The 72,089-nt window shown below is 39.6% G+C and overlaps 3 protein-coding genes across 3 annotated transcripts; all 3 read left to right on the forward strand.

Moving 5' to 3' along the window:
- The first annotated feature begins 3,100 nt into the window (after window positions 1–3,100).
- Window positions 3,101–12,233, forward strand: LOC310943374 (sorting nexin-4-like). Its single transcript, XM_083908926.1, has 14 exons — window positions 3,101–3,222; window positions 4,442–4,566; window positions 5,179–5,320; window positions 5,638–5,787; window positions 7,308–7,355; window positions 7,567–7,622; window positions 7,701–7,773; window positions 8,095–8,156; window positions 8,354–8,419; window positions 9,080–9,169; window positions 9,550–9,649; window positions 9,839–9,984; window positions 10,313–10,427; window positions 10,581–12,233. The coding sequence occupies exons 1-14, from the start codon at window positions 3,133–3,135 to the stop codon at window positions 10,626–10,628; spliced, it is 1,311 nt and encodes a 436-aa protein (XP_083765052.1). The 5' UTR covers window positions 3,101–3,132; the 3' UTR covers window positions 10,629–12,233.
- A 2,747-nt stretch (window positions 12,234–14,980) lies between these two features.
- Window positions 14,981–33,303, forward strand: LOC310942965 (uncharacterized protein; the record flags this gene model as incomplete). The annotated part of the gene is made up of 11 exons (XM_083908439.1): window positions 14,981–15,041; window positions 21,360–21,469; window positions 21,978–22,548; window positions 23,105–23,202; window positions 23,372–23,519; window positions 25,136–25,171; window positions 28,919–28,945; window positions 29,265–29,282; window positions 31,007–31,123; window positions 32,707–32,766; window positions 32,885–33,303. The coding sequence occupies 11 exons, from the start codon at window positions 14,981–14,983 to the stop codon at window positions 32,911–32,913; spliced, it is 1,275 nt and encodes a 424-aa protein (XP_083764565.1). The 3' UTR covers window positions 32,914–33,303.
- Window positions 33,304–38,210: 4,907 nt separating this feature from the next.
- arsh (arylsulfatase H) lies at window positions 38,211–50,799 on the forward strand (the record flags this gene model as incomplete). Its single annotated transcript, XM_083908440.1, has 12 exons — window positions 38,211–38,214; window positions 38,324–38,402; window positions 41,568–41,726; window positions 42,816–42,937; window positions 43,065–43,187; window positions 45,806–46,008; window positions 47,067–47,287; window positions 47,504–47,640; window positions 48,270–48,407; window positions 48,486–48,645; window positions 49,601–49,722; window positions 50,402–50,799. The coding sequence occupies 12 exons, from the start codon at window positions 38,211–38,213 to the stop codon at window positions 50,797–50,799; spliced, it is 1,866 nt and encodes a 621-aa protein (XP_083764566.1).
- Window positions 50,800–72,089: the final 21,290 nt, after the last annotated feature.

The following is a 72,089-nucleotide window of genomic DNA, read 5'->3' on the forward strand; positions in this document are numbered from 1 at the left end:
AAAGCCAGAAGTGGAAGAAGTTGTTATTTTCAATGCAATGTTGTATTCAACAGGTTGCATGAAATGATTCTGACGTGTCCTCAAGTATTACAGACTTTGAACTTTAACTGTTGATCATTCACTAAATAAAAACATTCACTTAAATAGTTACAGGAAGCTTGCCATCTATTTAAAAACAGATGAGATTTTCACAACACAGTTTAAATAAACCAAACAGACTGGTATTTGGTCCACATGCAGTATATTATAACATAATGTGTAGTATATAGGCTCCACCACACAAATACAGACCCAGTTGGCCATACTGCATATGTTTCTCACCACTGTCAGATGCTGGAATAATTGGATGAAGGAAAGAAAAATGAGGGGCCGAGATTATGACATGGAGTAAAACGTGTTCCTTTCCGCTGACCACAAGGACTTCCTCTTTATGACCTTCATGACCAGCCTCGTACACAGCACACACACACACACACACACAGAAAGAGAGAGACAGATGCAGAACAACTTCTCATATTGCATTTAAATTTCCAATGATGTCTAATTTTACATAAAAAAAAAAAAAACAATAACAAAAAAGAAAGAAAACAATGCAAATAGCTGATATGGCAGGGTGAAATAATAACGTCATTGGTCACTTTATTAGGTACACCGTTTCAACTGCTTGTTAAAGTGAAACACCAATCAGCCAATCACATGACAGCTACCCAAATGAATTAAGACACGGTCAAGACGACCTGCTGAAGTTCAAGCAGAGCATCAGAATGGGAAAGAAATGGCATTAAAGGGATTTTGAACACGGTATGGTTGTTGGTGCCAGATGGGCTGGTCTGAGTATTTCGAAAAATGTTGATTTACTGGGATTTGTACATGCAGCCATCTTTAGGGTTTTCAGGGAATTGTCTCAAAAGGTGACAATATCCACTGAGCAGCAGTTCTTGAGGTGAAAATGCTTTATTAATATCAGAGGTCAGAGTTGGCCCCACTGGTACAGCATGATAGAAAGGCGACAGTAACTCAAAAGGTCCATTTCCACTGTTCTATTTGTACATTGTGTTTGCTAATCACATTAGAAGGCTATTGGATGATTAGAAAACCCTTGAAAACCCTTGTGCACAGCTGAAAACAGTTTTGCTGGTTCTTTGACGAAAGCAAAGTTTGAAGGGCAAAACTATTATTTTGAATAAAAGATCATTATTTTCTTAAAGTGTCACTGTCTTGACTATATTTTCTATTCATTTTGCAACTCTTTTGATGAATAAAAGTGTGACTTTTAATGGAAAACACAACACAATAAGTGACCCAAAACTTTTGAGCAGTACTCACAGTACATTGAAAACAGTATATTCAGGTTCTTGTAGAGATATTTGTCTTGGATCCCAAATATTTTTTTTTTTTTTAACAGTATCCCATTTCCCCATGTTTTCTCAGGCGTGATCTTCTACAGGTTGTTGTACGCAAATAATATTGGATTTTTGCTGCCCTCTGCTGTTCTATAGTCAAAGTCTTGTCACTCAATGATTTGCAGTGGTTTTCAATGTTCTGTTTGCCCTGCCATGGATTGGTCACACTCTGTCTCTGGTCCAACATTAGCTCGGATTTGCTCCAGTCCTTTAAATTAACTGATGGATGACTTACAATAGCATATTGCATTATGGAACCTATACCTAATAAACTTGTGAAATACAGGTTTACATACTAGATAACAGGCATGAAGAGCATAGATACTCAATCTTCAGTCATTTGTATTACCAGGTTCTTAATAACCAGACATTTTAGCGTGAATAACATGACAAGAAACATAGCCATTTGAGTTGTTGTTCTTCAGTAGGTTTAGGTCATGATGGTGTATAAATATAAATGAGAAAGGAATTGTTCAAGAATGCTGAGTGTGTGTATTGTGCATTTATTGTGCGACTGTGAGCGGACAGGAAGTGGCAGTAGTTTGAGGTCAGTGGCAGAAAAGAATAGTAACTGTGCTGTTGATGTGAATGCAGCTGGTCACGGTGCAGAAGTTGGCTTTTCTGACACGCTGCAGCCTGAAGCCACACCTCAGCATCACGTCCATCCGTCATTATTCATTTTACAGCCTGTCATTATATTAATATACTTCACCTCCATTTGCTTAATTCGTTTTTATGCATTTTTCTCTTTCATTTCTCTCTCCCCCACCACAGCAGTCCAACATCCCTCTTCATACCCAGTGACATCTATATAAAATACTTCCTAAGTGCTGCTCCACCCTTCTCTTTAAACATTAAATACTGCACAAAAGCATAACCACAGGAACTAAAAGGCCTTGTTTCTGTGCTGTTTACTAGCCTGAGGTTTACCGCATCCCTGTCATTCATGTATGGGCCCACGACCATCTACCACCGAAGAGAAGGGGACCAAATCATATACATATAGCCATACTGAAAAAAAATTCCTAATATGTTTCAGATTGTTGCTTTCAAACATCATGAAAACAACTAAGAAGTCAGAAATAGTTGTGTGCTCAGTTTATTTAGTATTATACTTTTAATATACATTTTATTTTTGAAAAGTATGTATATATTAATTTTTAATTAGTTTAATTTTTGGACTTTTTAAAAATTCTATTATTTTAGTCTCTTAGTGTTATTTAAAGATGAATTTGCAGAATAACTATGCTTTCACCCTGGACTATAGTTTCATATCAAAACAAAGACTTTCAAATACTGTGAAAGATCCTCATGATAACATCACAACAACTTTGATATCATGATGGAATATTATTTATATATACTTTTCAATGGCCTCGAGGTCATTTGCATTTGAGAGCCCTGTTACAGTTATTGCTTGAGTTTAAACATTGAAGAGCTTGTGGAACAGAATACATTTTCGATGTGTTATTGATTCATTAAAAGTGGGAAATACCATCTACTGCATGGGTACTGCATGATATAATGCTACTGCATAAGTGTTTGCTGGCTGTTGTCACTGTTGGACACGTTCAATAAAAGCACACTTATTTTATTTTATTTTATTTTATTTTATGCTGATTGAACACAATCCACTCAGCCAACGTTCAGTGAGCTCATACTGCGCCTGCGCAAAGGGGAGGACCCAGTGTGCCAGCTCAGCTGACACCAGAGCAGCAACAGCCCGAAGATGATGGCAGACAGTGGAAGCAGCGAAGTTGCCGTAATCGGCAATACCGACCTCACTTCGTCGGAATCAGAGAACAACACCATGAACACGGTCGTAATTTTTGCTATGCTCATTATTGTTCATGTTTCAGGTTTAAAAACACGTTTTCACTGGTATTTAAATGTTTTTAAAACACACCCTAAAGTAATGTTAGCTTGCTAGAGTGGAATGACACTCGAGCCACGGAGACTTTTCCACTTAAATGTTCAAAACGCTGTTGATTTTTATGAAAAACCAACTTGCTTCGAAGATAGTTTTAACCACTAACTCTTTAAGGTGCCGTTCAATGTTACCGTGTCAGCTAAATGTGCTGTTGCTAGCATACTCCGTAAACTTTGGTGCTGTCTTTAGCTTGCTAGCTAGCACATCTGAACGCTAAAGTTTTGTTTACTTTTAAGTAGCTTAACTCCTCCAGTTGTCCTCCAAGCATAGTTCCATACAAACAATAAATGTCATGGTTTCTACTGAGAGGAGATAATGCAGGAAAGCGTCCATTTGTTTTTGTTTTTGGTCAGTGTTATCTTGTGTTATCTTGTTTCATCTTGTGACTTGCACACGCCTGTCACAAACCTCGTCAATGAAGCAGTGTTTATCTGTACTCATACATTATTTGCAGCTGCATGGCCTTAAGGAACATTTTTTACTGTTAAAATAATAGAGAACCGTTTTGCATGCAGCTGCATCTGGTTGTATTATTTGGTGCAAGACTGAGCGAAAGGGCAAAAATAATCAAAACATTTATCACGGTTTATATTTTTTTTGCTGACACAACCAGTCCGTAGGGCATCCTAGTTAAAGCCTGGATAAACTGGAGATTTAATAAGATGAGGATAGCTAAATAGTGATAATAGGTAAAGGTAAAGGTACAGTGTTTCTGTGAAGGTCTCACATTACATCAAGCCCACCACTGACCAAGAGAGGAGCAGTGCCCTCTATTGGCAAAATCAAATAATAAACAGGTGCAGGCTACTGTAAGTGAGTGGTCATTTTCAGCTGTATTTTATTAATGTGTGTAATATAAGCAACTCTGTAGTTTCCACCAATTGTAGACACGCTTTGCAATCTGATCTGTGTTGCTTTTGCAATATCAATCCATTTTCATTCAATAGACGTTTTGTAACATTTTTCAATCAATAGTGTAATCTAATCAGGTTGGAGAGAAAGTCTTATTGCCCAGTCCTACTTATACAGTTTACATACCATCATATTTTCCCCATAATCTGGTTGTCTTGTGTTCCTCATCCTTACACGTTGTGTGTTCTCTGTGTAGATGGTGGAGAAAGGGACAGCTCTCTTGAGAAAAATTGAGATAAGTGTGCCTGAGGCTGAGAAGAGAACTGGGAAGAACACGGTTAACATGCAGGAAACCTACACTGTCTACCTCATAGAAACACGGTAGGTCATATCATGGAGGATGTTTTTCCTATTATTATTTTTGCATGTCCATTTTTTTGTAAGTATTGAAATTGTGTGAACATCAGGAAAAAAATACCGTTCAAAACATTTGGGGGTTGTTTGAATTGCAATTTGAATGTAGGTTGGTTGTCTGGACACCAACTTAACTTCAATTGTATCACTTGAATCCCAAATAACAGTGTGGACAGTCTGCCCTCAAAATATCTCATTCAATAAAACATCAGATTTGCCTGCCGTCAAGCAGTCAAGATGTACTTGCACAACCTTCAGAGCAGTTCACATGTTTGAGGAGGTTCAGCCCCAGTTTCAGGTACAACTGTTTGATTGCAAGACATGGAATAAGAATTTATACCTTACCAAATATGGTGGTTGTAGTGGATAAATAAAGTACATCTCTCATATTTTTTCTTTATAATATTACATTATAGACTAACATATTTGTCATCGGGCAAAAATAAGTGTTACAATACTCGCCATGTACTATACTCACTTAATGTAATTAAGTAGTAAGATGTCATATGTTGTTATTTCTTTCTGTGTCTCAAGATACTCTATGAACTCTCCAAATACACTTTATTTATGCACCTGCAGGCCGGCTGAAACTGTCATAGAGGGAGTTACGTCAGCTGCACCGGACAGTTTGTGGAGACGCTACAGTGAGTTTGAGTTGCTAAGAATGTACCTCCTGGTCACTTACCCCTACATCGTCATCCCTCCACTACCAGAGAAAAGGGTGAGTGACACTAAGGTGGATAAATTCATCTGTGAGGTGTTTCATGGGCCTTTTTTACAGGAGCTGTATGAAAGAATTGTGCTGTATTAACACGTAAAATCACCATGATATGCCTTCAGAGAACAGTAAAATGTAAATTACAGCCTGCTAATTCTGTTTATGTTGATGTTACGGAAAAGTTTTTAAGTGTAGCGCCTTGTAGATCCATAATTTTTGTTTTAGCTGTTGTGACATAATCTACATATAGTCTCTTTAAATGTTTATCATGAATTTTGAGGTGACATGTGTCTTCTCTTCCTCGACTGTATGTCTTGTAGGCAGAGTTTGTGTGGCACAAAATGTCAGCAGACAACCTTGACCCAGACTTTGTTGAGCGACGCAGAGTTGGACTGGAAAACTTTCTGTTGCGTGTTGCATCACATCATGTCCTTGCTGATGATAAAATATTCTTCCGCTTTCTTACTGAGGTTAGTATCCAAACGTATCCCATAGATTATATTTCATGGCAGTCTGCTGTCATACACAAAATAGCCTCTTTGTTAGATCTACCAGGGTGTTCCAACTTAGAATGCCACTCTGTCAAATTCATTTAAGAGGCTACATTGGTTTGGACATGTTGCTATAGGGTACCCGCATATATGTGTGTTTCTGGAGTACTGAGTCACTGTGCATCATTTTTGAACTGTCATTACAATATTTTGTAATGACAGCATACTGAGCAATAGCAAGAAGAAAAGAAAATTCTGTTGATGGATAAAATGTATGTTTTTGCAAGGGATCACGCTGTGTGCCACACCAAGCAACATCAGTGCATGTGGAAGGATAAGAACTGGAGTTTTTTTATTTTTTTATCCTCCTATAGATATCTGACATTGCTGTCTATCAAAATGTTTGTTTGTCAGCCGTTACCTGAAGGCTGCTCACTTTCTTTGTGGCCCCCAGTCCTTTGATGGAGTTAGTGTAGCGAGTCAATTCCTGTCTTTCTCACTTTGCTCTTGCCTTATCAGTTTCTCTTGGCAGTTTTCCGACTTCATCTTGTTAGAGCTGATCACCTGTGACATGTGTAATTCTAGGCTGTCACAATAATTGGCTGTTGGCTGACAGATCTGCTTTCTATCTGTTTCATACCCCCAGAACATAGTAGTAACAAAACAATGTCCAGTGTGTAAAATCTAGGTGAAGTAATTTTAATTTATTAAACACTTATGCTTATTTTTTCAGAAGTGTGTAATCACCTGATTGTATGAATTGTTGTTTTATATTAACCCAGAGGCAGCCATTTTGGACCACCAGATTTTTACAATAGCCCACAATAGACAAAACTAAAAATCTTTTGAGTATCAAGCTGCAACATGTCACTTCACCAAAAAGTTGCTAGATTTTACACTTAACCATAAACATTAAAGCTAAGAACAACACATGATGCATCGGTCAAACAATAACTACACTGGTATTGTCTCAGTTAAATAAGAATATCTGTTCTTTTGACCATGTAAGTGTCTATTTCTGAAATACTAGACAGCCCACTTTTTTAATCCAAATAAAAAAACAGAATCTTTATCAAGACAGAGGATATTACAATGCAATATCCTTTCTCCAGAGCTGTAGAAAAAAAATGATTAGGTGGTACGCCGAAATCTCATAATGGTAGGGAAAACCCTTGATAAAGAGTCAAGAAAAATATGAAAAAGGCAATTACAGATTGCATATCAGAGCATACAGCATGAGAAAATTGATTTTTTTGTTGATTTTCTGCTCCAGCCACAGAGTGATCTCACGTTGTCAAGATGACAGTCTATTTCTCACTTTATATCCATTCTATCTCTCAGGGGAATATTAGCTGTCCTTACTTTGCTGAAAATCAGATCAGTACAGTCCCATTTGTTCTCTTGTAGTGCAGTTGTCAGCTGGTGGAACCTTTTTTTTTTGTTTTTACACTGATGGTACCGTCTGAGTTCATCATCATCTTTCATTCATCTGTCTATAGGAGAAAAAATGGAAGGAGGAGGTTTTGGTTACTGGTTTCCAAGACAAGGTAAGGATATTTTAGTGTTTGGTCCCCATCATTTTGCTGTCATTTAATGTAACCAACAATATCAGTGTTTACTTGCATGTCAGTGTAATTGGAGGGAACTCATATTGTCATGGTTCGTATCAAACCCACCCCCTCACAGATTCCCCTGTATTCTGTATGCAAAGTAACTCCTCGCAACTTAATTTGAATGTGTATTTCTGTTTTCTATCAGGCTGATTCCAGACTCAAGTCTCTGAGTGCCATGTACAGAGTCAAGAACCCTGACAAGTATGTGGATTATGGATATAAGTGACATGCTCATAGATATTTAATATACGGTTTGAGTGTTGATCCATGTTTCTCCAGGCAATTTACAGAACTTAAGCACTACAGTGATGAACTGAACGCCGCCATCTCCCAGCTACTCCGGGTCAGGGCGGTAAGTTTCAGCATATGCAAATGTACACACATGTGCTCATATTCAAACTTCCTTCTATTTATGTAAACTAGTTTACGCTTCCATGCCTCTTTGCAAGTGACAGTCATGGCCCGAGGCATTAGCCCTCATTTATGAAACAAAAGCACAACAGACAAATGTGCATGTCATTTCCACACAAGACTGTCTTTAACAATTATGAACAAGAGTAGAAGCAATGATCTAATCTTGGGCCAATTCTCTCACTCATTTTATGTTTTTATTTGGGTAATCTGAAGTACAAAATGGGGTATGTAATGAGTAATGTAGTTGTCTTTATTCTAGAGAGTAGCAGACAGGCTGTATGGAGTTTACAAGGTCCACGGAAACTACGGTAGAGTCTTCAGGTGAGAGACTCATGTACTGTTGTTTCGGTTTTCTTTCTGCAATGATAGTTTTAGTTTTTTTAAAGAGTTTTTGTTCATATTCTGTGTCCATCAACCTTTTAATTTACAGATGTGTTACATTTAGCCCAAATGCAGCACAAAAAAGAACCTTAAGCAAAAAATTCAAGTAAAATTAAACTGAACTGTTGTGTCTCCAGTGAGTGGAGTGCTATCGAAAATGAGATGGGTGACGGACTGCAGAGTGCTGGTCACCACATGGACACGTAAGTAGAGAACTACAGGTATATCCTAACAACGTCATCCTCTGCTTATAGCTCTGAAATGCTCATCTCAAAGCTTGAGTCCATAATTTGTTTCTGAAACACATTTCAAATGCAATCGAAAAGTAAGTTGTCTGGGGGGAAGATACACATGTTGTGTATTTGTAGTCTAGAAAAGCTTGCAATAGCAGAGTATTAAGCAACTGCTGATCACAAAACATCTCATAGCAGAACTGCATAGGTAGTTAGGCAGGTCAGTTAGTGATTGGTGTGTCATTGAGTCTGAAATGACTGGCCATGTTTATTATTATAGTATTACAAGGGCTACAGACACTGTATTTACAGACAACTTATTTACTCATGTAAATAAGTGTCAACAGCCATACATTTCAACAAATAGGCTTTAAAGTGTGTTGGGAGTGTGCTGGAATACACATTTGTGCAGTTTCTTTTGGCACAGGACATAAAACATGTCGACAGATTCTGTGATCAAAAACTAATCTTTACCCGGTGGCCCAGTATGACAGGTTTTTCTTCAATTTCGAACCGAATAACCGTGTACACTAACAACATAAAAAACAATAATAGACAAGTCTGAACTACTTGAGTCCTTTTGCTGGCATTGGTTGACTTTTGAATGTGACTTTGTGTGTATGTGCACAGATATGCTGCGTCGATAGATGACATTCTGGAGGAAGAAGAACATTATGCAGACCAACTGAAAGAATATCTTTTCTACACTGACGCTGTGAGGTAAATGTTTCAGGCCAAACGAGTAACTGTCATGTTTGTGAATTTAGTAGATTCTGTCGTCGTGATTGGCAGATAACTCGTTGATTTTAACTCATATTTCACTGTATAAATATATGCACAGAATGAAGGTACATTTGGCCCTCAGACATAGATCTGGTTGGTGCAGAAGTTAAAGTTATCAGCTATGGCTCTCGTCAGATATTTGTAGAATTTGTTTAAAAGAACAATTTCTCTTTAGCTAAAACAATGCTAAAACTAGTTGTATCCATCATGGAAGTATCCTCCTGGTTCAAGTTTTATGTTTGGTCAAACTATACCTCCCCCTTACATAAATGTCTCTGTTATTAATATTAAATTGTGAATATCTGCTCATTTTAAAGGTCAGTATGTAGGAAACATGAGTTGATCCAGTATGAGTTGGAGATGGCAGTTCAAGACCTTGCCAATAAGAAACAGCAGAAGGAAGAGATTACATCTGGGGTAACACACGACAACACACTGCCTCATTATAGCTCACTTTATACTAGAAAAACAAATATACACTACACTGTCAGAGCATGATTAAACATAAGGACTGTACCTAATTTAACAGAACTGTAGATATAGAAATAAATGTATATAGTGCTAGATTTTAATTAGTTTTTCTGTTTACGTTGTATGTTTGCACAGACGGTACGAATCTTCTCACTGAAGGGGATGACGAGCAAACTCTTTGGCCAGGAGAGCCAGGAGCAGAGGGAGAGCAGGTTGGCAGCCCTGGAGCAGAGTATAGAGGACGGGGAGGATGCAGTCTTAGAGAAAAACAAAGAGTGCCGGTACGTGCAAAACCAATTAGTTTATGTATATATAGTAACGGTGGTAGTAACTGCAGCAGTGAGCACTTTACTCTTAGCAGAAAACATGTATTAGAGTAACCATAATGTATGCAGCTATGCACACACAGACTTACTCACTTGTACAACTCCCTTTGTATACCATTTGGTCATAAGCACTAATTTAATGTGTAAAGTGTACTTTTCTTATTTATCTACCATCTGTCTGTGGTCAGACAGTTTGCCCTCAATTATAATAATCTCTAAAGTTACCTTTATGCTGAAACTGAAAGGTGATGGTATGTGTCTCTGTTTATGATTTTGTCTTCAGAGAATTTTTGCAAACAGCCTGGAATGACATTGAACGGTTTAAGGAGCAGAAAGACAAAGATTTGCGTGAAGCACTTATCAGCTATGCCATTATGCAGATCAGCATGTGTAAGAAGGTAAGAAGTATAATGGGTGTTTTTTTTTTTACCTTGTTAAAATGTGTTTGCTCTGATTTGATGTTCCTGATTGTATTATTCATTATGTCCGCTTCACACCTTTTTTGTTGTTGTTTTCCTCAAAATCTCTCTTGGTTTCTGTTCCACTTCCAGGGAATCCAAGTGTGGTCTAACGCCAAGGAGTGTTTCAACAAAATGTGAGCCATTTTTTGCAGCCAATCACACTTTGCACCAAAACAACAGGCAATCAGTCTGCACAGATTGGAAGTGTCAGCAATTCATAATGCTGCCATCTTATGGTAACAGACCAGAATGTTCAAATTACTGCTTTCTCCTGGCTTGCCATTAATTCAGTCATTTGATGAGTCTTTGTATTTCAAACCCATCTGCAAACGATCTAAGTTTTCCATACTAGACCTGAGTTGCAGAAACTGAAACACATTGTATTATATGCATTGCATGTTTTACATTGGGACTAATATGGCACTTTTGAGCTCACTTAATTGTAATTGCCTCAAATACCTTTTTTTTTAATCTGCAGGAGCAGAAGATAGGACATTTTCTAGTGACAGATTTTTTGTCCATAATAATAAATGCAACTCTTGAAATTTCGACATGCATCTATCAAAAACAAAATGTTATAAATCAAATTGTTAAGAAGCATGGACCACACACACAAAAAACACTACTCGGTTAAATTTCCTCACTTCGTCTTTCATATTATATTATAAACATGTTTCTGCTGATGTCAGACTTAATGTCGTTATTGACGATATGTGACCAAAGTGCTTGTGACCAACGACATACCTGTACAGGCCAGGTGGGACACATCATTTGGGATAGTTATGGGATTTTTTTTCTTATTTGTGCCAAACGCAAAGAGCCATGCGCAAGTTCAGCCGGGAACACCTCAGACTGTTTGTTTTGTTGTTTGTTTATTGGGAGTTTTTTTTTTTTTTTGTAAGAATTAATTGTGGCAACCCCACAAACTGCCTTGTTCCACCAAATGCGATGTTAAAAGTGAGACACATAAAGATCAACACCAGAGCCTTTTATTTCTTTTAATCTTCCTTGCCTTAATACTAAGACTGGTTTTGCACATGGGAAGGACAAAATAAATTGCTGACCTGGTGTTAAGTTGCTGCACTAAATAGACCAAGAATACTTAATTGATTGTTAATTAAGACTAATGACCAAAATGTAGAAACGTTTAAACCGTAATAAATTTCCAACACGTGTGTTATGTTTGGTAACAATCGACATCTGAAACTTATGCAGAGATCATTTTCTGTCGGCAAATCCTGCTTTTGTCTTGAGTGAAGATGATCGGTGGATATTCATGGATTATGTTTTTAATAATAAACATGTTGAATAAGAATTCACTGAACTCACTGTGCTAAGACTAATAAACATTTTTTTTTTCCTATACTGTTGCATGTGTGTGCGAAACACAGATGATATTGAAAACAAGAATGATGAACTGCTGCTTTTGTTCCACATGAACACCTGGGTCATTATTTGAGAAGCTTTTGTTTGTTTCATTGTGTTTGTCTTTGGGGCTAAAAGAAAAAAACGTTCTTTTACTGAGCACATTCTAAAGGTCTAAATATAGTAAATCATACGTGTCAGAATAACGTGCTGCCGTTTCAACGGGGTTGGCACATTCCTGTTTTTTTCCATGACACCTGTGGTGATAAGAAAATCACGAGTGGGTTTCGATGGGTTTTCCTCCAACTGTATACATAAATCACCGTTAAAAAAGAAGGGAGTGTCACATTAAAAGTCTGCATTTAAGGTGCGGTTGGAAACAGGTTTTTTTTTTTTTTTAATGTATTATGTAATATCCAGTCACACGTACACATTCTGGCCACAATTGGGAAAATTACCTGTCTGTTTAATTTCTTGTAAAAAGTATCTAAAGACCTTCAGCACTGTCTTTCTCTACCATGTTAATGTATATTAGTTTTTTTAAGAGTAGTGGAACAAGAAGACCTGGGTTCGAGCCCCGGTTGGAACAAGGGTCTTTCTGCATGGAGTTTGCATGTTCTCCCCGTGTGTGAGTGGGTTTTCTCCCACAGTCCTAAAACATACAATATGGGGATTAGGTGGATTGGACGCTCCAGACTGAGTGTGAGTGAATGGTTGTTTGTCTCTATATGTGGCCCTGCGATGGACTGGCCAACTGTCCGGGGTGTACCCCACCTATTGCCCTATGTCAGCTGAGATTGGCACAGCACCTCAGCACCCCTCTTGTGGAGGATAAAGCTATAGAAAATGGATGGATAGTTTTTAAGAAAGTGTACATCATCATGGACAAACTACTGAGATGTGGCCTATAGAATAATCATAGCTTAATAAAGGGTAAAGCAGTAGGCAGTGAATTAATAATCATATTTAAAACGCAGATAAAATCCTACAGAAAGTTGCCTTTCAGTCTTTTTAATGCAATGAGAGTGTGTTTTTCAACAAATGTCATTGCCCTCTTGAGTAAATGAGTGAATTCATGGCGCCACCTGCTGATCTGGACTGGTAAAAAAGAAGGGATTTCAAACCCTGTAATGTTATAGACAAGAGTCAGAGGCTAGAGAAGAAGAAGAAGAAGAAAAAAAAGGATCTCTTTTCAGATCCACCTAGTGGTTGGTTTGCATGAGGTCATGTGTGGTTTTCTCAAATAGAAACCTAACATTAATTTAACATTAAAAAACAGAATCCAGCAAAGCAGTCTACTCTTGAGGAATTTGATATTTTGACAAACCAAAGTAAATTATAGCCTTATTAGGCTGTGAGACATTTGTGTAGACCACCTAAATCATAGCATTATTATAACTTTAAAAGGAAATGTCTTAAAGGTCTAAGGATCATGGCTGTGGAGACCATGTTTAACATTTTTTTTTTTTAAAAGTCCATGAACTCTTGACGGGTCGAGTTTACATTTACAGATATTCCTTTGGGAATCACAGCATACAGGAATGCAGCAGTAAGGCTCCTCAGTAAATTCCCCTAAATTTACATCCGATCTCTCACCATATGAGCCTGCACGGATGTAGATTGAGGTCTTCATCTTGGGGCCGACTCACATCCCCTTATCCAGGCTAAGCACTTAGCTTTTTTCCCTGCTTTCTGGAACAACCTGCCTGAGAAAATCAGACTGATGAGCTGTTTTAAATTCCCTTTAATACCATATTTAGACGTTTTCACATTTTGTGTTCCCACTAGCCACACAGCAGGCTTCTGCCCAAACTGACACCAGACTCACCTTCCTTTGATCTGTATTCCGGTTACCATGGCAACCATGGTAGTGGCCAAAAGTATGTTTGCAAGGAAAGCAGGCAGTAGGCTTTTCTGCTCGTCCCTGTTTCTTGTCAGTCCATGATTTTATTGATTGATTGTTTTATTAATTTAACAGAATTGTTAAGTTTAAGGTTTGAGTTAATTGTCTTTATGTAGACTCCTGGTTGTTTTCAACTGTTTTTCCTTTGTTGTTGTTGTTTTTTTGTTTTTTTAGGACTTGTTGGGCTTGTTCTGGTAAGTGCTACATTAAAAAAGTTCAGAACAGATCAGTTATTTATTATGGTTTTATTATTATTTTCACCAGGCAATTATGTTTTGTGTCTTGTGGACATTTGTGATATTGATACTGAAGATTATATGATACGATATGTATATTAATATTGAGTTAGTATTATTACAAAGTGGGTATATCAAAGTATCAATAAGGTGTTACACAATTAAACATGCACATTTGCTCATGTTTAGTTGACGTTAACGTGTTAAAAGTTGAGTAAAAGTTGAAGAGATCACTTCATTATTATGGTTTAATGATTATTATTGTTGTTATTATTAATTTCTTTAGACAGAAAACAGTTATATAGAAACATGTCATTTATCTGAGGCAAAGCATTTCATAACAATTATGTTTTGTGTCTAGTGAGCATTTGTGATATTGATACTGAAGATATCGCGATATATATGTTGTTACTTAGATGTTACTACTGCTCTCGTGACTGAAATGAAATTAAAATTCAACAGTTTTTTTCACAACACAGGCTTATGCAACTATTGCTCAACTCGCATTATCTCAACATTGTAGTGACTTGAATGAAAGAATTCACAATGGCTTTCATGGTAATGTCGTTTTTTTTTTGTCTCCCAAAACCAAAACGCAAAACCCACCCATGATTAGTGAGGAAAACGTGCACACACTCACACACACACAGCCCTCACGTCTGTTCGCCTGTGTGTGTGTGTGTGTGTGTTTGAGAGAAGACCCGCCCACCTTAATAAAGACTGGACCTTCTCTTTTCCCCAATTCAAACAAAAGGAGACGGCGACGGGTCCGCGGCGGCGCGCATCGAGCACATCATCTGAGCACCTTGGAGACGCACCGGCACCGGCACAGACAGCGACGCACACGCTCACACACACACACACACACACACGCCCCTCCTGATCCACCTGAAGCATCCAAGCCGGTGAGAGCTGTCGTGTTTGAAAGCCGCGGAAAGAGAGAGTGCGCCCCGGTACATTTGAAGCCAGAACACCGTGTTCCCATGATGTCATACCTGTGGATTCTGCTAATAGGAAGCCTGCTGGCCACCGGCGCCAAGGCACAAGGTAATGATTTATGGCTAATTATGTCTGTCCAATTAATCAGCTCATTATTGCAAATGTGTCTGTCTGGCTCTGTGTTGGTGCATCTTCATCTCAGTCTCTGTTTGTCTTCACACTTGTTTATTTTCCCCCTGGATCTCAACAATCTTCCATTTTCCAGTTTCTCTCCTCATCATATGTCATATCTTCCTCCACAGTGTGTGTGTGTGTGTGTGTGTGTGTGTGATAGTCTGTCCACTGTCTGGATCCCTGTTGCCATGCCAATTAAATAGTTGTATTCTGCTTATTTGAATCTGCTTTGACTCAACAAATGAAAACAAATCAGTGTTTTTCATCTTCACTCGTGCAGTTTTTGTTTTCCACTCAACAGCCTTTGACATTATTAGGGAAATAGTTGTGTCATGTCATTTGCTAATATCATTTATGGACAGGACTGGAGTTTGTTGGTCCACACGGGTGTGGTGAACTCATTGTCCTTGCATCAGTAATTATCTTCATTTGATCCTCGTTGCTGCTCAAACTTCCCATCATCACGTCGCTCCTCTGTATCTCTCATTCTTCATTTTGTGATCCCTCTTCTTCTTCTTCTTGTTTCTCGGTCTATTGCTGGCTCATGGGCCCCTACCCTTCCCTGAGGCACATACAATAATGTCAGGTTTTCAAACCCTCAGTTAAAGCAAACATGCACATTGGACTGAAGATAGTTGAAAAAGTAGATAAGATGATGAGAGAAGATAAAGAGAGATGTTTTTAGTTAAATGAGAGTGGAAACATTAAATTATTTAAAGAAAAAACTGGAAAGAAAAAAGAAAGAGAAAGTCTGGGTAACAACAGGCCTCCTCATCAAACAAAATATGCAAACAGAAAACCAGATGAACGTTGGTGAACAAGGATGTAATCTGGCGTATTCTCGCTCTACCGGTTCACTTTTTATTACCAGACAAAAAGAGGAAACGCACAATACGCGCATGTGCATGGTTCCTTTTCTGTCTCTTTCCCACACACACACACTTCTTTATCTATATGCCCAACTGTAAGCCCAGTATTGAGGCACAGGAAATCTCAGTGGGTGTGTTTGCTGGTCTGCCTGCGTGTGTGTGCGCGCACTCATTCGTCACGCTGACACTGAAGAGAAGGGTTGCTAGGTCAGCTGCATGTGAGCACACATCATGCATGCAAGTTATCCAAGTTAAGGATAGGGAGTGTCCCAGTAACCAGATCCAGCTCTGGCTCAAGACAACACCCAGCAACTCAACTAGTTTCAGCGCCTTCCTCTCCCCCAGGGGCCTTCAGCATCTGTGTGTGTGTGAGATAGATAGGGAAAGAGAAAGTAGGTGTGTGTTATTATAACATCTTTAATGTACAGAACATGTGGGAGTGGGTAATTAATGTGAGTCTGTGCAGGAGTCGCTTACAAACCGTGTGTGTGGGTCTTCAGGGAAGATGAAAGTAAAACAAGCTCTGTGTGTGTGTCTGTGTCTGTGTGTGTGTGTGTACAAATGTGTGCAGACTTGTCTATGTTTACACCTTCACCTACCAACTGATAAATTGTTCTTCTTGTGCACACACACACACAGATTCTCTCACTGCTCCCATGGGGGCTGTTTTAAGGTGTGTGTGATTGGTGTAAACACGGCACTTTCTGTCCCCCAAACACACAATAGAACCATACCCGAGTGAACAATGTGCGCGGAGGTGCCGTCTTACACTGGACAAACATGAACAGGCAGTTTCTGGTGTACTATTACGGGGCAAAGTGTGGTTATTAGTTACACACACATGCATCCACACGCATTATTAGTCATTCAAGCACATGCACACCAGGTGATCTTGCACAATGCCACAGCCGGTGGACCCAAAGAGTCCGAAAATTAAATTCCTGCAATTTATGCCACGTGAGCCGCGTCCTACTGTGATTATTATTACACAACTAAATAGGCAGTGAATTCAGTTTGTTAAAACAAAAGTGAGTTGGACAAAAAAGGAAAGTTAAGAATACACGAGTCTGTTCCCAAAGAATGATATCAGGTGTCAAGGTAATCAGTTTTCCATTCCAGCGCCTAAAACTTCCGTAATTTGTCTGAAACACAATATAGTGCATGTTTCATAACACAGTCTCGATGTTGTATCGGCTGTTGTCATAGCAGCTCACCAACATGGTGGAACTTGCTGAGAGCGGTTAGTCATTTAACACTAAATATAACTTGTTCATAAGACGCAGAAGAAGCATAGATCATATATTTAAAAAAGAAAAGGGTGATTATTCTGTTTTTCTTTGGTGGCGCCAATCAGGAAGTGAACATGTAATGAAGAGGCGCCAAGAGGGGCGAATCTGCAGGTTGTAAAAAAAAAAAAAAAAAAGAAGTATTACAAGTTTTAGTCTCAATGTTGTCCCAGTTTTCAGTCAAATAAATGGAAAGTACAGCACGTGTGAGTAGGTTTGTTTCCATAATCGATTAATCTTGCGATTATCTTCTCGGTTATAGGACTTGTTTGGTCCATAAAATGTCAGAAATGATTCAGTTTGAATGATTTCTTTGTCACCTGGAGCAAAGGAAACACAACAAATCAGAAAACCGGTTTTAACTATTAAAAGAAAACACTCAAACCGATAAATTAATGATCAAAATGAGTCGACAATTAATTTAGTCATCGATTCATTATGGATTAATTGAATAGTCGTTGCAGCCCTGACACCAGTGTGTCTTACACCTGGTGTTGTCCTGTTTACAGGTGACGCGTCTGAACGTCCTGTTGTAAAACTGCTGCATGGCATCTGCCTAATTGCTAGTGTGGACACTTCAAAACAGGAGTTCAGGTTTTTACGAGTTACAGAACTTATATCTTAGAATGTTGTCACAAAACTTTGGCCAAATAACAGCCGAATAGAATCTTTACCTTTTTGCCAGAAGCAGATTCCCACTGCCCATAATATATTCCAAGCAGTGTCACAGTCTTGTTTTCAGTGACTATATAGAACATCGGAGTGACGCGATCGTATCGTATCGTGAGTGTTTTTTAAAGTGTAAAGGATGTTAAAGTGGTGAAGTGGTTTTCAATCGCAGAAACATTTCCCCCTTTTTTTGTAAAAGAGTAAAGCTACATTCCTGACATTTGCATTTGGGACCCATTAGAGAACAAAACATGTTTTCTGTTTGTTACCAACTGCTCTTCAGTTCAAGTTAAATATGATAATAATTTAAAAAAAAAAGAAAGAAAACAATATCAAACTGAATAATTACAGGTCTTAGAGTAGGATTGTCTATCCTGCTCACTGTGCCACACACAGACACTAGAATAATGATGAAGATGACATTTGAATTAAATATACAACTATAGCAGTAGTAGTTTAATGCAGTTTTTGATCTGGTTATGAACTTATGTTTCAGCCGAAATGTTCAAACCCAATGGAATCAGCTCTGACTGAACAGATTCACAGCTACAGGTGTTCTCTGAAAGTCTTTAGCTTTTTTTTTTTTTGAACAGTCATTGACTGTTAACGGTTGTCACTCACGTCACAGCCACATAATGCCGTGTATCCGATCTTGGTACCGCATACCAAAGTGACACACGTCTGATTTTTAAAATTGACGACCGGTTTTCTGTGTTCACACATTGATAAAAAAGATCTGAGTCACACCAACGGTAAAAAAAAAAAATCGGATGATTCACTTCAGGTTGGTACGTTGTATTAGTCACAAACTGTTCTCTATCTGGAGATTCAATCCATATTAAAAACGGGAGGATGTCTGATTATCAATCCATCAAGGCCTCCTTTCAAAGAGCACATTGTGACTAATAGTGTTTAGTTTCCCACATGTATAAAATGAACTGATTTTAGAGTTCACCCCTCGGGACTTTTTTTTTTTGCACATGCTGTACGGTCCCATGCAATAGCGTGCAGCTATGGCAAAGACACACTGATGACTCATCTGCCTTCAAGGAGAGCAGTGGCAGAGAAACAGATTGAGTAAAGATTTGGGAAAAGAGAGAATGGGGGGGGGAGAAAGAGAAGGAACAGGAAAGATGAGAGAAAGAGAGAGAGAGTTAAAGACAAGAAAGAAAAGGAGGGGAGGAGGGAGAGATTTGAATGTGCAACTGTTTGTTCCAGTGCAGCTCTAACTCAAAACAGGAGACCACTTACTCAACATGTAAGAGTGGGGATGAAGTTGTGTTGTGCACGGTTACATACGTGTGTGTGTGTGTGAGAGAGGGAGAGTGTGTTTTTTTTGTGTGTGTGTTTCGAATGAGGGGAAAAGGTGTGTTATAATTGTGTGTCTGTGCTGGAGGGAGATTGTGTGTGTGTGTGTGTTTGTAGCAGAGGTTGTGTTAGAGGAGGAAGTTGCAAACTGGATAGATTGGGAACAGAATGTTCCGTACAGTATGGGTGACAACAGACACAGAGTTTACATGAGAGAGCTACATACTTCACACATATGTGTGCATGTAAGCACAATGTCATGCAAAAGCACGCCCCCGCTCGATCTGCCTATACAAACATAAGCATGAGGGAACTTTTCCACTGTTTGATTTTGATGTTTTATCAGACAATGCAGGTAGACTGCGGGCCATGTGGTTGGTGTAGTAGTTTGCACGCTTGCCTTTGCAAGCGGGTTTGCGACTCGGTCAGAACAAGGGCCTTTCTGCATGGAGTTTGCATGTTCTCCCCGTGTGTGTGTGTGGGTTTTCTCGGGGTTCTCCAGTTTCCTTCCATAGTCCAAAAACATGCAGATTTGGGGATTAGGCAAATTGGACATATTGCTAAATAACTTTCTGTATTTATTACTTATTCAATTTCACTCGTCGCATGATGCATGTACAATGATACGCTGCGATCTAGTGGTGGTGCCGTCACTTTGCGGGTAACGCAATCGCCATGCATTGTGGGCAATGTAGTTTATGGTCAACGCACGCCTTAAAGCAGCATAGACCTATTTTAACACAGATTTTTAAGTCCAATGTATCACTCGTGGGCCACATAAAATGACATGGCGGGCCACATCTGGCCCCCGGGCCTTGAGTTTGACACATGTGCTCTAAATTGTCCGTAGCTATGAGTGTGAGAGTGGAAGGGAGACGGACCGGCGACCTGTCCAGGGTGTACCCTTGCCTTTCGCCTTATGTCAGCGTCTGAGATTGGCATCAGCATCCCCTGCCACCCTCATGTGGCGGATAAAGCGGTAGAAGATTAGCGAGTGAGTGAGTGAGTGTGGGCAGACTGCTGAGGAGACACATCAGCTGGCATCTTTACTTATTTCTGCCTCATTACCTCGAGTGCAGCGCCATAATACATCTTTGATTTGAACTGATTTCCAAGAAGGTTATGAAGATGCATCATGCCCACGCGATACATGCACACGCACGTGCCCGTGTTCTTCACTTAGCCCCGAATCACGTTTGAAATCAACGACTGTTCTGATTGCTTGGTGCAGTGACATTTGAGTGGAAAAAACAGCGAGTGAGAGAAAATAAAAGGCAGAACATGTGCGTGGGCCGAGTGTCTGAGCCCACATGTCACCTGAACAGCTCAATTCCAGAGGATATGATGGAATCACTTCACTTTTGGTCATGCCTCTCTCCCTCAATGCTCCACTAAGTCCGATGCAATCTCACTTGGCAAAGCATTGATCCGTCCCGCCAGAAAAGGATGATGCCTTTTTCTGATACCTTTGTTCCTGTTTTCTGGGTTCACTTGTTTTCATGTTACTGTATCATATTATGGAAATGCAGTGTTGTATGTTGTAGACAAATATTACTCATGGGTTGATATTTGTATTTGGAGAAAAGATACTGTCCCGGTTAACCAGCGCCTGGGTGAGAGCAATCATGTCGGAGAAGAGTTTGCTGTTTTCGGCTCCTTACATTCAACAGGGGAATGTCACAGCACTGGCTCAAACACACGCATACACACACACACACCATTTCTCACACAGTCTCAGTCTGACATGCTCTTTCTCATTAGTACAGAGTTGCAATTGCAGTGCTGAAGTCCAGACTTCATATGAGGCTCAGACAGGTCAGATGTAATGACGTGTCCGTCACCAAGCATCTGGCCAGGGTGTGGCTGTGCGTGTGTGGTCATGCTTTTAAAGACCTATGGATGAACTTACTGGTTAGATTTATTAGTTTTGGCCTCCAAATGCACGGCAATGAATATTATCAAGCTGTCCCTGAAACACAAGGGGAACTCAAATTGAGACATAATGTGAGTTGTCATGGTTGCCTCCTCTCTTCGTTTAAAAAAAAAAAAAAAGGATTGTTTCACTGGTTTTGTCAGTTATGTGATGTTTACTGAATCGCTATACTTTCTCCTCTGTTTAGATGATCTTGCACCAGCGGAGGAGGAAGTGGCTACAGAGGCTCCGGTCCCCGTGGCAGCAGTGCCAGAGGTCGACGGAGTACCTGGCGAGGAAACCGACGATATGACAAAGGTGAGCAGAGGGAATTTTCCGTGTTGGGGGGGGGGGGCTTACTGTGTGAAACCATTTGTAACAACTTACCTTGAAAGAGGCTGGGTCATAGAAAGGTAAACATTGGTTATTTGTAGATAACTGCAACACTTGTCTGTGTTTAGCCCTTGTGTTCAACTCAAACAATTGGCTAGCCAGCAGTGTTGCTACAGGGTTTGACCTTTAACATAGTGAATATATATCCATAAACCGTGGCAGTTCGCTGATCTCCTGTCCAGCTTTGAGCCAAGTGAATCATACAGAGTGGAACGCTGCTGGACACAAAAATCTATCTCCAAATGCCATTTGATAAGCTGACACATTTAAGCTGACTGAAACATGTGTGACTCGTGTGTGTGTTTGGTTGGATATGGAGGGTTAGGGTCTTCTTAAAATCCGACTTAACTGTGGAAGTCTTAAGATTTGCTTATCTGGATAATTTCATGACACAAATGCACTTTTAAGAAAGTACATCTTGTGCCAAATACAGGATATACCACCAACGACAAGTGCTTCTGAGCCAGATGCTGAGGTGGCTCCTGCAGGTGGAGATATAGTACCAGCAGCTCCTGAAGAGGATAAAACCGAACCAGCAGTTCCTGCAGTAGATATAACAGAACCAGCAGCTCCCGAAGAGGATAAAATAGAACCAGCAGCTCCTGAAGAGGATAAAACAGAACCAGCAGTTCCTGCAGTAGATATAGCAGATCCAGCAGCTCCTGAAGAAGAAGCAACAGAACCAGCAGCTCCTGAAGAGGCTAAAACAGAACCAGCAATTCCTGCAGTAGATATAGAAGATCCAGCAGCTCCTGAAGAAGATGCAACAGAAGCAGCAGCTACGGAGGAAGATGCAACAGAAGCAGCAGTTCCTGCAGATTCAGCAACTCCAGAAGAAGATAAAACAGAACAAGCAGCTCCTACAAAAGATACAATGGAACCAGAAGCTCCAGCAGCTGGGGAAGAAGAACCAACTCCAGCAGCTGAGGATACAGATGCAGCACTGCCTGCAGCTGAGGACACAGATGCAGCTGAGGACACAGATGCAGTAGCAGCAACAGAAGGTAATCCATTTAAAAACATACATTGACAATGATGAAAGAACTACACTTTTTGTGTTTGTTAATTAATACGTTATTAGTTATTTCCTCACTGAAAACCTACCTTGATCCCAGAATGATTCTTTGTTCATTGTTGCTGTGCAGTGTTTTAATCAAGCACATGTTTGTTATAGTGCAGTCACAGTGAATACAAAACTCATTCAATTAGTTTGTAGGTTCTAGTCTCTGCCACAATGTCCACTGCTTTATATCAGCTTGTATCATACCCTCCATTTCCACCAGGAATATCAATATTCACACTGAAAAGCAACAGGTATAATCATAATAAGAACATGCTTCAGGATGTGGATGAGCTTTAATCTGAGGTCTCATACAACTTCAACATGCCCCCTACTTCCTCTACTAACTCACTAAAATACCCTTCCACACATTCTCTGTTTTCGCACGGTCCAACGGTGCATTCAAACAAACCAGGACACTGGGTAAATGGATGGTAAAAACAAATAAATGAACTAATACTTGACCTCTTCTTGGTTCTGTTTGGTGTTCTCTTGTCCAGAACCAGCAGCTGATGCAGAGACTGAGAAACCAGCATTCGATGTAGAGGAGGAGGAAACAACTGCAGAACCTGATGTGACACCTGGTCCTCCGATGGCGGTCAGTATTACCCTTTAGTATATCTTATTAAAGTCACCTTGGACAAATAGAAGCTATGCAGACACATTTCATTCTAAATAGAAGTGTATATACATAGGCTTTAGAGAAGTCATTGTTAAGTTATGTTACATCTTTATGTTTATATACAATTTAATACTGCTTTTTATAGATCGGACCAGATGATGTGTCTTCAGAAGAAGAAGACGATAAAGAGGAAGAGCCAACTGAAAAAACTAATGATACCAATTTGATTTCCGTTGTTGAGGAAATTATTGTCTCAAATGACAGAACAGGACTGCATGCCCAGTTTCCTCCAGGTAAGAAAATACAAAGATGTACATTTGCGCAAAGTTCACACTTATGGTTTATATCCCAGTGTCAGTGTTTTAGAGTTTGATGGCTACAGACATATACTTTCTTCCAGAGGTGGAAAAAGTGCTAAAATATTGTACTCAAGTAAAAGTACCAATACTTTGATTAAATGTTACTCAAGTTGAAGTAAAAGTAGTCATCTGAAAATGTACTCAAGTAGAAGTAAAAAGTAGTTCATTTGAAATGTACTTTAAGTAAAAGTTACTTAGTTACTTTGCGTGGGGTGTGAGGGTAGTAGAAATATGACAAGGGCTCAGAAATCCAAAACTATTTTGGAGCTCACGCTCGGTGCGACACAGGATATTCCGTCACTTTTGGCGCACGCCCTCTATGTTCACGGGCCAGTGCTGGTGCTAATCACATCATCATTCGTCTGGTTCTGGTGTATATTTTCCCCCTGTAGGTCTTCATTGTGCTGAATTTTGATTTTTACTCAGTAACAGATAGGATTTATAAAGTAACTAAGTACAATACTTGAGTCAATATGTACTCAAGTAAAATAGAAAATCCTGATTTCAAATTGTACTAAATACACAAAAAAAGTATTCAATACAGTAACTTGAGTAAATGTATTTTGTTACTTTCCACCTCTGCTTTCTACCTTTGTCTCTTTTTTGACACTGACAATACGGGAAAGTTGTGGTTTCAAACTAATGACATATATATGTGATATTATAGAATAGGATAGGATATTGCTACATGGGTGAGTGGGTTAGTGATTACCGTTCATCATTGTATCTTAAGACTCTATCATGCAAAGCCCAAATCATAATCAGTACCATTCAGCAAACAATGTTCAACCGTGAAGGCACCGTTTATGCTGTTTATTTCCTCATCTTACGACCTGTTCCCTTCTGTGGTGAATGAAGAATGATGGCATGTTATTAAAAAAAACAATACCTGGCACAACGGTTAACTGTCGCAGCATTCAGAACAGTCAATCAAAGATGATCGGTTTTAAGATTAAGTACTTGTGAAATGTGTCAAAAAAAGTATCTGCTATTCATTGTCCCGACAGTTTTGGAACGTTGCATAATCTCTTAGAGTGTGTGTCTGGTCCTCTAGAGAAAGAAATCCACCGATTATTATTTCTGAGTAGAACTCGATGTATTCTACAGATGATCTCACCCCTTAAACATGCATGTCCTTTACATGAAGAAACTGTACAGACTTGTTTCTGAAGCATCTGCTGCTCCTTTTCTCTGCTACATTTTTTTTCTTCTTACAAATAACATGTCATGTTGTATCACAGTAGCAACAACACTGAGAAAGATCTGTACTAAAATATTCCAAAGACAATAGTCTGAGTAAGACACCGATTACCTTAACCTAAATAAGGATTATACTGTGTATAATAATTGTGCAGCACCTTCCTTGAATGGCATTTTATGAATGAACTGATACAGTCCTCTTTCATTGCAAGATAATTCCCTTTTGAGATGCTGATGATTTTGTCATTGTATTCAAGGTGATTAACAGATTAGTGGCTATAGTGATCCCTGCATGTGGATATTACACGCATGGATGCAAACATGACTCTATTCTTTGTGCTTGCCAACAGGTAAAGAAGAGATTGAAGCACCTGAGGTGAATGCAGGTGTGTTATTATAATTTTTTTTTTTACTTTCTCAAACCACATTAAATAAGCCTCCACCCTTCTGGAGCCAAGTTTTGGAGCCCAAGTAAAACAAACCACTGTAATTGCTTATGAGTTTGATGAAAGTTGTTTTCATCTTGCAAAGGCACCAGAGGACAGTAGTTAAAACCGCTTTGTTTTTAATACACGATTACCACAGTAACAGTGAAGCGGCATGTTAAGGAACCATAGCAGTGTTAACAGAGGAAGGTCTGAGTTGGAAACTCACTGAACTGCATTTATTGAAGTGTTTGATGAGTGAGCTTTTTCAGGCTCCACCCTGCATTGGTCTGCGTGTGAGGTACGTCGTTTCTCAAACTCTGACTCAGCTACAGCGCTGCTCCTCCCTGAGCAACCACCTGCGAGTAAAGAGATGTGAAGGATGTCATTTTTACGATTGTTTTCATTTCCTCTCGAACAAGGCCATCTGAAAGTGTATCTCTGAATACGTTATTTAGCAGCATATTACATTTCATTTGACCCCAGAACTGCATATGAAAAATGGGTCCATGTCCTGCTTTGATGAATTCTCATGTCCTATTTTTCCTGCAACTCCCTTTTCACGAACAAATTAATGGTTAACAGATGTGCCTTTCTTCAGGAAAAAAAAAAAAAAAAAATACAAATCATCTGAGAAGGTTATGAGATTGGATTTAGGCCCATACAGCTTTACCTCCTCTATTGTACATGGTATGGTTTGAGTAAAGGGAACCGCCCTCAGTGATTTTATCACAGTTCACTCCCCTGAATGTAATGGACATTTGTAAATATTTAAAAGTTACACAAAGTCAAGTAGAGCCGTAAACGCAAGCACATAAAGGAATTATAAAGAGGAGAAAGTGTGAGTAAAAGAAGAAAGAGTGGACACTAAATACATATCAACACAGGTGTATTTGAGCTTTGGCTGAACATATAGTTATACTTGAAACACAGTTATCTGTGGAAAATTTTGCTTTACAATGTGGCACAGAGACCTTTGCCAATTTACCTCCAGTATCAGTCACTGGATCGTTTTGCCTTTGAGGTTATATCTGCCATAAATTAGGTCACTGATCCTACCCTGCCCTGCCCAGTCTGAAATTGCTTTCAGTTGCACACTTGGGGTTTCCCCCCCTGTGAATGTAGAGTCAATGTAAGTTATTGTCCCTGACAGATAATATGCTTTAATCTAAGTCAACACCAGTCAAAAGGATCCCCATCACACCCTGGTGAAATATGGTCGCGTTTCACAGTCCCCACTGACGACAGTTTCCAGCATGGTCGATTAAAATCACAGACTATAGCGCAGTTCCGTGTGTTACATGTGTTTGCCCAACATCTGGAAGATATTCTCATAGACAGATGAGAAAAGATAATATCCATATTTGGATTAATATCACAATTCTGTCACCAATGTTGCCTTAAATTTAACTTGCAAGATGCTCTTGTAGGAGAGCAACCAAAATACATTAAGAAGCTCTGAATTATAATCCCTAGTATCAGTTATTGATCGTCTAAGAGTGGGAGTGCAACAAATGGAGGACACCATCTGTTTACCTTTAGCTTTTCCCAAGCACATGAGGGAACTTACCAGAGAGGATGTAAACTCCACTCTTCCTCTCTCCGTTTCCTCCTCCTCCTTCTCAGCTAGTAATTTTCTTCCCAGTTGTTAAACAAAAACATACAATGGGTGAATTCCAATTCCTTACTTAACCCTCAATCTTAACCCTCAATCTCAAAATTGCGCACTCCCGCTAGTGCAAGTGCTGTCCCGATTCTCCGAAAAATTAAGTTGAGGGGCTAGTTTAAGGCATGGATGTATTATATGAACTGGATAGAGCACCGCCCCCTCGCTTCCGTTCATTCTTAGGAAGCTGCTCACCCAGCGCATATGCCAAAAAAGTTTTTTGACTTCCGAGTTTATTTCCGGGTTATGGGGCCCATAGAGCATGCGCAGTAGTGTCACTACCATATAAAGATCTATAAAAACCCATGTCCATGTCTCGAGGTGTCTTTTACAGGCGTCTCTTTTACTATTGCGGTCAATGGGAAAGTTGCTTTTTGGGCTTTTGGGCTTTTATGGGGTTTTCTGTTGCAGTACCCACAGTGGCCACCATGTAAAAATTGTCTTCAAGGCAGAGGGGTGGTGCTGTATCCAGTTCATATTATACATCCATGGTTTAAGGGCTTGGGAGCAAGGGCTACCCAGAATGCATTGCGTGTTTTCACATCACAAAGATGATAGAGAGTAAATAGAGATATAAAAATTATGAAAATCATTGTATTATCTTAGTTTAGGCCCATATTATGGATTACATAGTCGCGTAACATTTATTTTTATTTTACGATCTTTTGTCAATAGCCGGCCGGTGCGGGACACGCGATCGTTGACATTTCAATAAGCCGTGGTGTGTGGTAACTGTCAGCTGAATATGTCCGTGGTTGTGGTATTTGTATGAGTATCATCTTATAACTAACTGACAACCTAATAACTTGACTGACAAACGGATCGTAATAAATAATCGTGACTTAAATGTGTTCTTCTTCTTCTTCTTTTTTGGAGTTGACAGACTGGACGCAGCTTTCGCGTTATTCTGCCCCCTACAGTCTGAAGACGTATCTGCATTTAAGGGGGTGTCCCATTTCTAAGTGACAAAATAACCCTCAACACTTGGTTTTGAGGTCCAGTTAAGATTAAGGGTTGAGCTTGAGGGTTAAGATGCTGACATTTATGAATGACAACGTGCGAGTAGGTTAGACCAGTTATCAGCCATTTATTTCCCTCTGGTGATTGAGTGACCCTGTTGAAACAAAAGGGAGCTAATCCCAAATACATACAAGATAAGGCATTTGTACATTTCGCCTGTTCTTTTCATGACATTTTCTGTTGAAACTGGTATCACGTCATGTTACTTTGATCTTTATCAGCGTCTCATGAACAAAAACCCTGAGGCAGGTTCGTCTGCATGCACCTGGTGTGCTGGCTACAGTTTACCATCAAACCGACAGAGTACGGGCTTCGCCACATAGTTTGTAGCACCTGACGACTTAAAGATAAACTGTGATTTGACCCTTTCTTCTGCTGGGTTGCTATACTTTGACTGACCTCTGTTCCCATAGCATGAGATTAAGTTAACTTGTTTTTAACCTCTTGGGTTAAAAATGAATCACTTGCCACAAGGCACTTGGACAGAAATGCACGAAACAGAAGCAGCTCCCTTCAATGTTCACCCTTCATCTCTCCACCTGAAAGCTGATTCATCTAAGCTGGCATAATCATTATAATCAGGTGAAAGGAGCTGTATGCTTAGTGCTCTGCCATTAAAGGCTTTGTCAAGTTGAAGCATGCAGAGGGCAGCCGTGATGTCACAGGCGTGTACAAACAGGCATCAGCGGGGGAAGATAACAGGGTCTTTTGCATATGGATTGAATCAAAGATCAGAGAAAGGTGTGCCGTTCATCAGATATCAGAAATCTCTCTGGGATTATGAAAGCATTTTTATATATGTGTACATAAGAAACTGTTCAAGCATGTTTTATTGCTATGAGTGTGTGTGTGTTTCCAGACTGATTAGGACAAAAATTCTAGACCTTTTAATGCCTGTGTTGAGGAAAAACTACCATAAAGACAACCATCTTGCTCACAGCTTCTTCATTCACTCTAATTATTCACAAATTGCTATTATTTATATGTTTTTTTTATTAAGATTTTTCTCTTTCTCTTTGTAGCGCACGCAGCTGGCAGCTCAGGAAATGGTAAGGCCTTTTTTGATTCATTATTATGAAATATACACATCACAAACAATCTAATACAGAATTATAAGAGGATATAATGCTCAGAGACAAACGTCTGTTTTAGTTCAAACAACGTTGAGGAGTGTTTTACCCATGAATCCTCTGGTGTCACATAACGACGTCTTAACTGGAAATAAGATCACGTGACATCGGTTTGTTCCTGTTGTTCCTTTTTTTTTTTTTGATCAAAAGATATGCATTTACCACAACGTGTGACTAACCAGTTTGTAAATGGCGCAGTATAATTTTTAATTGTGTGTTTCTTTTTTTTGTTCATTAGATGATCAGAAGACCAAAGGTGAGTCATCCTTGTTGTTAATTTTTTTTTGTTTTGGACACATCTTCTTAGCCACACACACACACTACCCCACACATACCTGCAGTATACACATTCCCCTATTGTCTTATGTTATGCAAAGAGCCCCAGGCAGGTGCTTTGTTGTGGCATGACATTTTAAAAGCTTTTTTTTTTTTTTTTTTTTTTCTTCAGTAAGAGTCTTTGCATAATTTCATGAAAGACAAGTTCAGGCAAAGGAGGCAAATGGTAATAATTGTTCCTTTTAAGTGGTAAAATATATTAGGCGATGACTCCATACTAAAACTTCTTGAGCAAATCAGTTTCTAGCCAAACTACTGTTTCCAAATTAATTTGTCTGTATTTAGAATCCAAACGTGTGGCTACTGCTGGCCACAAGTCAAATTTGGTACTTTGTGTTCTGCAGTCGTGCACGTGCGTGTGCACGCGCGCCGCTGCCTGCATCCATCTACCCCTGTTTGCTCTCCCTGAAAATACGACATTCCTACATTTTTCCACCCAATTTCACCGGCTAATTTCCCCCCTTTTCCTTTTTTTTAATTCACCTTGAGTCGCATGAGAGGCTTCTCCCTCACCTTTTACTTTGTCCGTGGCTTTGTTTACTCTGCTCTTGTAATCTTTTTTTCTTTCAGCTGCTGAGTCACCATCTATACTCCATTAGCCTGTGTCCTATCCATCTGCCCTTCTATTGTCACCATGTCCTCCCATTACATGTTGACTGATGCCACTGCAGAAACAATAACAGTCTAGTTATTAAAAGAGATGGAAAGGGGATGGAAATGGGGAAGAAAAAAAAACAATATATTGGATTAGTTTTAAAGCATATAATCTATTGAATTACAGTTAATAAATTCTAAATTGCAGAAAAGCTGTTTCAAAATTAATGTTTTATCAACTGTTTTGTTCTCTAGTCTGCATCTGCATCTGCTTTTTCTTTGGGAGTAAATTTAGAAGCTTGTAGCATCATAATAAATCAACCATGAACTGTTTTGCCCCAGATATTATATCAGTGCACCGACTGCGCAACCAGACCTTGAACACTACACTATATCGTACATATAATGGTGTTACATCATAAAAGAAGAAATGCTGAATTTAAAATAACATTTATTAAACCCTTTTGCTCACGAACCACTTTTGCTTGAAATGTCAATAGACTATGAAAGGTATCCGCTGTATGCAATGACACAGCGTGACAACTATTCCGATCATTCATTGCTGTCATAGCAACCGAGTGGCAGATGCAGACAGATTTATGCTGTCACTGTGAACGCTTTCATTTGGTCGTCTCAATTGTGGGACGGACGTGTGAAAAGAGATCGGGGGAATGTTGGAACCAGATGATTCGTCTCTCTCTCTCTCTCTCTCTCTCGCTTTCCTCTCCCTCTTGCTTGCTCTCTTACACACAGCGACACACAGATTCACAGCCGCTGAGGCGTGCACGCACACCATTGAGCCTCAGCGCTGGAACGTCTTTCATTATCTTAATTGCAAAATGGCATCCTGTGGTGTCGCTGAACATCCGTACACGGCCGTGACACAAAAAACCCCATTCAGCGCACACATCTGTTTGAGAAAGCTCAGGCCAATATGCGTAGAGTTCAGTTGTGTGCGCCGTGTGATATTGGACTATGTCGCTTGCAGCTGTCGAGCGCTGGTATCAATTATCCTTTCATTATTTGTTTGCCATCTTTGTTCATTTGCAGAAGCCAGTTCCAGCTCTGTAGCAGGCATTGTGTGTGGAATCGCTGTGGCTGCTGTGGGAGTGGTTGCAGGATACTTCACCTATCAGAAGAAGAAACTGTGCTTCAAAGAGAGACAGGGTAATTACCTCGCTCATTACATAACGCATGCACACAAAGCTTGATATCTGACTGAGCTGACATTATACAACTTGGCAAACAAGTCAAGTCTAACGTCATTTCAGTGTTACGTCTCAACTTAGCTTCATCCACAATCACAACTGAACATGCTTAATTAAAGAAGCAGTCATGCGGCAGACGGTAGTGTAAGATGCAGAAAAAGATTTCTGGTTATTTGTTTGCTGTTTTAAAGGCTGCTAAGCACATGTTTTGTAGGTCAGCAGTTCTTTGTCGAGACAGAGCAGACTCAGCTGTACAAATTGTTGTCAGTGACACTTAACGCACATACACCCTGCACACCGATACTGCCAATTCAGCAGTGCTGTCATTTACAGTCAACATGAACGGCAGAGATAATGGAACAAATGTCAGATTTAGCACAGGTATTGTGCTGTAAATAGTAAGCTGTTATTTATCAGTTTACTTAAAGGTCCCTTATTATGCGAAATCAACTTTTTAATAATTTTAATACTTATATTTGGGACTCTGGAGGCCCTACCAGTTGCCAAAGTGTGAAAAAAGATGACTCACTCATGTTTTTGTGGTCCTCCTCAGTCTAAGTACAGGAGATAAAACACGGGATGATGACTTCTGCGCTCATTGGGACGTCACAATGCGCTAAATTCTTGGAGTTGTTGTCTTGCGGAGCTCCGTTTTGTCTGTATAATACGCAAGAATGTTGGCGAGGGGCAACGGTATCTGAAAACCGGAAGTCCACATAGTCCATGAAAAGTTATATTCTTGGATTCACAGTGCAGCAAAGAGTTCTACACAAACTTCCAGTCTCAGAGGATTTATCTGTCCAATGGATACATTTTATATATGATGGTAATGTGCTTGCTAGAGCCTGCAAATGATCACTTTTTCAAATGCTAACTGCTGCTAAGTTTTTTATTTTTATAAGAGATACTACTAAACAGGCTGTTTTGGCAGGGTGATTGAACTGCTGTGGTGCTTCATCCTTATGGTATTTTGACCAAAGCATGTCACAGACATGTTCATTAGGACACCAGGGAACTAGTTTAACTTGGAGAAATAGGGTATAATATGGGACCTTTAAAGTGAGTAAACATCTCGTGAACAATTGAATTAATCATTCTCCTCTGAGACGTTCTGAGAGAGTTTGTTCTAATAAAGATAAAATATTCTCCCTGGTATGAAATCAAAAGGCTGTAATTGGTAATGTCATTAGCATTTATAGCCCCAGTCCTGACTGGTTTTCACATAATTTTACACCATAAACAAATGAAACCAATTTACACCGTGTGGTGATGATAAGTAATTAGCTGTGAGAATTATTAACATTCTCAGAAACTCCCCCCTCCCCTCCCTAGGTAATCTCACTCTCATGCCTAATTTATGGTCAGTGGGACTGTGTAGCTTCACAGTTTGTCTTTTCTTCCCGAGGCAACACCATGAAGTGATCTTTGTTAATTAGTGAGAAAATTAGCTAATTAGCCGAAATGCCTGTGGAATTCAAATTGACATGCGATGCGGTGTCGGCTTCATTTTTTTTTGCCTTGTCTGTTGTTTTGCATGATCAGAGGCGGATCCAGAGGCTGCGCGCAAGGCTGATACGGCAGAGGCTCAGTCGGATCCCCAGGGTACGACTCAAAACACATACATGCACGCTGTGAACAACACGTCCACACGTTACAAGGATTACTTTCAAATGCTTTGACCTTTAACAGTGTTTTTTTTTTTTTTTTTCAACATTTGCAGTCCTCAGCAACCTGCTCAACTCCTCCTAGACCAGCACTGATCACATGACTGACTGACTGCACCAACTCCAGTCAACAACGTGGCAATCTCACTGTTAGGTTCTCTCCTTGATAGAGCTATATTACTGTGAGGCCCTAGAGTAGGGCTCTCTCTCTGTGTGAGTGTGTGTGTGTGTGTGTGTTAGGGATGAGTATCAGTATCGGTCAAATACTGGTCAGAATCACTGGATCTGATATTGGGGGGAAAAAAAGCAAAAACATAAAATTTGATATGATCCAATTTTGGATGGGATGCACAGGTCTGCCACGCTGCAGTGATCATGTGAGCTATGCTGTCATAATTTCAAGATAAATGTATTGAAAGTTACTGAAAACTCTGTTATCGGCACCAGACCTGAAAAAAAAGTGGTGTTGAGTCATCCCCTCGTGTGTTTGTGTGTGCGGTGTGAAATTAGATTTTAGAAAAAGAAAAAAAGCAAGTAAATATCCTCTATGTGAACGTTAGGGGTTTTAAGATTGTTTTAAATCAGAAAAGCATTCAAGTAATCGGTCCAATTTTTTGTACTTTAAACCAAATCCAGTCTTTTTCAGAGGAGCCACTAAAGAGATGAAATCTCAAATTCAGCATGACCATGAGATCGCCAACTCACAGAACTACCTTTTTGAAAAAAATTAGTCGTTGAAATAGCTGCCATCTAGTTCCAGTAAGTGAATGTGAATATAAACAAATAACAAATTGTGATGTTGTAGTTGTTTCACTTGAATTTACTGAATCCCTACAAGTGGGATTTTCATTTTCTATCGCTTTCATAGTTTGAGCCATCCATATCATTTTCAAAAAAATCCACTCAGTTATGTGAATTATATATATTTTTTGTCATTTCCAATACAGTTATCTGCATTATAAATGTAGGATAAATTAATAACTAGGGGCTTCAATAACTGCCACTGCATTTCCTGGCGATGACACTGTAGGACCTTTTTTTAACAGCAGAAATATTGACTTGTTAAAGTAGCAGAAGCTGTGGCCTTTCGGTTGCAATTAACAATGGCTTTGTTCTATTCAAGAGCCCCAGTCACAAAGAAATCTCCTTTGAAAAGGCCTATAGGATCTGTGATTCTGGTAATTCTCTTAAATGGTCCAATGTGTGTTCATAGGGCCACTGATGTCACTGTATGTGTGTGTCTGTGTGTGTGTGTGTGTGTGAGTGGGTGTTTGTGTGTCTTTTGATTGGTGAAGGGGCTTGGTTTTTAAATCATATTGGGTCTATAACACTTCTCCTCAGTCAGTACAATGAATTAAACACTCGAAAAAAATAAAAACGAAACAAAAAGGACGTCCAATTTAAAACACTTTTAAATTCATTTTTCCCCAGATGTACTGAGGAGACTTGTCATTAAATCCTGTCCAGTCCTGTTTCAGTCAGTAGATGAATGTTCACCTGACATGAGCCAGAGGTCAAAGGAGGACATAGTGGTAATGTATTAGACATTGTTCTAATGTAGTGTGTGTTTATCTAGTTGTGGTGCAGTAGTTTCTTCTCTAGAGTGCCTTTTACTGACGCAGCCTGACTTGACCAATTTACAGACAAATAGAAGAAACCACACATTACAAATATTAGACTGAGGTATACAAATTATGGAAAATGTTGGTTGAACATATTTAGGGCCAGTTTTTTTTGGGGGATTAATATTGCGCCCCCCGGTAATTTCAGCTGTGAAATTCTCTACGCTGCGTGTCTCTTTATTCGAACAAGTCAGTTGCTGTCACAGTGTTTTTGTATCATTCATATCGCCACATTACAGATGTCACTCACCTGTGGTTTTTATAGGAATTTAATATTCTGCAGTGGTGCCTCAGAGCTGATACAGATAATCTTTAGTCAACTTCGCTTGCTGTGGTATTTTGTGATTACTATTGTGAAATGCCGAAGCAGTGCTCTTTAAAAAAAAAAAAAAACAACGAAAAAAAAAATACTTCCGCCGTAGCACAAAAAAATATAAACTTCTGAATGTCTTTTTGTCGCCTTGCATTTTTGTACTCTCTCCTTTTAAACATAGCGGTTGCATAGTGCTGCAGTTCATGTTAAGTGTGTTACTTGTAAAGCACCGTATAGCTGCAATACAGGACAGAGACTGTTCCTAACAGCCTTGCCTCAAGCCGAGAAATATTAAGTCTGTGATGTCGTGTATTGATTAATTCTACTGTATGAACATGTGGACTGGATGCCAGCTCAAATTTTGGTTTGAACTGACTTCTTACCCTGTAATCTGTGATAAACCGAGTTTCTCTTGGCACGCTGAGCGAGCGGATCGTGTGTCTGAAAGCTCTTATTACATCAACTACTTTTTGGCATGGAGTGAGAATGCACAAAATATCCACTAAATAACAGTACAAGCTTTCAGAAATAGCCACTGATGCCTTCAGAACAGCTGATTACCCTTTTAACGCCGTTCTCATCTTTTCTGTACTCTGCAATCACTGCAACAGGGATCCGCTTAAGTACACTGTTTCCCTTCAGTGCACAAACCCAAACCTTTACTGATTGAATGTCACGGAGGCAGAAATGTGGTTACAATGACTGAATTTGTCTGACGTCCCACTCTGCATTTTTGCTCCAAGCAGTCGGATCCTCTTGTGTAAACACAAACAGTTTTAAAGCAGAATGTAAACAAAGGGTTAACCTTTAACTCACTGGGTCCTGAAGTGCACTTCCCAGATAATGTTATCAGATAATGCATCATTAAAAGGCACCAACCATTCCTGCCTTATACCATCTTTTGGAATATTCCAGAGAGGAAAGCAAAGAACAATGTCACCATCAGAGAGAAACGATGAAACAAGCAAGAGATGTTTTGCAGGTTATTTTAATAACAATCTCTTTGGGAGAAGCACTTTCCTATCCTGTATACATCTTGATCCATTAAACACATTTAGATGATTCATTTTTGATTTTGACCATTGCAAGACTTTTTTTTTTTTTATTTAAATATCTTGTGTTTTTTTTTTGTGTTTTTTTTTGCATAGAAACTGTTTTCTTTGTTTTTGTCATCTGGCACTTGTGTTGGTCTTCTGGAATTGTGTAAATAATGTTTGATGAGTCAATTAAATGTGGGAGTTGGTGTGTTAATCCCCTGCCAAACATCTATGGGTGTGTGTTTGTTTCTACAATAATAATTTTTTTTTTAGAAATAGGAAAAAAACACCTTTACATGAACATTATGTTCCTGTATGCTGTAGTCTCTTTCAGTTGCTTGTAATGTTCCCTCGGTGTCTGCAGAGCATTGGATTGCCAATAAAACATCCGTACTATGTAAATTACTAACCATAGGGAACTTATGCACACAGTTTGGAGGCATCCAAATGATTTATGGTGACAGGTCCACTTGAAACTCAATTAAGTCATATTTGCAAACCTGTTTCGGGTGGTGGTGGTGGTGGTGGTGGTGTTGCCCAATGAACCTGTACATGTTCCTGTAAATGTGTGCATTTGTCATTTTAAACCTGTCAGTCATGACAACAGGAAACCACTCAATTACACCGAGCACTGCCGGCAGCAGTGGACGACTGGTATTGATTCAATTATGGAGTCAATTTAATTCCAGATGTTTGTCAAATAAGGGGTAGAATAAATAGGTTAAAAGAAATTCAGAAGAATGTGGCAGAATTAATGTTTTAGCTGGTGTATAGATTATACTGCACTGTCAAATTATAATAATAACTTTTCTATTATCATATCTGGTTGCAACTGACTTCTCCCTGACTTGTGCAAACTCCTATAACTATGGTGAGCTATAGTGTCACTTATGCTCAATTAGATATGAAAACATACAAAAAAAATTTTTTTTATATTATGGCATTCTCTTTTATGAAATATATAAAACCTGTCAGAGAAAAATCAAAAACTCTCTTTTAAAACATGAAATCCCTTTATTGGTCAAGGGTGTAACATTGAGGAAGATTTATTGGCAAACCCTGAATACTATATGTACAATGTTTGTAACGGCATATAATAATTTTAAACATCTGTAGCTTTGGAATTAGTCTTTTATATGTACTTCAGACAAGGGCCTTGCTCTCTGGAAACTGCCATCTTGCTCAGTCATGTTTCTACAGCCCACACCCCACCTCAAGAGAGTGCATTTATTTATGTTTCAGCTTAAACTGTAGAATAACTTCCCCACCCACAAAAACCTGATGTTAAAACCAACAAAGAATGATGACATACTGTAGCAGAGAGGGTGGGAGAGTGGAAGAGTTCAGAAAGTGGTTAAAGAGTGTTTACAACTGTCCTTATTATGCCAAGACCACCGTACTGTAGTTCCCAGACAGACGCACTTCCTCCATTTATTGCAATCTGCAGCCTCGCCATTAGATGTCACCAATTCTCATGTATATAATTATTAACATAATCACATTTATGTCTTATAAAAAACACAAGTCCTTTAAAATGCATATATTACATACTAGTAATCTAGTAAAAAAAAATAATAATAATTATATGTTATTGGCTGTCATTGTATTACTGTATTGTTTTTTTTTTTTATCAAGCAAAAATAGCATGTACAAAACAAGACGGGAAGCACTTGAAAGAAATGCAATCAAAAAAACCCAGATGGTGTGGGATGAAAATAGGCAACAGTGCGTCACAATCAGATCGGCCGCCGCTGCGATGACAACTATCAATAGACGTTCAAGAATAAAATAAAATCGTATGAATAAAAAATAGCAACAGCGGCAAGAAGGCAGAGGCACGGGAACAAGGAAATGAAAGACAAACAATAAATAATAATAAAAAAAAATGAAAAGAGAAAGGACGTGGAGATAGACTTTCCCAGTCTTGTTATTCATATTAGAAACACACTGAAAAAAAGAGGGGGTGCTAGTGTTCCATTTACACGAATGATGATGATATTTGCCCAAAAGGTTAATTACGTCTGACACATCATTGTCCAAGTTTTCCATAAAATAATTGAGATCATTGTACGGAAAGGAGCGTATATTATCCATTTTCAAGGACACTGAATGTACACATGCAAAAAAAAAGTGGTCAACTGTTTCCATCTTTGAAACAAAGAACGTGCATTGACTCATTTTCCAATTTAAATCTTTTATTAGAGAAATCATTGGAGGGATGAACTCTGGCTATTAATTTAAAATGAGTTTCCTTGACTTAACGAGAAATAAGTCAGATAGAGGGAAAATTGGAACATTCCGAACGACATCATAGCCTCTTTTGGTTATATTTTTTACAGAATATTCTTTGTAGGATCCTGCTGGATACAATAAATCAATCCCAAAATATGGAATTATTCTGCGAAACATAATGGGTAAATATCATTTTTCCTTGCCTCCTGCATGTGAGGTTCTCTGTCTTCCTTTCTCTAAGGCGGCTTCTCATCTCGTTACAGACCCTTTGCATTCTTGAACATCTTCCAGACTTCAGGCCTCAGGGCAAACTGAAGGACGATTTTATCGAGGCTCGCCTGACCTTGCTCGTTGACCCTGTCTGTGCAAAGTATCCATTGTGTTTCTCAGCGGAAAGAGGCCCCACTTTAGTTAAGATTTTAATGACCTCTTCTCTGGTGTTTTCATAGACTCTCTCTGGGAATGCCGTTAAGCCAAAAGCGACCGCCCTCCGTTTGTCTCTTGCAACATCCTCGCATATGTCCTTTAAAACCAGCGTATTTGCACCAGCAGGTCTCTTGATTTTGACAACTGCATTGGTATGTTCCCCTCAGCTGCCATTCCAAGGCTTGGATAGTGTCAACCTTACAACAACTACATTCTCACACACCTGTGTTTACCTACTCAGGGACATCCTTTACAACACAGCATCACTTTCTATCACCGAGATGAGCATTTTCTGCACAGCACTGAATTCTAAAATCTGAAGACACTCTTTGTAGGGGCAGTAGGGCATTTCTTCTTAATGGCACCCTTTTTGATTGGAAGGCGCCCAAATATTTAGGCTCTAATGTTGCCATGGTTCACACACAGCATAGTCATAATACCACGGCTAGCATCCGGACTAGCATCTTGGAATAGTTTGTCTACTGCTACATAGCTCCGAGCCTCAAGGGGGAATTTTAAAAGACAGGTAAAGCAGATTTTATAGAATAAGTTGGATTTGTATTAATTTGGATATGTTTTGTTTATATTTTATGTCTTATTGGTTAGATGTGTGCAACACCAAAGACCATGCTGGAAAGAAGTTATTTTTTTTACTTTTGCGTGTCATCCTTTGGATTACTATATTTTATTGTCTCGATCCAGAAATAAATCAAATCAAATCAAATCATAGGAAACGAAAATGCAAGAGCATCTCATCCCTTTTCTCCACAAGAAAGACACTATTTTAGAAACAATCCATTTTTTAAATGTATATTTTGCTTTAGAGGCCACATACTGTATGAATGGAATGAAGAGGCTACTTTAGCAGACATCTTGTGACTCAAGAGGGCACTTTAAAGGTGCATTATGTAATAAATCTAAAGCAACTGGCCATAAAATCCTCCTAATATGTCACAGAGACTCAGGAATAATGTTCATATAACAAACTGAACTCACCAACAACAACAGTACAGACAAAATATTTGCATTAAAAACACATCTTTTGCAGACTGAAAATCATGTTTTTGTTTTGAAATCATGTTTTGGCATGTGGCGCCATCTACCGCCGTCTACCAATCATTGCAGCCAGTAGAGACTCAGCTGCCAGGGAACCACGGGTTGCCAGTTACGCTAGAAAATGAAGCCTAAAAGACCTCGGTATTTTGAATTTGAATGTAGTAACCGTTTTTTTGGCCACATTCTTACATATGGTGCTATAAAGTTCAGCGGTTTTATCCATTAGTACATGCCACCGCTGCTGCATATTGCTTACTTATCTGGAATATAATGATTGTATTTTCATGCATCTTAAGTGAAGGAAGAATTGATTTATAAATGCTTGAAATGATTGAAATCCACATGTATTCTTCTGTTTCAGAGTGCTTTGAAATGTAAATAATGAGAAGAACGGCGCGAAAAGAAAGACCAGCATTTACTGCTGTGACTGAAGTAGCAGAGTCAATATTGATATTAGACCTGAGGCAGAACTGGACCAGGTAGCTGTCTGGAGTCTAGACCACAGACAGAGCCAGCAGCCAGCTGGCTCTTGGTGTTGCACTGATGCTGTCACACAGGAACGACAACTTACTTCATCTGTTTTTTCATAATTTTTGGAGAAAATCAAATAAACCTTTATTTTCACAAATGAAAAATAAAACTAATAATATCTCAGTGTAACATAATCTAAACTTTCACAAAATATATCTTAAGTGCTGGAAGAATACTCATTTCACTCAAAGGCTTATTTTAATCGAGAAAACCATTCAATTTTGATGCATTTTGAAGGGAAAACTTCCGTCACGCCAGGGGCACTGCTCTGAGAGTTTCTGTGGCGAACTGTGTTGTTTTTCAGAGTGTACGTCACTTCCGTCATGCCACAGGCGTCAGTCAAATCTCCCGGGTTGCCGTCGCTGAAATCTGGAAATGACAGCTGTCCTCGGATAGTGAAGCGGAAGCTTTGCAGAGATGAGGTGAGTCCACTTCATTTAATACGACAGTTTCTTCTGAATTTACCACAAATACAGACAGGAAACTACACGACATTCGCGGTCCTCACGGTTTAGCGCGGTTCACGTTGCTTAGTAACGCCTGGTGCTTTTAAACAGCAGTTAAAAACTAACGTTAGGGGAATGTTTGGAAAACTTTCTGCGGCAACCACGGGAGAACCTAGGGGGTACCTTCAGGGAACGTTGGCGCAACCACAAGGTAACGTTCCCATAACCTTGTGTCGTAATCACATAAAGTCGTATCAGTCTTCATTATAACAAAAGTCACGTGTTCCTGTTATTGCAGGCAAAGGTCTGTGCTGTAAAGTTTGCTTCTTCATAGGAAGGAAGTAGGATTTAAAAAATAATTTAGTTTAATGTTAATGTAAATCTCTATATACAAAAGCAATTATTAATGTTTTAATTTGTATTTGTTTATGTGTATATGTATATGTTTAATTATTTTTTTTGAGGTCCAGTGTGTAACATTTAGGAAAGTTTATTAGAAATTGATCCATATGTTTGTACGAAGTAAATCAGCCACAGCATGTGTTTTCCACTGAAGTGGAAATTTACAATGCAAACAGAACAGCTCCCTATAAACCCAATGCATAAACAAATAGATGAAGATGGCAGGCGAGAGTAGAAGTGGAGTGTTTATATCCTTTCTGACCATCACAGTTCCCTGATAATCTGGGAAAAGTGATCAGAATCCTCATTTAGCATCTTCAGTCTCACATTAGACATAATGTCACTAATTCTCAAAAAACACTTTCAAGAGGACGTTTTTTAAATACAACGACACAAAACAAACCATAGTTCACTTAGACGCAAAAGGAGAAGACTCCTATGGGTTTTTAACTGTGGATGGATGGATTTCATTGTCGATAAATTGTTTGTGTTAGTTCTAAATTGGAACTTATATGAATATCTGAATAGTTTTGCCACTGTGACAGAAGATAGAAACATAATAATGCATCACAATATCCCTAAAAAGTGAGTTAAGTGAATCGTTTTATCACTAGATGGTTTCTGCATTTCCCTGCAAGTTTAAATCAAAATCATGTTTATTCTTTGACCTCAAGGTCCCCTCTGGTGGCACCACTTCTTCTCTACCTGTTCCTGGCAGCAGGAAATGATGTCACGGGCGAGGAGGTGGCGAACAGGAAGCCCAACTTTGTCCTGATGATGGTCGATGACCTGGGTATTGGTGATATCGGCTGCTATGGCAATGATACCATTAGGTAAGTCCTAACAAATGAATGCATCATAGATCTGGTTGTGTTTGTGTATCCTGTATCTCACCCATCAAGGGCCAATTCCAATTCCTATCTTAACCCTCAAGCTCAACCCTTAATCTTAACTGGCCCTCAGTGTTGAGGGTTATTTTGTCACTTAGAAATGGGACACCCCCTTAAATGCAGATACGTCTTCAGACTGTAGGGGGCAGAATAACGCGAAAGCTGCGTCCAGTCTGTCAACTCCAAAAAAGAAGAAGAAGAACACATTTACGTCACAATTATTTATTACGATCCGTTTGTCAGTCAAGTTATTAGGTTGTCAGTTAGTTATAAGATGATACTCATACAAATACCACAACCACGGACATATTCAGCTGACAGTTACCACACACCACGACTTATTGAAAAGTAAACGATAGCAAACGATCGCTTGTCCGCACCGGCCGGCTATTGACAAAAGATCGTAAAATAAAAATAAATGTTACGCAACAATGACGTCAGTAATCCATAATATGGGCCTAAACTAAGATAATACAATGGTTTTCATCATTTTTATATCTCTATTAACAAAGAAAAGACTTAATTTGTAACGTACTCGTTTCGCTGCTTTCGGCGCCATCTTTGTTATGTCAAAACACGCAATGCATTCTGGGTAGCCCTTGCTCCCAAGGGTGATCTTGGAAAATCTCAATATTGAGGGCGATACAGCCCTTAAACTTGGCCCTCAACTTAATTTTTCTGAGAATCGGGACAGCACTAGGACTAGAGGGAACGCACATTTTTGAGATTGAGGGTTAAACAAGGAATTGGAATTCACCCCAAGACTAGAAAAGCACTATTTATCATTTGTTTCCTCCTGCATTCTCTGCATTAGTCCCCTGATTTTCATTCTTCATTATCATCACATCTTGTTGACACCTGGATGGGACATCTTTATGTATTATATAAGTGATCCACATAGTTTATTTGGCATTATTCCAGGCTTGGGCCTGGCACTATGAGTACATTAGATGTGGCTCTCTCCCCATGGCTGGGGTATTCTTTATGTATAATTCTACATGAATAATTTTTACATCTTCTCTGTCCTCGAAGGACTCCAAATATAGACAGACTGGCATCTGAAGGGGTGAAGCTGACTCAGCACATTGCCGCTGCTCCTCTGTGCACTCCGAGCCGGGCTGCTTTTATGACGGGCCGTTATGCACTCCGCTCAGGTAACTTTAAAAAAAATCTCTGGAATCGTCATTCTGGTGATATTTGCAGATGCAGATTAGAGATGTTTAACGCAGTAGAACATGCATTCATTAATACATTGTTTTTGCATGTGTGTCTGTTGAGTAGGACTGGGTAGCGCTGGTCGTGTGCAGGTGTTGCTGTTCCTCGGAGGTTCAGGGGGACTTCCACAAAGTGAGACCACATTTGCTAAGAGGCTGCAACAACAAGGATACACCACCGGCCTAGTGGGTGAGATAATGTAATGTGAGCTTTCATGTTGTAGAATTTCCTTTTCACCCTTTCCCAATCCCAGGCGTGAGAGAAAAGACAATTATGGAGATTTTGGGCAGCTTCAGATACAACTTGTTTCAGCTGTACACGGTGACATCACAGCCTAGCGTATGTGGAGGGTAGTGTGGGTCGGCTTGCTTTTCAAAAGGGATGATAAAACACAACACGAGGAAGCAATTAGAGAGTCAGAGAGCATTGTTTTCACACGTTAGAAGCATTGGCAGCGCACAACATACATATGGTTCTGCACATGCACTGTTTTGCAAAAGAAAGGGGAAGATCAAACACATTTTGATTGGCTCTCTGCGGTAACACCCAAAAATCAGTTTTTAACCCTTTAATTCTCAATTCATGTGACATGGCTTACTATGTGTGGCTGATCACAAAAAAAACCCCAGTTTGCACCTGGACAAAACCAGATTCTTTTCATAAGGTTTGACTACAGAAGAATATTATGTTTGTCGCTGAGGCAATACTATTGAATTTGCAACAAAAAGAAAATAACATCTGTTAAGTCGCAGCCAAAGTGAAACAATATTTATTACGAAACACTGTGTCTCTGCTGTTTGAAACAACTCATCACTGCTCATTCACCCTGGTGATGTGTGTGTGTGTGTGTATGAGCCGACTAATAATTTTGATCTCATGGCAAACATTTGCTTTGCCTCTAAGACTCCAGCCTAGAGGCATCTGTCCTCGGTGAGCTGATCATAGCCAGACTAAGCTAAGTACGGGACTGAATGTTCCTCGTGCGTCTCCAGTGCGTCCTCACATCTGATCACAGAAACCACATTCAGGGCTGGTCTTGAGGATGCGTTTCACTCCACATTCCTGTGCTGCATGACCACCTTCTTAGCTGATGACATCTGACCAATGCTAGTTTCACAGTTATTTTCCTTTAGTCAGCACTCGTATGTAAGTTAATTTGCAGCAACTGTCACAATATTAAAGCGGACCTAGACCGGAAGTTCCAATTAATGCTGTTTTTTAGTGTGTAGCTGCGTCATTACCTTGTTTAAGAAGCCCTGAAGTTTTTCTAAACAAGTCTTCTGGGGCTGGGAAACACCGTCAGAAAAGAGGATTTCTATAGGCTCGTTTACAGCAACTAGGAGGTTTTTGACCATAAAAACAAGTTAATGTATGTAAGTAGACCTCCATAACTAACATATATGTGCAACAGGAGCTTTAACTTTGATCTCCTTATTATTTTGTTTTTCTTATAATAAAAATACCTCTTTTTATGTGCGAGGCGAGCTTTGATTCTCTCACGCACATACACACTCACACCGTGACACACACACACACACTGACAGCAGACTCATCTGTACAATCAGACTTGTTGAAAATAAGGCTGCAACTAACATTTCTTTTCATTTAATCCGTCTATTGTTTTTTTTTTGGTTAATCTTTTTAGACAACAGTAACTTTTCCATTTGCCTTGTTAAACAGGTACGGCGTGTATCTCAGAACTGTCACCTGATGTTACAGGAAGATTTGTCACCAATGTTCTGAAAAAAGGCGGAAGATACACGCCCAAATTGGTTCACAAAGCGAACAAAAAAACTAAGTTCAATCAGTAGACTTAATGAACTTTCACAACACATTTCTTTGTCAGAAAATGTAGAAAAAATAATAAAACAATTTTGTTATATAGAGCAAAGAAACCAGAAAGAATAATAAATTGCAGATGAATCAATTACCAAAATAGTTGACGACATATCTCTGACTATTAATCGTTGGTGACCTGGTTAGAAACATAATTCTGTTCTTGTCAAAACAGTGAAGACATCAGTCTGTTTTTGAATAAAGGGCAGGGAATCCCAGACTTGATCATAAATGTGGTCACAACACTGTGTGCACAGCTGAACTAGACTTTCCTGGCCATGATTGGATCACTATAGACAGATTAATACCAGATCTGAATGGGGCTTATGTGTCTACATAGATATCAATGTGGTGAACATCTGTCCATTAGGTGGAGAGGCCCATTTTTTCGTGTAAGTGGCCCATAAAACCCTTGAGCTCTGGGGTTGTAAGAAACTGTTAGATGTTGAACACAGGCTGTATGAGAACGACTCATAGGCAAATCCGCGTAGAAAATGATCTACAGATAATTTGAACTGTGTTAATAAGTAAGTAATAATAAGTAAGAATAATATTCATGTATTTAAGTGTCTAGTCCCATGGTTCTCAAACTGTGGTACACGTACAACTGGAATAAACACATTCTATAACGATCATTACAGTCAACCTTATCTCTGGCTGGATGATAAGAGAGCAAATTATCTTATTGGGAATAAATGCCTCCTATGAAGAGTCCATAGCTGACTTTGACCTATTTACACCGCTGTATTTTAAACGTTGTTACTGTGAGAGCTCACTGTGTTCTCAGGTGGCACTTGCTATATAAAAAGTTTGAGAAGCTCTAACTCGTGGCTAATGAAACGTTTATTTCTGCTTCGCTCTTCAAATGCACACTAATGACATGTGGAGCAAACTGTCTCACAGACGGAACGGTTGTACTCGCAGTCCTGCCCGTGAACAGTCTGTGTAAAAGGGGGCTTCTGTCTCCGCAGGTAAGTGGCACTTGGGTGTGAGCTGTGAACACAGAGGGGATCACTGTCATCATCCAAACCAGCATGGCTTCAGCTACTTCTACGGCCTGCCGTTTACCCTGTTCAACGACTGTGTGCCAGGAGAGGGGACTGATGTCTTCGCCAACCTCCAGAGCACGCTCCAGTTTATGGCAATTATTCTCGCAGTTGGACTTTTCACACTGGTAAGAGCGACATTTTTGACAGTTTGTGTCGATAACGAGAAGAGAGGAAACACATAAAGCAAACGTAGAAAAGACAAAGAAATGCGCCCGAGTTGTCAGATGTCAAAGCATGAAATGAATGAGAAAACAAAGTGTTTCTGCATTGTTCACCCTTCAGCAAAATAACTAATGTGTAATCACTTGGAAATGAATCACAGTGTTGAAAGTAAAAAAAAAACTTGGAAGCTGCAATAGCAAAACCTGCTTTAGGGTAATGCAAAACAATTCTGAAACTAAATTTGGTTTGGCCCTGGCAATGGTAAATAAGATTAAGGGAACTTGAAACCTGGAAGGTGTGGGAAAATAAATAAATGTAAAATAAAGAACCACAACAACTTCAAGTAGCTTTCAGGGAGACGGACTAATAAACTCTTCAGATCTAAATGTACTGCAACAAACACAAAGTACCAATTGTTTTCACTTGGAAATTGAAAGAAAGTAACCGCTTAGGTCATCATTTGTGATGTCATCTGGCAAAACATGACATGAGATGACATCGGGGAAGATTTACTGTAACCTTAACTTTAATTAAAACCTTGCCTCATCAACTGGATTAATGTTAATTAGTATAAAATAATTTTGTTTAATGCTTTTCAGTATTATTGAAATATAACCAGTCCTTCCTGTGTGGTCCTGTTTTTTTTTGTTAACTGTGATGTGAGGAGACGTCAGACTGAGGCTTCATATAATGAAAAATTACATGAAACATAGCATTCCTTTACTTTAAAATGCATGATTTACATTGAGCAGGTTTTGCTTTTTGTCCTCAAATAGAAAGCGAGCCACTCAGATTGAGACTGAGCAATAATATGTCTGTTTGACTAAGCAAAGTATTAACGTGGTACAGTCCTGATATTTCACTATCAGCAATGAAAAGTTAGGATTATACAGTTTGTTGAGAGGTGTGTGTTTTTTATTTTAAGTAAGGAAATAACATCACCAAATACTAGTTGTCTGGATACCTGTAACAACTGTGCAACAGTTTCATTTTTGTGTGTGGGTGTGTGATGTCGTTTCAGGCGTGTGTCCATTTGTGTGGCCTCCTTGAAGTCAGCCAGAAGCTCCTGGTAGCACTTTTCTTTTTTAGTTTTGTAACAACTGCTGTTTGGTATATGCCCTTTAAACTCCTGCCGACCTGGAACTGCATCATCATGAGGAACCAGGATGTTATTGAACAGCCAATGACGGTAGATACGCTGCCCCAGAGGCTGCTGGGAGAAGCACAAAACTTTATAAGGAGGTAGGATTCATCCAGCAAAATACCAGATGTATTCTCCTGAAAATGCGATCGCTTTTAAATGTCTGTGTGGTTTGATTAGGCCTGATGTTTGAAAAAAAAAAAAAGGCAATTAAAATAATTAAAAGCAGCATTTCTGGTTTTAAATTGACTGAATGTTTAAATAAGTAAAAGATACGTCTGCCAAGAGAACTTCTCATTGTGTATCTTCCTCCCCAGGAATAGTGATCGTCCATTCCTCCTCCTCTTCTCATTAGTCCATGTCCACATACCACTCTTCAAAACCCCAGCGTTTGCAGGCAAAAGTCGCCATGGTTGCTATGGTGACAACCTAGAAGAAATGGACTGGTTCATAGGTGAGTCAGTGCTGTGAAGCAAAATGCTTTTAAAGGTTCAGTGCAGCGGATAGATTGCCATCCAGTGATGAGGCCGGAGATTGCAACTGAGTACTTCTCCCCAACCTGCATATGGAGGACAAAACCTGAAGTCATAATAAATAAATAAATAAATAAATACAGGAATAAATGCATAAATAAATAAATACAGGAATAAATACATAAATAAATAAATGCAGGAATAAATAAATAAATGTAGGTGAACAGACATGTAGAAATAAATGTAAAGCATTTATTTATTTATTCCTTTATTTATTTATTATTACGCCAGATTTCGCCCTCCACACCTGCAGTGGCTGTCAGTTAAAACACAAAAGGCACCGTGTGTTTGTTTTTATTCTGGGCTGTTGTAGGAGCATGTGAGTGAAACATTGACCCTAACATAGATGAAGAAAACATGTTTTATTCTGTTTCTGCTAATGCATCTCCCTAAATCCTACTCACTGGAGCTTAACGTTACAGTGAATCATGAAATACATTAAATGTAGTGGCCTGTAGTACTTGATTTAGGTTAATTATCTTAAAAATCTCAATTAATTTATTCATATCATTTATGATCTAACCAAAATGTCTCCAACTGTGTTTTCCAGGCAAGCTGACGGAGACGGTGGACTCCCTTGGCCTCGCTAACAACACTCTAATGTACTTTACATCAGACCACGGTGGACACCTCGAGGATGCAAACTCAGTAGTTGGCCAGAAAGGAGGATGGAACGGCATCTACAAAGGTAGATACATTCACGTGTGTCCCTGATGTCATTTTCATCACATTTGTGTTGTAATTCCTCTCAATATCTGCTCTTTAGGTGGGAAGGCTATGGGCGGCTGGGAGGGTGGGATAAGAGTACCTGGTATTTTCCGCTGGCCTGGCAGACTTGCAGCTGGCAGAGTCGTAGATGAACCCACCAGTCTCATGGACCTCTACCCTACACTCAAGTATTTAGCCGAGGACACACAACCAGACAGGTACGGACTCGTGATGTGGATTGTTGTTGTTGTGTGTATGTGTGTTTGTGTTCTTGGGCTTGAAGCCTAAATTGTTTCCACTGTTTTTTTGTTTTTTTCTTGGTAAGGATGAAAAGCTTCCAGACAGCACTTAATAAATACACTTGTACAGAAAACCACAATACTGAGGGGGAGAAGATACATACATACAATTACCTCTAACTTGAGCATGTCGATGTTAGTGTTTTGTAGCCAGATGATTACAGTGCGGATGCAGAAGTACACATTATCTGTAAACAACCGTTCCTCGCTTTGGAGGAGATTAACTTAGCAAGCATTGACAGATAATTACACTGTAAATATGATTCCAATTGTGTGCTGCTGTTTGAGGCAAAAAGGTACTTGATACTTATTTTATTGTTGCTTGTTTATGTACAATATGCATCATCTCACAATCAGCATCTGAGAACAACGGCCCTCCCTCTTTAGCAATAGCGTGTAGCTAAGCCCAATGAAAGCACCGACCGAACATGCAATGAGACGCAATGCAACACGTCATTTACAACCACAGAGAATCATTGCACTCCACAGCCAACAAGTACAACTTCTCTCAGTCACCAATAAAAAGGGATGAGTAAGATTATTTACCAATCCTATGATCACACTCAGGAGAAGAAAGACCAAGTCCCTGAGCAACTTGTAGGGCTCTTCAACTTGGAAAATCCAAAAGCCAATGTTGACTTAGGTTTGATCTCTTTCTTTGTCAAAGGACTTTTGTAGTTTAAGAACACGTTCTGTTACGTCAGAAATTCTGAGTCAAGGTGAGCAAAGATTGATATTGATTGTGAAATATTCTATCACGTGGCGCCAAATGTCAAACGTCTAGTGTCTCCTCTGCATTAACTGTTTAACCTCATTAAACTTTACCCTCCGTCCTTCTCTCTCTCATTTTATTGTCCTTTTTCCCCACCCACAGACATTTAGATGGCTATAACCTCATGCCGCTGTTGGAGGGCAAAGCAAAGAGATCAGATCATGAATTCATGTTTCACTACTGCGGCTTGTACCTGAACGCAGTTCGCTGGCACCCACCAGGCAGTAAGTTCACACATTTGACACATGACATGTTTCACAGAGAAATACAGGGCTTAACAAGTTTATTAGACCACCGCTCAATGTAAGGTTTCTGCCACATCTGCTCTGAATTCACAGCAGTGGTAATTATCAACAATAAGTTTTATGCTTCTGTAATGGCTAATGAACAGCTATGTAGAAGCCCTTTAACCAAAATGATATCTTGTATGCTAAAATATAATTATTATTGCTACTGTTTTACCAAAAAAACAGAAACATAGTAAAGAACATTGTTACTTCTTGATTACGATGTCAAATTATTGTTATTTACTTGCATTCCTGAACAGAAAAATGTGTTTTAGCGGTTGAACGTTACGCTCAAATTTGCATATAAAAAGGTGATTCAGTTTGTTATGTGCCAAATAAACAACATTAACATTTTTAGTTTTAAACAAGTTTATGAAAGCTGTAATCTAAGCTAATAAATGTGTTAAGCACTGTATTTCTTCCTGCCAGTTTGGTCTGATAATTTATATATATACTTTGATTGAGCCGGTAAATGCAAAAGAAGAACTCTTTATTTGTTATAACTGCCTTCTTGCTTTGTGCTGTTTAACAGTTCTTTCATCCATGTTGTGATCATTTCAATGGGCCGCACTGGAAAAAGAAAAAATCCTGATCCCTGCTGTGTATTATCATCCAGGTGACTCCATCTTCAAGGTACACTTTTTCACGCCCAACTTTTCTCCACCGGGATCCGGGGGATGCTACGATGGAAAGATCTGTCTGTGTCACGGGGAACATGTGACGCACCACGATCCGCCGCTGCTGTATGACATTTTCCAGGACCCCTCAGAGTGTCGACCACTCACCCCGGACACTGAGTCGAGATACGCCGAAATCCTTGAGCAGACTGCCAAAGCTGTAGAAAGACATAAAGGTACCCTTACACACAAACCGGCGTCTGACCATCCTCAGTCATCGGCACACGGTGTTCAAAGTCAAATGAGTTGGGAGAAGATTCTGTGGAAACCGTGGCTGCAGCCCTGCTGTGGGACCTTTCCATTCTGTGGCTGCAAAGAGAACACGTCCCATAGTTAAGTGGGGAAAAATGCTCCTGAAACTTTTCTACTTAACGCTTAAAACCATGCAGAAAATATTATATAATAATAATATTAGTCACCTTTTTCATGTGCAATATAATGACTGTGACGCCTCAGGGTGCGTTCTGCTCCGTCCACATTTTCAAGCATTTTAAAAGATGTGACGTAGGAAAATGTCCTGGAAAAATTCCAGCATTTTGGAGATTTTCAACAGGACACAACTTGCCTTGAGATACCAAAAAAGAACGTACTTTCAAAAAGGGGAAAATATATTAAATCTAAAATTATGCAATGCAAAATGAATAGCAATTGACCATGATCAATAATCAAATGAAGGTTAAACAGTGTGTCTCCTCACTACAGAGAACAGGGTTTCTGCAGGTCGGTCCATTTATAATTATTAATTTATTTGATGCTTCTTCTGTTGCTTTTTAAAAGTTGTGTTTGTTTGAGAGGGAAATGCTTTGATCACCTGATCAGAATGTGTCACCGTACACTTGGCTTGGCGGTGGGAAACGTTTAATCTTTACTAACCTGCTACTCCGTCTTATCTTTAATTATGAGGATTTGTACATTTAATGAGCATCAGCTTGAAAGTGACAGACACAGACACTGAAGCTTGAAATGTTAATGAATTCATTTCCTTTCGAAAGAAATCCCTTCATCTTGGTCATATTTGACTTGGGTCTTAATTTAAGTCGTTGTTGGATAAAGCTTTTAAAAAGCCTTTAAATGTCTGAAGTAGAAATAGTTATATCATTAAATGAAGGATCAGTTTGGTGCTTGTATTTTCTTTGTATTTAAATGTTGATAAGTAAATGGAATAAAGAGGTTATTTTGGACCTGTTGGCTTTGTTTCACTTGAATTCAGTAAGGTACGATAATAATGTTGCAGTGTTTTTTTGTTTTTTTTTGGTACATGGTCCATGAAAATAAAGAAATCCTTGTGAAGGCCATTAGGGGGCAGCGTCAGACCGTTAGATGCAGCATGCTCCTGTTCTGTCATTTTGGGCTGTGTGGTTTCATTTTGAATTTGTGCAATGCTAAATTAGGAAATGATGCATATTCTTATGTGCAAAAGTACCTTATTAATAGGAGTGCTTCACAGGTATCACTGTAACATTGTGTTTTAGTGATAAAATGGCATATTTCATCCCTCGGTGCATTCTAGTTTGTCTCGTTCCACCTGTTCTAAGTCTCCTTCACTTATTTCTTCCTCCTGAATAGTGACACAGTACACCCCCATTATTATCCCCCCCTCCCCTCCTGTTCTTCATCTGTCATTTTGTTTACATAGTTATGCCTTTTATCTTTGAGCTTGCCCTTCAAAAAAGATCAGCGTGCTCATGATCAGCAGCACTGAGCAGAGTGACGGTGAGGCAGGGCTGCGAGTCCTACTTTGACTACAAGGACATCCTGCAGTTTCGCACATCTTCAGTAATAAAATACTTTGAAGACTGTGTGAACTCCTCCATCATCTGTGCCATCATCATCACTCATTGTTATCACCATCAGTACTTACTCTGACTTCCTCCAGCACTGGCTGCTTGTCAAAACATCAAAGTTTGCTACAGCGGCAGGCTGTAATTGCTTTCCTTCCACCCATCCTCTCTTTCCTCTTCCTCCATCTCTTTCAAACTGCTTCCTTCCACTCCTCCTTGTTGTCCTCCCCCCCTCCAGAAAGTCCCCTCACATCTGCAAGTGAGGAGGGAAATTTCAACATGGTCCTCACCGTCGTCCATATTGTAATCGTTGCCATCATAGTCTTAGTATTTACTTCTCTCCCTCCAGCAGAGGCCCGTACATCAAACACTCAGCAAGTTCATTGCACCATGCCTCTCCATTATACCTCAGACCGTAAATCATGCAGTCGACTGTACATAACGACATTTGGCTGTACATCAGAGTTAATGATGGCTGTTGGGAGAGAATGTTGTTGGCTGTATATCATGTCACGCACACGCATGCAAGCGTGCATAGAAACATACGAGTGCACGTTGTGTATCGTGCAGTTTTGAACCGATCGGTAGATTTCTGAAAAGGTCACTGTTTCGGGAGACGCCATAAAGCATTATTTACTCCCCTCACTCTGACACGCATCAACACACGCACAAGTTGAAGAGAGGAGAGCGCTGATACCAGAAATAGCTCTCTCCTGCGTTTAGCATCTCAAATACACAAACACTAATAGCCATTGGTGTTTGGGGTTTGTGTCTCACTGGGTGATGCTAAGAATAGAGGTTATTATAGACTAGAGAATATTTTTTAAGAAGAACATGTGGCAGAATATCTTTGTTGTGGAAAATCTGTTTTCCATCTTTGTAATTAGCTCGTGCTCCCTTTTTTTTTTGTTTTTTTTAATTATCCTACAATGTCAGACGTAGCAAATGTCTGTTCAATAATTGAAGTTTGAATTAAATAGCCTGATAAGTCAAACACAAACAATACTTGTGTCATTGAAATAACATGATCTTTTATGACAGCTTCATAACCTTTTCACCCTATGTCAGCCGGGATTGGCACCAGCGCCCACCCCTTGCGACCCTGGTGGAGGATAATAAAGCAGTGGATGATGAGTGAGTGAATGAGCTTCATAACCTTCTGGTGAAACCATTAAGGAATAATTTAACATGGTGGCAAAACGGCTTCATGATTCGAGAGTTAAATGAGACGATAAAAACGTCTCATCTGTGCATCAAGTGGGCCGCATAGTTTGAACTGGGATGCAATTAGTCTAGAGCTTAGCATACAACTGAAGTGAGTTAAAAATACTTTAATAAGACGGATATTTTTTTGGGGGGTAAATCATGTTGAGAGAGATAGCTGTTTCCAGTTGAAGCCGAACTAATTGGCTCCATGGCAACATAATATAAAGATATGGAAGATATTGATCTTTTCATCTAAGTCTCCCAAAGTAAAGCGCTATGCATATTTCCTAAAAAGTAGTGCAGTTGTTTTAATTCACTAGTTAACTTCCTTTTAAATGTTTAATGTAATCACGCCTTGAAAATGCTTTGTGAGAAATCTACATGACAATAAGGGGAGAGTCTCTGTGAGCAGTCGTCAGTGGCCATGTTCTGTTTTGGTTGAGGTTTTCTTCAACCCACAACTGACCTCTGTGGTAAAGCTGTCACAAATCATCACAATCCACAGCCCATGCCCGACACAGCACGCTCTCTGCCCCCACAACTCATTATATGCCTTTTATTACTTCCTCAAAATTAAAAGCTTACATTGTCTACATTGGGTTTGAATTATCCAGGGGCTACATGATTCAGGAGCTGAATAAAACATACATTGCGGTATTTTAACCCTTAAACACCTAAGCCTCAACATATCCGTCTGGACTTTTTTTTTTTTTTTGCTTATTTTAACCCTGAAGGAGCCGGAAAATGCCTGTGAGTAAGTGCTTAAAGAATAACTTTGAATATCTGGCAGTTATTTACAAATTACATGTTAAAATGTTGTATTAACAATTTAAAATGAAGGAAAAAACAAATCATTTTATTGAGAAAACCACTATAGTTGTACATGATCACCAGATTTTGCATGTTCAATTTGTAATTTGAATAGTATAACTCACGTTTGAAATAACATTTCTCTGAGTCTTTGTCTCAGTGTCCAAAAACAGGCCAAAAAAATGGACACACAGGTACAGGTGTTTTTCTAACTCTCACATCTCTGGTGACAAAGATGGTGATTTGCCCGCTTCCTGCAACAGCACGAGTGACATTCCCATTTCTCAGCTTTCAGAAACCGTTGGAATTGTTGTGATAGCACAAACTGTCGAGAAATTACGGTAATGCGAAGTACGCTTGTGCAAATCGTGTCATATGTGTTAAAGGGTTAAGAAGATGCATTAATGAGAAGGGGTAATGTTGAGCACAATACACTCAGGTCGACTGTCAAATTATTTTCCTGAGTCCAAGTAGAGCACAAGTGTTGCTCCATCAGTCAGTGCTGAGCATCTGGATCATTCGTAATAACTTGCTCTCTCTTTATAGTGAGAACAGAAAGCAGCAGAAAGTCTCTGTGGTTTGTCATCGGCCCGCCGCTGTGTTCTGTTTTATTCAGATGTGGTCTCGTCTCACCTACCACAATAGATCACTGGGCCAAAGAAACACTTACACACCATTACAATCCTATTACGTTAGGGAGCATGGAAAATGTGTATGATGCCGAGAGTGAGAAATAGATCAGCAGAGCAAGCAAGAGAGAGCCCATGTGTCAGGTCTGTAGATGAATGAATGAATAGCTGCTGTAATGCATATAAACAAATCTGTGTGTCCGTTATAAGGACGTATAACAATCATTTTGCAATCGTTTCTGTATGTTTGCATCATAAATATCAATGCTGCAGAGGCAGATTTACATTTTTCTTTTGTGAGCTTATACGCGTGTTGTTGCTGTGTGTGTGTGTGTGATATAGGCTGCAGGGTATGAGATGTTGTCTCTGTTGGGGAAACTTTTCATCTTTTTTACTTTTGTCAATCTCCCCATGTCAGCACTCTGCCATTGTGTCTAACTGTAGGTCTTTTTTCTTATACCTGAGACTTGTAGGGTGGGGGAGCAGTGATACCAGACTGTGTTATCTTTGTGTAAACATGTTTTCAGTGTAGCACAATGTCTGTGATTTAAATCTGTGTCTTGTTGCATGACATAATCGTCAGAATTACCCCACACAGGGCGCCACGTACGGATCAGGGCATACTGGGTTGTCAGGACTGTGTGTATTCTTGTATTTGTTGCTTTGTGAGGACCAATAATCATAACACCATACGGAGTGAGGACATTAATGGCTGGTCCTCACATCTTTAAAGGGCTTTGTGGGGGTTAAGACCTGGTTTTATTGTTAGGGTAAGAATTGGGATTTGGTTAGGGTTAGGCATTAGTTGTGATGGTTATGTTTAGGGCAAGGGGAAAGGGAATGCATTATGTTTATGAGGGTCCTCACTATGGATGAAGTGCAAACGTGTGTGTGTGAGTGTGTTTGACTCCCAAAATGACACCACTGCAACATTCAACCCTAGTTTTGGTGACAGGAAGTGTTTAGGGAGGTGGAGTTTGATAAGGAACAGATAGCTGAATAACTAGGCTAATGGGCGAATTGTAACCACACACACACACACAGTTATTCTTCTTAGGACATTACATTGACATTCAATTCATTTGGACAGCCTAAACAAAGTGTTATCCCTCACTTTAAATCAAAAGCCTAGCCATAAGCTCGACCTAATAACAATTCAAAACTTGCCTTAAACTTAACAAGTTCTTAGAAATAAGGTTCTGCCTCATTAGGACCAGGTTTTGGTCCCCATGGACAGTGAAAAGCTCCCAAAAACGTTACATATACAAGCACACACACACACACACACACACACACACACACACACACACACACACACACACACACACACACACACACACACACACACACACACACACACACACACACACACACACACACACACAGAACCATTTCCTGTCCTTATGCCTCTTAAACTGACTTTTTGGCTCCAAGTCTCTCATCTGTTTTTATGTTTAGTCCTCCAGAGCAACAACTCTCAAGCCAGTTTGACTCAGACACACACACACACACACACAAAATACTTAATTACTCCAAGTTTGCAGTACACGTTAGGATGGTGTGTGTGTGTGTGTGTGTGTGCAATTTGGGAAAATTACAGGTTTTCAAAACGCCACCCACTCCCACATCTGACACCTCCACCGACACACACACACACACTCTCACAAATACACACATGCATTTGGCATCAGTCTGTTTCAACTCTGAGTGCACAGTGATGTCAGTCACCGTGGGTGAAAGGTTTCCTGAAAAGACACGAACACGTATGGGCTGCATATGTTCACTTGATCTTCTAAGTTTTGGCAAAACCAATATGATGCTCTTTGTTAGTTGTGATGTCCTGATAGTGACGTTTTTTTTAGGATTTGCATTTTATTGTCCTGGACCTTTCATTGTCTCCATGTAGCATATTATTGGTGGGACTCACCATCATGATGCTGCTACTTACAAAAAGCAATTTACTGGAGGAGAAAAGGCAAACGTTTGATGCCGTATCTTTTATTTTATTAGGGTTTTTAACTAACGTTAGGGCCTATGGTTTTCAAATACAGCTAAGATAATTCCTCATGACAGAGGCTAGACGATGAAAAGCAGGAGAAATAAAATGCAGATTGCGAGTTAATACTGGAGAAATGATGTGATAGTCAGCGAAGGTGGGAGGGGTCGTGTGAAAATAAGAACCGAGACATAGAAGTGCTCGGGTGTGACCAACGATGTACAGCTTGCCTGATGACAAATAAAACAAAAACATGTTTTTGTGTCTTTAAAGGGTTAAAGGAGAGCGCAATGAGTGCAAAAATCATTCTTTCCCATGAGAGAGAGATTGCTTTGATTACTATGAAAAAGTATGGAACGGAGAGAAATGCATACAATTTGGGGAATAAATCTGACGGGAACCAGCCCCAAAGGAGGGATGAGAGAAATAAAACAATTGACAGACATCGATCAAATCCTTAAGGGTTTCACTCTCGAGGTGGAGGACAGGAAATCTAAATTAAAAGTGCCATGGAAGCAGGGAGAGGGTGGTGCTTTTGGACAGACTGAGAGAGTCTGTGTCACCACAAGACCAGAGAAATGATGGAAACGGGGGGAAAGAGAGAGAGAAGCGTGTGAGAATGCAATAAGAAGGTTAATGATGAGGAAGAAAAAGAGGCTGTAACAAATATCTAATCTAAGATTCTGAATAAAAATAGAAAGATAGATTATTACATTTGGCCAAAAGTATATGGACGACCCATGTCTTTGCACATCACACGTTTTAGGGTATTCTTAATGATTTGCTGAAAAGTAAAGGACTTAATTTAAACAGGGTATCCGCGGGGTCTTAAAATCTTAAATGCAATAATTTGAATGTGAGGCCTTAAAATGTCATAATTCTCCTAAAATCACATAAAAGGTCTTAAATGCAGTTTTGAAAGATAGAAAAATCTATTAGCGTTACTTTTATTTTAAAACATGCATAAACAGTCAGTCTCGCTTTAAAATGTTTATATTTTTGAGGATGCAATAACATAACTACAACACAGAACTAAAGTAGGCCACCTGTGCTGCCTGGTGAGAATTTATCGAGCTTAGCTTAGCATAGCAGCGGAGAAAACTTAATGAAAGCCCACAGCTAAGCCGAATTGCAAGTTCAGCGATTTGTGGCTCCAATTTTCCTTCATGTCTTTTGTACTTTGTTGACAGTATGGATTTGAAATGGGTCTTAAAGTGTATTCATTATGGTCTTAAAAAAGTCTTAAAAAGTCTTAAATTTGACTTGTTGAAACCATGTTTAAAATCCTTTAAAAAAAATCTTTCCTAGGTATTTTCATTTTCATAACATATTTCCTATGCAAAGTCTAGTTATAAGAAAATATAATCAAAACTAAGTGATGCTATTATGAATTCCCCTTCTAATATTACACTACTTCCGTGTCCACAGCAATTCAAAATCTTTTTCTGATTTTGACCTTGTTGAAGTCAAGAAGGAATAAATGAAGCAGCACTGCCAGGTGTCAGTTTTCCCAGAGAAGTGAGGGCCATTAGAACACGTAATTATGCACGTGGTTTTGCAGCTCGCTGTTTAATTTTGGCCATGTCTAGGGGAAATAAAAGGAAACAGAGAGAAGGGGGTGGATGTTTGGACCGGGACATCTCGGGGAGAACCAGATATGACAGATGATCTAAGGAGCAGGAAGAAGTGGCAGTGTCTTTGAGGGATGGCAGACGACTGGTAGAAGTATTTGTCATCGCCGGAGAGATGAGAAGAGGGGGAGTAAGATGAACGGGAAGAGGAGAAGGGACATGGAGAGAGAGGTGGAGAAGGGTTCAGGGGGCATGATAATTACAAAATGACAAGGGGATGATCGAAGCGCGGGTCATGTTTACCCACAGAGAACGAAGAGGCTGAAGCTGAGCAGGGGACAGCGGACCGAAGGGTCATTCTGTTCATGGAGAGAGGAGACTGCGGGATATTGATGGGTGCAGACATGAGAGATGAAGACGGACAGCTAGGCACGGAGACACAGAGCCTCTGGCTCAGGAAAGAGAAAAGGTGGATGAAGCAAATGCTGAGGGTGGATGGGTGAGAGGGAAGAGGGGGAAAGAGAGAGAAGTAGAAACCCTGTGAGAATACAGAGTCCACTGCACCGAGGCTGCACTTTGATCGACATGTAGGAAACAGGAGAAACTGAGTGTGGAGCATAAAACTGTACGAGGAAGACTGACGGGAGTGATCGAGGAGCATCACTGAGAGACGTTTGGAGACAAGGAAATTATGAGATCAGATTAAGGAAGAATTCATTATAATAAGTATAATTCGAGCAGGTTTTAACTGAACATTGTTTCGTCAAATATGCGGCTTTTTACGATTGTGGCTCACTGCTCAAAGTCACTTTCACTTCCTGTGTGAGTTTAGCCGGTGGTTTGGCTCAAAATATAATTAGCAACTCATTTTATTTTGCAGGAACCTAAAGCTGTATAGTCAGCAAGGTCAGAAGAAAATAAGAAAGTTGATTTGTTGAGTTTGGTTTGCAGGTTATTAAAATACATATTGGGTTTGAGTCTACCTGTCCAGAGCTCCTCTCAATATCACTTGATTTACGTTATGCTGAAAGGTTATCGATCAATAACAGCCGAAAATATCCCACCTGCTCTACCTTTAAGTGAATGAGGCTCAGCCACAAATTGTGATTATCAATATGACAAACATCTGACACTGAAAGCCTGCTCGGTGAAATTAATTAGAACGTCCTTGGTGTCCATAACACGGCAAACAATATGTTTTCCGCCATTAATTATGATCCGGAAAGAGCAATAAAATGATCCTAACAGCTTAAGGCCACGGTTTCTACCAGGTGTGTTGCCAAGAAGAGGAGAAGACTGCAAAGTCCTCGCAGAGTCTGGACCAATCAAGGTCTATAGTGTCACACAATAAAGAAACTGCTGAGTCACTCCAGAGGGAGGAGAATGGTGGTAATGAGCGAGGGTGATGACAGGAGAGAAAAAAGGGGGAATGCAGAGATGCAAGGAGAGAGAGAGAGAGGAATGAGGGGAAAAAAGAAGAGGAGAATAAAGAGATGCAGGGAGTGGTGGGAGTGAGGTCATTCTTTTTCCATCATTATACAGATGTAGGTCATCTCCGTTTCTCCTCTCATCTCAGATGATGTTGGCTCTCCACACACCTGTTTCTCACAGATAATGACATCACATTGGAATGCGCCTCTAGTGTGTGTGAGTGTGAGAGGGAGAGAATGTGCGAGTGTGTGTGTTTTCCTCCAAACAATGAAACAATTTGCCTTTTAGCCCGTTTTTTTCTTTTCTTTGAGTTTTCCGATCCACTTCATTGCTGAAAGAACTAAACCTAAACCGTGACAAATCATTGTTTGGTTCCATTCAGGCAGCAAATCTTTAGCAAAAAATTTGTTGTTGTTTTTTTTTTAAATGTATTATCACTTCTTTTTTGGCATCCTGAAAGCACACTTCTGCTGAAGACTGACTGAAGATCTGGTTCACAAATATGTTGTTTCTTTCACCTGTGAAGGCTGAGTCATTTTCTCACACAGCTGGGCACTGAACTCGCAACACATGGTGATAAAGTGGCGAGCATTGTTGCCTCACAGCAAGAAGGTCACCGAATGCCAGTTTGACCGAAGGCCTTTAAAGTTTGCATTTTTCACCCTGTTTGGCGAGTATTTTGGCTTCATCTCACTGCCCAAAAACTTCTAAAATTGGGAATTAGGTTAACTGGACACTCTATAGTGTCCATGGGTGTGAGAGCGAATGGTTGTTTATCTCTGTATGTTGACCCTGTGAGGTTGTACCATGCTTTTAGGATTGGCTCCAGCCTCTACCATGCTCCTCATGTGGAGGATGAAGCGATAGAAAATTAACACATTAGTCAAATAGTAGAAGTAGACTTGGATTAAGACCATTTGTTTTGGTTTTTTATAAGATACATACCATATATATACAGTATATATTATATTTAAAGGTGCATTATGTAATAAATCTAAAGCAACTGGCCATCAAATCCTCCTAATATGTCACAGAGACTCAGGAATAATGTTCATATAACAAACTGAACTCACCAACAACAACATTACAGTCAAAATATTTGCATTAAAAAAAAAATATTTTGCAGGCTGCAAATCATGTTTATGTTTTGAAATCATGTTTTGGCATGTGGCGCCACCTACCGCCGTCTACCAATCGTTGCAGTCAGTAGAGTCTCAGCTGCCGAGCAACCACGGGTTGCCAGTTACGTCAGAAAACGAAACCTAAAAGACCTCGGTATTTTGAATTTGAATGTAGTAACCGTTTTTTGGCCACATTCTTACATATGGCGCCTTTAATCGATAACATATTGTATAAGATCAATAAAATACACTTCATCACACTTCATCTCTGTGGAAAAGGCACCAGCTGCCACTCCAGCTTTCCACATCGATTATGACGATCATTGTGTAACATTGCTATTGACGAGAGCCTCTCGAGATTAGCCATCTCATTTGTGAATAACAAGACATTGACAAACGCACACTAAGTGGCACAATCGCATGACGCTTCTGTATGTAAACATACACAAAGGCTCTCATCCCCTCCCACTCAAACACGTTAGAGGTGCCATATACCACAGAAGTTGGAATGATGATGATGATATTACATGAAGCGTTGCATTAGTTCATGCAGGACACGCCTCAGCTGTAATCAGCTGACTGCAAGCTATTGATTATGCTCCATTCACAGCCATTCTCACACTAAATAGGATTCCTTCCTCGCTCATTTCCTGGCACGTCATGGCCGCGAGCAACGTTTTGCTGCCACCGCCCCAGCCTCCAGCTTTCTAGATGAGTCTAACAGGCTCAAAAATTATAAAATGGTATTCAGTGTCTCAGTTGGGCTTGCTTTTTTAGGTGGTTTCGTGCATTGCAGTGCATCATTGTTTGTCTTCCTAAGAGTGGAGTCATCAGCGTCAAGGCTGACTACATTTCCATTCATTGCAATAAATTATGACGGGAGTGTTCCTAATCAAACACAACAAAAACAAACTAAACCCAATAAGAAATTGCCATTAAAAGCAGCAATGTGATGTTTTGAGAGAATGCAAAACTGTTGGTGTCATCGAGTTAATTTTGATTGGATAAAAATGTAGGTCTAACACACAAGTGATAGAGAGAGAGAGAGAGAAACAGCCAGCAAGCTGCAATAGAGAGGGTGTGTCAAAAAAATATTGACTCTGGCTTCAGTACAGATTTCCCTGCAAACAATTTTAGCAGCACTTGGCTCTAGAAATTGTGTTTTACAGTATTGAGCCAAGAGACAATTCATTGACTCTAATGAGTATTTCTTGGACTTGTGTTCCAGGTGTCTTTCATGCATCAGCTTTACTTCGGTGTGTCACTCTCTTGGACCGGTCTCTGCATGGCAATATACGTGCACGTTTTGGCCCGAGCCAATTTAACCGGTGCTTTTTTCGAAGTGCATGACAACTGTATAATCTCCGAGCAATGGGCTCCACTGACCTCATTCAAGTTTCACGTGCAACAGGGTCTCAGGGTTTATGATACCTTTTGGCTATGGAAATGGCAACAGCGTGAAGGGTGTTGTCACTGCGATCTGTCATCTTCATTCAAACCGTCTCAAGTCATGTGGGTGGAATGTTGCAATGGCGCGCGTTCATTTAGCTCGAAGTGACAACATGAAAAGGCAGCGTGGGCCAACAAAACAACTCTGCAATCAGAAAAACTGCATATACTGTATGTGCCATAAATTATTCAAAACTTGATGGTTACATGGTGAAATTTAAAAGCATCCATGTTCAAGAATCTGATATTTACACACAGTTTTGGACACGTTCCATTTCTGACATTAAAATATGCCCACTTTTGTGCTTTCCAGATACAATAAATTGATACCACTGTCTAAGCTAAGCTAATTTCATAACCCATTTTAAGAACTATGCAGTATTACATGCAATGGAAAAGTTGAGGTTGTTTATTGTGTGCTGCAAAAACAAAATTAAAATAAAATAATAAACTGTCCATTACTTCAAGCTTTTCCCGTTTATAAGACAGATGAAGTCAGTCAAATTTTTGGGCATATATAGTTTATGCTATGTCACAGTAGATCCGGAGGCTAAAAGTGTACATATTGAATTTTCCCTTCTTGAAATGTTTAGGAACACTTGATCTGCACAACATATTGAAGCTGGCAGCAGCCAGTGAATTTGAATCAGTTTGGTGAGGTGAGTTGGGTGGCTGACTCCTCGGCTTCATTTCTGTCTATATTGACTGCTTCGGGGGATTTTATTCCACCTCCTTTCTCCTCAAGTTCATCTGTCTCTTTGTGTCTATATCCCTTCTCTCATCCATTTCATGCCCCTTTGCCCCTTTTTTTCCCCCCTTTACTTTCTGTCTTCTCTTCATTTGTTTGTTCAGTGGCTTCCTAATCACCGTACTTAGGAGCTGCACTGATGAGCCAGTAATGATACTAATCAAGTGTAGAGCACAATAGAATGAAACAATAATGGTTTAAATTATAAGTGGAGAAATAATAATAATAATACAATAACAACAAGAGCACTCTGAGAGCCCAAAACCTGCATTTTACACACCAGCACTTTAAATAGAACTTAACCTGCTTATAGTATATTATCATCATACTTGATGACAAAGTGTGATCTGTTAAATGTGACTTTCCTATCGCTCCTTTTTCACCACAGGAAATTTTCTCTCTTACCCAGGATTTTGAAAAACCTTGTTGGTTATTTCCACCTAAATTACCTGGGGGAAAAACTTTCCCTCGACCCCAAACTTTCACCGAAAGTAACTACTCCCAACCAGAGACTTTTCAGATTACCAGGGCCTCTTGAGGGTTCCTGGTAATAAAAGGTTCCTGGGAATGTTGGGAATTACCAAACAATCCGTATTCTGGTTCTGATTGGAATGACAGTTAATCTAATGGTAGAGTTTCTGGTCCTGCATACACTTAAAGGTGCCATATGTAAGAATGTGGCCAAAAAAACGGTTACTACATTCAAATTCAAAATACCGAGGTATTTCAGGTTTCGTTTTCTGATGTAACTGGCAACCCGGTGGTCGGTGATGCCAAAACATGATTTCAAAAACAAAAACATGATTTGCAGTCTGCAAAATATATTTTTTAATGCAAATATTTTGGCTGTACTGTTGTTGTTGGTGAGTTCTGTGAAATATTAGGAGGATTTTATGGCCAGTTGATTTAGATTTATTACATAATGCACCTTTGACAAACTTTGTTTGAATGAGTTTTGCCCATTATAAGAGATTGGGATTTCTTTATAGTGTTATAAAACCAAAACTCACAGAAAAACCCATGTCAGTTAATACATAATCTCCTTGTTGGAGGCAATAATCAAATGTTAGTGAGTAAAATTCATTTAGATATTTAATCAAAGGTCCGGCAGAAGACGGTGTTCATTCTACATTTTAGTCTGTCCATAAACCCAGGGGCCCACATTACTCTGTACACTGTAACCATGTGATTCACAGTACATACCGCTGCACTACACAAGTAAAGGAATTTCAAAAATCAACAAGGAAGTTTACAGGCAACCAGTGTGAAGACTTTAGAACAGGTGTGATCATGTTTACCTGTCCCGTCAACACTTAGGCCACAGAGTTCTAAATCAGCTGCAGGTGATTTATTACAGTTTTCAGTAGAACAGATAGTAAGGCCATTACAGTGGTCCGGTCGGCTGCTTATAAAAGCTCGCTCAGAGTCACTCGGAGAGAGGAATTGTCTGACTTTAATACTATTTCAGGGTGATAAAAGTCAGATATGGAAACAAACTTCAAATGAGCCATAAAGTTCCGAGCTGAGTGGAAGGTTTACTGCTTGTTGATCCGGGGTAAATTCTCCCGGACTTGCGAAAAAAAAACCTTATTGTGGTCTTTGACTCGGTTCTTAACTTCAGAGCCCATGAGAGATTTGTTTCCAAATCTGCCTTATATCATCTCAAAAAAACATTATGAGAGTGAGACCATTTTCTCTCACTGAATAACACAGAACATCTGATGTTTGCTTTTATATATCGAACTCACTTAACTGCTGTGGGTCTCTGCTATCTGAGCTACTCCAAAATGCAATAAATCAGCTACAAGTGTTGCGGAACTCTGCGGTTTGAGTGTTGACTGGAGAGCGCTGGATGAATCAAGATGTTTCCTGGTGTTTTGACTCGAGCTGTTCCAGTATTAGCCCGAAAATGTACGTAAATTGAGTGTGAGATACAGTTGGCATTTGTTTGTTCGTTTTTCGCGTTTCAGTTACTGGCGTTTCAGCATCGAATGATCGGAGACGGATCAAGAGCTACTGTTAACATCAAGGGATAAACACACAGTGCAATTTTTGGAAGGTTAAACCCTGATCTGGCTCAGTGATAGCGGCGTCATCTACATAAATAGTTTGATGTCATACCAGCCCATCACAGAGTAGCTCACCAATAAATCCCACACAAACAAGAAGAAGACAACACAGTAAACAAATGGTAACAACCAAGGGCATCCAAACGTTCTTTTCTACTTGGCATGTGGTTGTTTATCACAAGGAGAGAGGACTGCAGGCTGCTCAGGAGAACGCTGGCCAATTTGTGTTTTTTTCCTATACTTTCACATGGCTTTGATGATTCTCTTCTCCGTCAACAAATCAACAGGCTGCTAGCTTCAACACGTAGGAGTCGGATTACTGTGCTTGGTATCCCATCGGAAGGGTGCCACAAAGTGGGAGAGTGAGGATCGATTAATTTGGTGACCTTCTGTATTGAAAATGGAAACACTTATTAATAATTATGTAACATACCAAACTGAACTGTTCTACTACAACTACTCAGTGAGACATATCTTTACTCCAACACTGGCAATAACGTCCTACTCTGCAAAGAAACCTAAAGAAAGTAAGAGTCTGACAACCTAATGTGGAGCAATTCCAAAGCCGGAGGAATTACCTCGTCATCTGTCATGTAAGATAGAGTGCATCTGTCTGCGCTCATTTGGTGAGAGGAGCTCAGGACAAAAGGGCTGTGATAACAAATTGGTGTTATCCTCCTCACTGTGGTGTTACTAAAATTGAACTATTGAATGTGCACCAGCTTTTTATAGTAGAGTGCACAGGAAAAAAAGGAAAAGCTAAGTTTTTTAAAAAAAGGTTTCACACAGGCCTCAAGACTGAAGGGAACACACGTAAATGAATTATTAAAAATTGTTAAGAGCGCCATCACTGACTGTAATTTGTCTTTTAAAGCGAGGCTGGGATCCAATCCACAGTGGGGGATCGCAGTGTTGTTCCTGCTACCCAGTGAATTTCAGTGTCAAACAGGCTAGAACTGTCCAGCAGGGCTTTGAACTGTATAATAGGTGTTTCCTCAGCTGTGTTGACATATGCAGTTGACAGCTGCATACTGAAATTCATCCCATTTTCTCACATAGAAGCAATCAGATGGCTGCTCTGGGCTGTAACAGTGGCGTGAGTGTGATCAGTGTTGTCTGAGGCGGCTCGTGTCATGTTTAACTGCCTTACTAAGAATTTAATCTTTACACACAGTATTTGTGTTTTGACACTTCTCTATCTGTGACATCCATGTGATGTGGTGTTCAGGAGGTTTTTTTTCCTCCCACATGGTCAATGTTAGATTTGTATTATTTAAGAAATGATCTTGATTTAAGGTTTATTGGTGTTGTGAGGGCTCACAGTGAGTGGAGTTTGCCCTTTCACATGTTAACCTGCTGGACACAAAGATGGCTCCTTCACACATGACATCATCCCGACTCCACACACACACACACACACACACACACACACACACACACACACACACACACACACACACACACACACACACACACACACACACACACACACACACACAATCACAGGCACCACCTACTGATGGGGAGCTGAGTCAGAGTCCCTCAGGTTTGATGATTCAGAACACACACACACACACACACACACACACACACACACGGTCTATGCAGAATATGTGATGTGCCAGGCTCAATCTCTCCTTGGATTAAATGTCAGAGTGACATGCACACATAAGACAGCATGCTCGAATGCATCCTCATGCTAATGTACTGATGACACACACACACAAATTCATCCATGATCACACACATCTTAGGTAAACACGTACGTAAACTGTAATACGATCATTTCTCGGAATGGGAATCAGTATCGGTATCGGTCCATATTGGTCAAAATCACTGAATCGGACGAAAAATGTATCATTTGATAAAATTTGTGCCGCATGCTTCGCTATGCACCGACAAAAGCATTTTAGCTGAGTCATGTTTGGGCTGCTACAACAATATTTGTTACACAGTTGGAGAATTATGTCTTTGAAATTAATCCGCTGGAGTTTGTGATATCGGTATTGGACATAAAACGTTGCATCATCCCCATCCCTAATGACTCTTTTCACAATGTTGACCGAGACAATTAATCTGTCTGGCTTTAGCTATTCCTCTGTGGCTGATATATTTGTTTGTGTACATTAATAACTCAGGTTATTAATGCACCAACTACAGGTAAAATATTTAACCAACTAGTGCTGTCTTTGTTTGTGTGCAAAGATTATGCCAAATACAAATGGATCTACAAACTATTACTAAACGTAAAACTTATCAGACCACAAAAATACATAAATATAAAAAAAAAATGTATTGACTCATGTAGTTTTTAAAGGTGCATTATGTAATAAATCTAAAGCAACTGTCTATAAAATCCTCCTAATATGTCACAGAGACTCAGGAATAATGTTCATATAACAAACTGAACTCACCAACAACAACAGTACAGACAAAATATTTGCATTAAAAAAATATTTTGCAGACTGCAAATCATGTTTATGTTTTGAAATCCTGTTTTGGCATGTGGCGCCACCTACCGCCGTCTACCAATCATTGCAGTCAGTAGAGTCTCAGTATTTTGAATTTGAGTGTAGTAACCGCTTTTGGCCACATTCTTACATATGGCACCTTTAAATTTTGCTAATGCTTCTCATTCAGATTTTTTCTCAAAAAAATGCCACTATATAACTGAAGGGAAGACACGATTAAGGTTTAAGCAACTTCATAAATACACACTCACACAGCATAACGTGGCCTTTGGTCACGAAACAAACTTTGTGTATGTTGTATTATTGTAAAAATGTACATTTATTGCTTCTATTTATTGCTTTGCACTGAGCAATTACGTTTCATTGCCTCTTGCTGGTGTTATCAGTGTTGTTTTGTACAGAGAAAGCTTCTGGACCTGGTCATTAGCAAGTTGTGACACACTTAAAACTGTCTGCAGCCCGGGAACTGAATGTGTTCAGTGTTGTGTTTTTGCGTGAGAGATTAAATCGCTTTGCACACAACCGTAAGTACCGCCGGGGAAGCGATTGTTTTGGTTCTAAATCACTCGAAAAAATATACACATTACAAACTTGTTAAAATATACATGAATCAAAGCAAAGGCCACAGACATGGACATGAAAGGATTCTGACAGCTTATGTCGTTGTATTGTTCTCGTACACAGATTCACAGATGTACAAACACTTATGACCTGCATCTTTGATCAAGCTGAGAAAACATTTTTAATTCATCCTCCCCTTAAACAATCAAATAGTAATTACATTTTCTGGCTTCTGCGTATGTACTGTACAGATATGGGAATAATCAAACTTTGGCGTCGGCTGCCTTAAACATATTTCTCGTGAATCATCAGTCACTGCTTTGTGTTAGTCACTGTAGAAGAGGCTGTCATTTCAGTGAGAATGATGTATTTGTAAGAATTGTAACGTTTAAGCCAGAACAGACACAAGGAGATAAGGGTATATTTAGTGTATCTGATGTTCTTTCTTTAAGCCATTGTGCAGAGAGGAGAATGGCTGCAGTCACTTAAATATAAATGTAGGCTGTGAGACTCAGGGAATAAGACAATATCGCCATGGCTATGTATAAATGTTATGCTGCCTTTGCTGAGAGTCTGAAACGTCCCCATCTTTCAATTTCCTTTCGTCGATGCTGTTTCCCTTCATTCACGCACATTCCCTTCTTGTGTATTTCCTCCCCTTTATCCAATCACCCACCAGGCCTTTTCAACCCAAAGACATTTAGATTACATTAGCAAGACCTCCTTTCTTGTCTCTCAGAGGAAAAGAGCATAATTACTCTGTCTGGGCCTTTTGTCAGAATCTCTCTGCCTTGATTTAATTTTTTTTTTTTTTTTTTTTAAACTTCATTTTCACAGCAGCACCTCCTCTCGTTTGTTAAATAATGAAAAGTGATGAGTTGGATTCTCATAACGTCTTACTAAGCTACAGCAGGTATAAGTGAATAAGAGTCTGTCATGTTTTAACAGCAGTACAATGCTCTGATGAAGAGTCCATGAAATAACCTGTTTGTCATGCGAAACCTTTTCAACTCTACTGTGAGGAAGCCTTTTGAATGTGTATTCAGTTTGTTGACACCGCAGCCTGGTGTTGTGGTCTTTATGCGGGCGAAAGACAAAACAGGAGAAATTAAGTTTTCTGCGAGGCAGCAGTGAAATAGGTTGGTAAAAAAACGCAAACACACGTCTCTGATACAAGCCTCCTGCCTCCCTGTGTTATTATAGCTTCTCTGATACTAACCAGCTCTCTCTGTGTCATGGTGTCTTTTATGGCTCCCCCTCTGTGCTCCCTCTTTCATCTTTTCTTGCGGTTTCCTCTCCTTATAGATATTCTTTTCTTGGTTCTTGGTCCTCTTATCTGCCTTTTGTTATCTTTTACTCTTTCTATCGGTCTCTGTCTCTCTCTTCCACTCACACACAGGTTTGTGCAGCTACTCTCTGGAGGACACTGCATTGTCTTCCACTCATTTTGGGCAGTTTAAACAAATCCTTATCCTATTATATTATAACCGGTTACCGTAGCCTTAACCTAAACGCAGCTCAAGTCTGTCTCAGCACATGAACTTAACCAGTTCCTCAGAAATTAGTTTCTACCTCATTAGGATCAGGTTTTGGTCCCATGAGGCCTACTGGTCCTGACAAGGTCAGTGTTTATACACTCTTAGAAATAAGGCTTCCAAAAGTTATCTTCTACAAGGGCAGTGGTTCTACCTGGAACCATTTGTTTTTCAAGGGTTCTTGGTAACACTAATGGTTCCAGTAAGAACCATTTTGATCCAGAGAAACCTTTAAAACCCCTTTCCTGAATTAAGGTTTTTAACACTCAGGGCTCCAGGTGAAACCTTTAAAAAGGGTTCTCCTATGAGGACAAGCAGAAGAACCTTATATGGTTCTACTTAGCACTTTTATTTCTAAGAGTGTACCATTAAAAAAAGGTCCTAAATAGTCAGCAAATACAAATACAAACACACTTAATTGATGCAGAAATATCCTCCCTAATAGGACATAACAATATCCACAGCGCACGCATGCACACACACACACACCTATGTGTGTGTGAGAGAGAAAGAGACATGCCCTTAGAGTTTTATGGTAATGTCTGTCTCTTCCAATTAGACACATCTATCTCTGTAATGTTTTCCACGCTGCTCACACTCACTTTCCTCTTTCCCCCTCTCTGTGATTGCCCCGCTCTCCCAATTCATTCTCATTCTCTCTCTCTCTCTAAAGCTCTGCTATCAGCCTATAACCTGACTCTAACACAAAACAGATGTCTCTCCATCCCCTCCTTCCTCCTCCTCATATCTCTTCCTGCTCCTCCGCCTCTCCATAACTTGACTTTGTCTTCACCCACCTTCAGTGCTCAGCGTTGCATTCTCTCTCTGCCTGTACTCACTTTCTGATTTTGTCTCACGCTTCACGGTTTGCTGTAATCGTTCTTTGTGTGCGGGAACAAGCGTGTGTGCGTGTGTGTGTGTGTGTGTGTGTGTGTGTGTTGTTGTGGTTTCCAGAGGCCCGAGTTCTCACACAAGTGCTGTTCGACTTGCTTTATCAGCGACGTTATTAACAAACAAACATCATAAATCAGCGCAGTTAGTTTGCTGTTTGAAGTCGCTGGCGTTTCTGAGACTGTTTTCTTTCCCGTCTTCCATCTCTCGCTGAACTTCCTCTGTGCATTACACCATCATTGACCTTTCTGTTCTTATTTTTTGCACAAGAGAGATAAGACTTTGAACCTTATTTTAACGGCGTATCTACCTATCTAATGAACGTACAACTATCCGTCCATATCCACCATCCTTTTATTATCTGTTACACCATGCATGGACGCCTTCCCACACGAGTCTCATAGACAAACTATGATTATCTCACAAAATAGTAAACTTGCATCTGTGTATTTATTGGCTTTTTTTTTTTTTTAATGCTACCCGTACATCTGTTGTTTTACAAATCCTTTTATTCCCTCCTTTCTGATCCCATTATCCTCTGTTAATCTTTTCCATCCCAGATCACCGAAGGCGAGCTCACCTGCTACAGAATAGAGAGAGTCTCATTATGTCTGCCACCTGTGCGTGTGTGTCTGTGTCTGTGTGTGTGTGTGTGTGTGTGTGTGTGTACTCAAAAAAGGGCGGTCATCTCACAGCTGCTCTGCCTCTAATTACAGGGCACACTTGAAGGAAAAAAATATATCTCAAGCGTTAATCATGTAACTGACGGTGTGAGTTCACGTGTGTGAATGTTTGTGTTGCATTTGCACAATATGACACTCTCTGTTACTAAATTCCAGCAATTCTTCAGCCATGAATTGACCCAAAAATCTGTGTTGCTGGCTCGCTTCTGGGGAGTGGAGAATTTGTTTTAATGGGCCCAGGTCCCAATGTGACATATTCAATCTGGTGAAAGTTAAAGGGGTTCTCTTTCTAAATCACAGGGGCTACAATGACATGAGAAACACTCCTTCTCTGCAATATTCCCAGACACCACCCCTCCATCCATAAATCCAAGAATCTCTATCTGCCTTGTTTTGTTTAGTTAAGTTTCACAGGGGCTGGGATTTCCCCAAATCCACCTTGACATAACTCAATAAACAAAGCAACAGCTTACTGCCCTCGAGTTACCACAGTGTCTTTATCATCACAACAGAGGCATGATAAATGACCAAAAAGAGACCCTTTGAACTAAGCTTTCTACAAAAGCTGTAAATATTTTAGATCTACGATGACGGCTCATTGAACTCCATTTCCTATTGCCTTCATTTTGATATAACTGTACACTAAAACGTTGCATGCTGCACAGAACACTTGGG

Source organism: Microchirus variegatus, assembly GCF_963457635.1.
Source record: "Microchirus variegatus genome assembly, chromosome: 22".
Lineage (NCBI taxonomy): Eukaryota > Metazoa > Chordata > Actinopteri > Pleuronectiformes > Soleidae > Microchirus > Microchirus variegatus.

What these genes read in the sequence shown, in the direction of transcription:
- LOC310943374 (XM_083908926.1), top strand. Translation starts at nt 3,133, where the DNA reads ATGATGGCAGACAGTGGAAGCAGCGAAGTTGCCGTAATCGGCAATACC. An exon ending in AGAACAACACCATGAACACG is followed by an intron (nt 3,223 to 4,441) that starts GTCGTAATTTTT and finishes TTCTCTGTGTAG; the next exon opens with ATGGTGGAGAAAGGGACAGC. An exon ending in TTCTACACTGACGCTGTGAG is followed by an intron (nt 9,170 to 9,549) that starts GTAAATGTTTCA and finishes CTCATTTTAAAG; the next exon opens with GTCAGTATGTAGGAAACATG.